At 35.6% G+C, this 72,089-nt stretch overlaps 5 protein-coding genes across 6 annotated transcripts in view; 2 read left to right on the top strand and 3 right to left on the bottom strand.

Moving 5' to 3' along the window:
* LOC104891304 (protein VTE6, chloroplastic) overlaps window positions 1-3,109 on the bottom strand; it is a 10,304-nt gene extending 7,195 nt beyond the window's left edge. Inside the window, exon 1 of one of the 2 annotated variants that reach the window (XM_019249086.3) lies at window positions 2,244-3,109. In XM_019249086.3, the coding sequence (XP_019104631.2) occupies window positions 2,244-2,684 (441 nt within the window). In that variant the 5' untranslated portion in view covers window positions 2,685-3,109. The remainder of the gene's footprint in view (window positions 1-2,243) is intronic. The other variant, XM_010676979.4, reaches the window with a different exon arrangement.
* Window positions 3,110-29,220: 26,111 nt separating this feature from the next.
* LOC125496526 (uncharacterized) lies at window positions 29,221-30,411 on the top strand. The gene has a single exon (XM_048642008.1). It carries the CDS (start codon window positions 29,221-29,223, stop codon window positions 30,409-30,411), a length of 1,191 nt encoding a protein of 396 aa, XP_048497965.1.
* A 5,859-nt stretch (window positions 30,412-36,270) lies between these two features.
* LOC104891362 (uncharacterized) lies at window positions 36,271-36,942 on the bottom strand. Its single transcript, XM_010677044.2, has 3 exons — window positions 36,601-36,942; window positions 36,461-36,514; window positions 36,271-36,372 (listed from the first exon to the last, which is right to left on the bottom strand). Exons 1-3 carry the CDS (start codon window positions 36,940-36,942, stop codon window positions 36,271-36,273), a joined length of 498 nt encoding a protein of 165 aa, XP_010675346.2.
* Window positions 36,943-45,110: 8,168 nt separating this feature from the next.
* LOC104891306 (50S ribosomal protein L13, chloroplastic) lies at window positions 45,111-54,144 on the top strand. The gene is made up of 4 exons (XM_010676982.4): window positions 45,111-45,526; window positions 47,965-48,150; window positions 51,203-51,373; window positions 53,801-54,144. Exons 1-4 carry the CDS (start codon window positions 45,269-45,271, stop codon window positions 53,915-53,917), a joined length of 732 nt encoding a protein of 243 aa, XP_010675284.1. The 5' UTR covers window positions 45,111-45,268; the 3' UTR covers window positions 53,918-54,144.
* A 52-nt stretch (window positions 54,145-54,196) lies between these two features.
* Window positions 54,197-60,690, bottom strand: LOC104891305 (protein trichome birefringence-like 42). The gene is made up of 5 exons (XM_010676980.3): window positions 60,323-60,690; window positions 57,167-57,338; window positions 55,771-55,931; window positions 54,654-54,812; window positions 54,197-54,539 (listed from the first exon to the last, which is right to left on the bottom strand). The coding sequence occupies exons 1-5, from the start codon at window positions 60,625-60,627 to the stop codon at window positions 54,239-54,241; spliced, it is 1,098 nt and encodes a 365-aa protein (XP_010675282.2). The 5' UTR covers window positions 60,628-60,690; the 3' UTR covers window positions 54,197-54,238.
* Between the last annotated feature and the right edge of the window lie 11,399 nt (window positions 60,691-72,089).

Raw genomic sequence — 72,089 nt, 5'->3', positions numbered from 1 at the left:
AGTTTATAGAATGACAAGATGAGAACGAGGAATGTAAAGAACCATATGCCTCTCTCCAGTCTCCTAGAGCCCTTAATCTTCTTATTAAAGCATCAGCTTTGAAAACCCAAGGTAGAAGTTAGTGGAACAATCGACTGAGAGACTCAATCGAGCACCACAATATACATTTTCCACATCACTATAAGAAACTTAATATTATCATATTATGTGTATCATTCCCCTAGAAACAATGAAGAGAATAAGTGCGAGGGAGGGAGCCAATTAGATCGAGAGAAACCGAAGCTAAAAAAGTCCACCAATCTAATTCACCAAGTAAAGTGTCATTTGAGCTGAATACCATTTTTCAAGCACAGTAGTTGGATTTCCTAGTTCCCACTGAAAGGCAGTATTGCCTTGATCAAACATACAGGCCAAACAACCTAATCCATCCATTGCCAATCAATTTTGATACAATCTCACTTTTTCTATATGCTCAGTGGTCCAGACTCCAGAAACAGCAATGATATGATCCCGAGAACGGAATCTAACTTACTTCCCTAGATCTTCACTTGATCAAGTTTGAAGTTTCACTATGGGTTCTAAAACAAGTTAGAGACTTCACTCACCTTTAAGTCGATCTAGGAGGGTTCGTAGATGTTCTGATTAGCTTCACTCACTAGTCAATTCACCTGATCTTAAAGTAAACTTCACTTGTTTAATCTAAGGGTCTTAATTTAAGATTCATTCTCTGAAAGCAACGAAAATCTGGAAAAATACGTCCTCTCTTTGTAAGAGACTCACGTCAAAAATTGATAAAACTCAAAACATATTTTATTCATGAAGGGGGCCTTTATATAATTATAAACTAAAGACTTAAGTAAAATTTCCAAAAACAACCAGCCCAAAAACCGCTTGAAAACACATCTAAGGAGAATTAATGAATTTCCTAAAATAAACCAACTAAAACCTTACTGAAGTAAACTGAACACTTGCCTAGAAATCAAAAAACCACATGCCTAAACAAATCAGATTTTAATGCCTAAAATAAAACAAGAAACAACTTGCATTTACACAAAAACTTTCCTAAAAGTGTGAAGCTTTTATTCTAACATTAAGAAACTTTCCAAAAGAAACAAAAATCAGAAATTAAGCAACTGTTGTCCGATCATGGATAGTCACAAGATAGACCCCAGTACAATTACAGTAAACTCAAATACAAAGAAAATTTAGCTCAAGAACCACTCATGAAAAACGCATACTTTGATGTCCACGTAGAAGAAACAGGAATTGATGCGCACATCATTTTAAAATATCTTCCACCAACCAGACCAAATACCCTAAAATTTCATATAGACAATCCACACATAAAACCCTAAGGTTGATCAACAAAGACAAAAGCAGCCCAAGTTAGATCCAAGCCAGGACAACCTATTTTGAAGATATGCATTTCACCTAAACCTAAGAGGAAGGTCTTCTTGCAGTAAGATTACCCACCATCAAGCTGATCATAAAATCCTAATCAGGGACAAAGAGAGGACATGAGTATAAATGCAACATTTTAAAAGAAGTACCATAAGAATTCATTGCATATTACACTTTTTATTTCATAAGCGTTAACAGCCCTAATAGCTCGTTTGGTAGGCAATACTAGGCATCACTAAATGACACGGATAGTAATGATATCACATGTAATTTGCTAGGTAAATACCCTGCTCGTTACCATGATAATGAATCCCAACCCCCCAAACAAGTGATCTTTTCACATATTCTCATTCCCATTCAATACCACCTATAAAGTGACAAAACTGGCAATACAATATTTACAAAGAAAATCACGAGTTTGGGAATGGGCAAGCATTACCATGGACATCAACAGAAGATCTTCTATACAGGACTAGATATAATTTATAATTTTTATTACTATAGTCACCATTTATGACCAAATGCCAAACGAGCCATTTTTCTAATGGTTTACAGCGAAAGCAACGACGCACAAACATCAAAAGCTTTACTAATTCAATCACAAATATGAATCAAGTCACACAACGGAAATCAACAAAGTCCCAAAAATCTGTGTTAAGCGGCATTGAATCATTGACAAATTGAAATCAACAAAACTCCAACAACAATGTTGATCAAATCAATCAAAAATAACACTACCCAGTCCTCACCCAATAAAATAAGATTAGAAAACCATATAACAAAAAATTCACAAATTAAAATCGTATAATTGGAATGAAAATAAACAAAAAATAAAAACTTACAATAACAAAATAAGTGGCAACAAGAAGAAACCCAGAAGGGCCAAAAGAACGCCATGTAAGAGTACCCAACAAGAAGGCAGCAACAATGCCGGAGAGAGAAAGTCCAGACACCAAAATTGGAGAACCCAGAATGAAAATTACAACATTGGAAAAAATGGCAGATTGCCACGTGGCAGGGTTGGATTGAACGAGGTTGATTGCACCAGAAAGTGGGCCAACTAGGTCATTTGGAGATGCTTTAGCAGTGGGAAATTCAGACATTTTTGTGGGTTTATAAGATAAATTGAAGCAAAAGTGTTTATTTTTGTTGGGATTTTTGTTGGGATTGAGATTGAGAGGGGTGAAGAAAGAAAGTTTAGGGTGGTTGTTAATGTTGTGTTGGGTTGGAGAGTTTAGAACGGAGCATGAGAATGATGTTGGTGTGAGAAGAAAGAAAGCCATGTCGATTGTCGAATGACAAGTAGAGTGAGAGAGAGATTGTGAGAGATGTAGTTGACTCTTGACTTGGGTCCGTCTATCGTGTAGGAATGTGGTTATGCGGTTTTAGCAAAACTAACATTACATGAACGTAAAGTGTGATAGCATATGAAACAGAAAATAAAATTAATTGGATGGAAAAACGGTTTTTACATTTTGATGGTTAATTTAAATGTCTTATTTTGTCTTTTTTTTTTCATTCGAATGAAATAATTAGTTTTTTTTTTTTTTCCTTTTTTTTTTTTGGTGTTCCACATGTATAGTCTTATATATTAGAGATAAGTAAAGCAGAAATAAAGAACCTCGCTATGTCTAATTGTTGGACACATAATCTTCTAATATTCCAGTTTGGTACCAATAGTATAAAGATATATTTTCTCCGTTTGTTTACATGTTACACTTTTGAAATTACGTACTCCTAGACAATTTTTGGAGAGGAGAGAGATAGAGAGAAAGAAAGAGAACAAAAGTGTACGATATGAACATGTGATAGGAGAGAGATAGAGAGCAATTATTACCAAAAATAAAAGTGTAACATATAATTTGATACTTACTAATATACAAAGTGTAACATGTAAAAAAAAATGGAGGAAATATATATTTTTATCAGGAGAAGAAAACTAGGAGGTGCCTATATAAGAGACGCCACTTAAAATATCCATAAGAATGGTTACAACAACTTTGAAGTTCAAAAGAAGAAGAAAATAAAGCACAAAGTGTAACACTCCATCCTTTTCACAATAATATTAAAGAATGTAAACTATAATAAACAAAAGAAATGATAGCGAAAATATCGCTCGGACATATAGCGTCACTGTACGATTTAATCAAACATTCTATAAAGATGTTAACTTAAAAACATAACTAAATAATCTCAAAATAAGTTCAACCTTTTATATCAAAAATTACTATAATCTCAAAACACAACTAAAATCATCCAAAACATCTTTATAACTCATGTGGCAAAACAACCAACCAAAACCTTCTATACTTCACACCTATAAGAGTGAGATTCTTCCTAAAATCCTCATAAAAGTCATCTCCAATTATAAACACTTGATGCTTGGTAAAATCTTCAAAACACACTTCCCGAGTCCATACTAGAATAAGTCTAGCCTTCGGAACCATCTGCATATATAACAAAAACAACAAATATCCACAATCAGTGGTGAGTAGGGGTGAAAGTTAGGTGTGCAGTTTGGATTAGGGCCTAATTCAATCCGATCCGAATAAAATTTGGATTTCAATTTTTCAATCCGAATCCAAACCATTTAGGGTTTGAATCCGATCCAATCCAATCCGAAATTTCATACTCTAGATTGGATCCGATCCGAAAATCCGATTTTTTTTAAAACTTTAATTTTTCGATGAAATAAATTAAGCACAACAGCAGCCTAATAGATTTAGGAAATGAGGAATTAAGTGCAGTTAGTGCTTTAGGGGAAGGATTGAAGTTCTATGTGTATTGGACTGTGGAGTAGTTTTTTTTATAATAAAAAATCAGTTAAGCACTTAAGCCCAATCCAGATACATAATCACTAGTGGAAAAATGAAGAAGGGCTGCGCTAAAAAAGGTATGTAGAGCTGCGCTAAAAAAGGCATGTAGGGCTGCGCTTTTTGACAGCAGCCCTTTCAGTAGCAGCCCTTCACTTTTTAAGTAGGGCCGCGCTAGAAAAGCGCAGCCCTTAAGCTAGAAGGGCTGCGCTAGTTAGGAAAAAGCGCAGCCCTTCTGAGCTAGAAGGGCTGCGCTTTTTCCTAACTAGCGCAACCCTTCCTACCAAAAAAAAAAAATTAAAAAAAAAAATTTTTTTTTTTGACATTTTTTTACTCATAATCTCACATTTTCTGAAATTAAACAGAAGAGAAGAGAAACGAAACGAAAATACTAAACCCAAAACAATAAAAAGAATGAAACGAAAATGAAAAAAAGGAACAAAAACTAATATACAAAGAGAAGTATACAAGAAGTATACAAGAACATTAATCAAAACAAAGATGAAAATACAAGAAATTATATACAAAGAGAAGTATACAAGAACATTAATCAAAATAAACAAAGAGAAGTATACAAGAACATTAATCAAAATAAACAAAGAGAAGTATACAAGAACATTAATCAAAACAAAGAGAAGTATACAAGAACATAATCAAAATATATAAACAAAGAGAAGTATACAAGAACATTATAGATCTGAAAATACAAGAACTACCTCCAAACATTAACCTAATAATGTTTAAATACATAAAACAAAACCTAATACATAATTTAAGGGAAAAAAAAATTTCGGAAAAACTTAAAATGCCTATTTGGAGGCTTAAACGAACTCGTTGGCCCGTTCCGCTTCCGAAAAGGTATCACAATAGGCAATCGGACTCCATCGCCATGTTTAGTGCAAATCATTTCAAGGTTTTTGTCGCAAATGTTTATGGGAGTTTTTGAGAGAGAAGAGAGGATGAGAGAGAAGGAGGAAAGGATTAATGAGGGACGTGAGAGAGAGAGAGAATGAGGGATAATATATTTGACGAATCCCTCTCAATATTTCAAAGCCCGCGATTCCGAAATTTCAAATTTTTTCAGGAAGGGCTGCGCTTTTTTAAAAAAGCGCAGCCCTACAAAGCAGAAGGGCTGCGCTTTTTTAAAAGCGCAGCCCTTCACTTAGTAGGGCTGCGCTTTTTTAAAAGGCGCAGCCCTTCTTACCTACAGAAGGGCTGCGCTTTTTTAAAAAAGCGCAGCCCTACTAGTGAAGGGCTGCGCTTTTTTTAATAAGCGCAGCCCTTCTGCTTAGTAGGGCTGCGCATTTTCAAAAAAGCGCAGCCCTTCACTAGTAGGGCTGCGCTTTTACGAAAAGCGCAGCCCTTCCTGCGCAGCCCTTTCTGTTTTTTCCCCTAGTGAATACAAGGCATATTACTATTCGGTTATTTTGGATTTTTGGATCCAATTACCCTCAATCCATTCCGATCCGAAAATCCAATTTTTCAAAAATTCTCAATCTGAATCCAATCCGAACACAGTTCGAATCCGATCCGAATTACTAATTTGGATTGGATTGGATTGGATTTTGGATTTTATCCGAATAACTTTCACCCCTAGTGGTGAGTAACTAGCAGTTCTCCGAGAACAACTAGTATCGAGACAACATTAGTAGATTAGCTTTAATCATATATAATCACCATAATCATATATAATCATCAAACATACAATTAATTAACATCAGATCATCACGAAAGACTCCAACTACTCACTTACATGACAAAAACAACTCTAATTATGAATTTCATAAATAAAGAGAAAACATTTTGCCATCACAATCATAAATCACCATAAGAAAATAGTGAAGTACTCCCTCCGGCTCTTTTTAGTTTACCCCTTTCTTTGGGGCACATTTGCCGAGATACTAATTTGAACCTTAATATCTAATTTTCGATAAGCAAAAATTACAAAAAGTTGATATTTGGATAATACATATTGAGACGAATCCAACAAGATCTCACATGACTATATTTTTCCTTAAATACAAATTAGAAGAGATAGTCAAAGTCATGTATGTGAATAGTGTCAAAAGTCAAAAGGGGTAAACTAATAAAAGACGGAGGGAGTAAAACATAGTGAAAATTTACGAGAAAAAGAGTTGAACGTTAGTGGATCGCAATCCACTTCTTAAAGTTTGTCAAATCGCAACCTCCAGACAACCTATGAGTTTACGTTCCTTACTGTCTGTGTCTAAAAATGGTCAAACTCTCGATGGAGGATAGTTACGCAGCATTCCCTAACCTCTCGGACGACAACAATTAACTCAAATTTACCCCTAGATCGCAACTCAAGTTGGTGTGTTCATCAATAGGGACTACATCTATCCCGCCGGATTTCTTATATCTCAAAAATAAAACAAATTACCATAACAATCTCATCTACAAACTTCCATCATCAAATAAATATCAAAAGGGATGCCTAATGGCCTTACACTCAAAATTCAGCAGAATAACTAGGATCACAACCCTAAGTAATTTCAATTCGAAAATCATCTCATTCCATCTTCTCATAAAAACAACAATACAATCTCAATAATTTCACAATCAGCGACCAAGCTCACAACATAACAACCATGAAGTCAACAACCTCACAACAATACCAACAAGTCATATCATAAAGAATAATCTTTAAAGCATCCTAAAATCATAACGCAAGTAACAACACAAGACTGAATAATTCAAAACAACATTAACCACCAGCAATATATCCAAAATATATGACATGAAAACATTTGAAAAACATACGGATGTTCATGCAGTAAACAAGCAGACGAGCATGTCTGCCTTGACCATAGGTGTGCTCAGCGCAGGAGCGTGTGCTTAGAGCAGGAGCGTGTGCTTAGAGCAGGAGCGTGCGCTCCGTGCTAGAGTGGGTGCTCATCACAGCTCTTATGCGTCTAACGCACAGGCGCCGCATCTTATGCATCTTGGTGCGTTCGATGCTTCTGGACGATAAATCCTAGATTAACCAAAAGCTATCGAAAAATCGTTCAACAAGACGAGCATAAATCATGATTTCTACTACATTCGGTATCAACAAAATTATGAACTTCAACTTCAATCCCAAACAATTCCACCAATCATTTACTAAGTTGTAGAAATTATTTCACAAGGAAATCAATCATAAGAAAATTATAACATCACATGAAAGTAACATCAAATTCTAATAACATGACTAATATTTCTACTAAACAAATGAGCAAGGACAGTAACAAAATAATACTCCACAATACAAGAAACACAAGCACTACTACATTAAAAGGCAAAGGCAACATACAAAAATCGTTGCAATAGGCCCAAAAGTCGTTGCAGTAGACCTATTGCAACGGTTTTGAACCATTGCATTTGGAGGCGTTGCAATAGGCCTAGTGCAACGACTTTTGGGGCCTATTGCAACGGCTACCACAAAGCCGTTGCAATAGATGTAAAGAGTCGTTGCGTCATCTATAAGGTCAATTGCAACGCCTCTATATCTATAGCAACGCCATTCGATAGCTATTGCAACGACCCTAATATTCATATTGTGTCCCATTTTGGCTTCTATAGCAACCCCTCTCTATATATTACAACACTATCATATAGCTATTGCAACGCCTTTATGACGGAATTTTTTTTGTAAACCCCTCCTAATGCCTACCGGAAAGCTATAATATTACAGACTGGATATATATTAGTAATGATGCAACAAATTGCAAAAATACTCTTAAAATGCCAAAAATAATTGTCATATCTATATTATAATTTCCAAAATAATTAAATTAAGAGTATATATGAAAAATCCTAATTAACGAAAATTAATGTACTTAATCAAACCTAACTAATAAATATTTGTTTTAGTACCACAAATACTTCTAATTAGTACATAATCATATAGCTAGCTAAATCTGGCCGATAGTATGTATAGTGGGACGTCTACGTTTGATCTCCTCCGGTTGGTTCATCATTCACCTAAAAATTCAAACATTGTAATAGTTAGTAAACGTACCCATCAACAACACAAAAAAAAGAGACAAAATTACAGTACCTTGCATTATTGCTATAATAAGAATAATGTGGGATAAAGATGACCATATAAAAGAGACAAAATTACAAACCGAAAATTAATGTACTTAATCAAACCGAACTAATAAATATTTGTTATGGATGTGGTTTGAAGCTATCCACTACCTTTTTACCCAGTAGCCTTAAGGCCAAATCTTTTGGAGTCTAAGAAGTTTACATAACACAATAAGCCATATAAAGAAAATCAAGGAATGAAGCTAAGGTATAAATGATCTAACCAGTTAGTCTATTATGTTTTAATTTGGGGAACATGATGATCCTTCTCATATATAAAAGGTCAGGTGCTCTGTACATGACAGGATCACGATATTGCCGGGTTGACTTAAGGTTTGACATAGTTGGACGAGATTTGCTTTAAACACTAGAAAAGTATAGTTAGAATCTCCATGATGGAACTGAAAGCACATCAAATTTAAGTTAGGACAAGTTGTTCACCAACTCAACATTTCATAGTTGACCACTAAAACTCTGCAATAATAGGTACTAATGATTACAGACATCCACCACCATCCAGCCACCTACACCCTATCCTAACTCACCTATAGAAAACATAAAGAGAGGACAGAAGGGAGAAGTTTCAGAAAAATAGGAACAATAAACAGCTATAACCACAAAGTTAGGAGTTCAAGGAGCAACAACAGAACTTGCCACAGGCACCATATAACAGTTCAGACTTCAGGATCATGTTCCCCAATTAGGGTCTGTCGAAGTTATGCCTCCATCTTCTTGCTCTAACAGGAGGCGGGCAGTGCGGAAATCCTTTAGAAGGAAAAGTCTAGTTGTGTATATGCCAATCTTAAGATCCACTATGGGAGCTGAACCAGTTTATCAGTTGTCTCTTCACATTATGAGTAGGACTGTCAAAATGTACCCCCTCCATCCCTTCTACGAGTGAGATGACTAAATGAACACATCTGATATTACTGAAATTACTTCAATTCTTACGATGTGGAATTGCTTCTAATTAAGGGTAAATGAAAGATGATAAGAGAAAGATAATGAGATAAAACTAATATTTTGCAGTGAATGCATAGAGGGACACTCCAAGACAAAAGCATTTAAACATAGGCGACATTTTAATGGAATAGGAAAACGCTTAATATGAAACTTCATCAAATATCATGCTCCTTCATTCAGATCCCCTGACCTCCTTGTAATCTTCACCTACTGACTTACACCACCTATCCCATTTAGATTTATGCCATACAATACATATGAAATTCAGAGTTCCTGTTTAAGCTACCTATTTTTCCTTCTATTTCCTTAATCCCTAACCTTTGTTATGACAAGAGAAAGGATGTGTAAATCCAACCAGTTCACTCTTCCCTTCCCCACACGGCCACGCCCCACCCTCACCTTGGAAAAAATCCTCAGCCACAGTGAATTGTCAAAGCCTTTTTAAAGGTTCTTTTTGGCGGTAGAGTTGAAGTTGATAAAGTCCTATAAAATTGCTAGATCAGAGTCGCACCGCAGATTTTCTGCTCTCCTCATAGACCCCAAAGGGCTTTCTTTTAGCAAGCTTTTTTCCTATTCACATAGATGAGTACTACCAGTGACACGGAGCACATACAAACAACTAGTCCAGTTACCTCCTTGGTGGACCAAACATAGAAAGCCCCTTCTTTTTTCCTTGCTGCACCTTCTGTCTCTGCACTGTTAGCATACATCTTTACAATACCTGGTACAGAATGCTCATCAATATGTTTATTACATTTTGCTGTCTCTCTAATTACAGCTTCAGCTTCATTAACCATCTACCTCTCGCACAATATATGGAGCACAGCTCTCTGTGTTACCACATCTGGGAAAAGATTGACCTTTCTAATCTTCTGGTACCATTGCAGGGCAGCATCAATATTCCCAGCTTTAGCATAAAGAGAAAGAAAAGTATTATACGTTCTAGTATCTGGTGATATTCCCCTTTCTTCCATCTTGTCAAACAACGCTTCAGCCTCTGACAAATGCCCATGACTTCCACAAATGTGAATCAGAGTATTGAATGTAACTGTATCAGGTGCCACCCCTAATCTCAACATGTCAGAGAATACATCAGCTGTATCACGCAAACGATCACCCTTGCCATACAAATCGATCGAAGTGTTGTAGGTAGCTGTAAGTTGAGGCTTTCTAACAGTATTATCTGTTTCTATAACTTCCATCTTTGAAGGCAAATTTCAATTTATGGAACCTTCACAAAATTTTCTGTAAGTTATTTTGCCATGAGAACCTTCACAAAATTTTCTTCATTAAAGTGATAGTTCAATCCAATATTCAGGCATCCTAAGCAAAGGCACTTTATGGAACCCCTTAAACCATAAGAGTAAGAGAGTTACAACACTCATCTCACTATATGAAGGTAAATTATTTCAGTTTCTCCTCCATCCTAGCCATTCAATAATCATCCCTCCAAAATTTGCTTAGCTATTCAATTCACACTCTTTGATCAATAAGACAACTAGAAGAACCGCGAAAATGTCTCTCTGCAGGAATTATCACCATAATTGACACTAAAATTGAATATTTTTACAGAAAGAATCATGGAAATAACCAAGAAACTCCCACATTTAGGAATCAAGTTCAATATCACTAAAAGACGAGAGATTACAGTGAGCTAACATTTCAATAACATAATGCTAACATTCCACAATTCAGAGAATTCCTAAATTTTCGTGGATAACAATCAACAACATAAAACATAAAATTCTTTAATACAAAGCAGAATATCCACGAATTTCAATAATCTCGAGAATTCCTAAAACATAGCAGAATCTCAATATCCACGAATTTCAATAATCTCAAGAATTCCTAAACATAAAATTCCAATCACAATTGATTGAAGAACATACCTTATGAAGCTCAACTAATGATCCGAAATTTTCCCTTTTTGTTGGGTTTTCTTGAATTTCAACTCTTTGGTGTCTTTTCTTGAATAACTTACACTCTAAATTTATATCCTATTACCATGGACCAAAACAATAGCTGTAATATTAGATAATTTCAAGAAATCGATTGAAAATTTCCATAATTCACAAAATTCAAGAAACTACCTTAATTTTGGAGCTCGACTGGATTTTGTGGCTTTTGAAGGATTTCCGGAATTCCCAAAACAGAAGAACGCGCCTTTGAAGTTCGAAATTTCGGCTCTTTGCTTATTTTTCTTTGAATTTTGCCTCTGTGAAGTAGTGTTCGTGAATTTTGCCTCTTCCCTCTTCCTCTTAATATATAATTGGGTGAAATTCAGTTTGTGATTTCAGTTCATAGGAGAGATTGGGATGGGAGATTGAAATTTGTTGGCAAACCTGCAATTGATAGGGTTTTTGTTGTGATCTGGATGTCAGTTAGTAATGGGTTTCCTTGTTTTAGGGAGATAAGGCGCTAGCTGTCAAACTTTGAGAAGAGTTTAAACTTTCGTGAAAAAAATTGAGGGATTGTTGCGCGTAATATTTAGTGCGTAGATGGAGTACGTGGCAATGCAATGCAACAATAAGCTTGTTATGCTGTGTAAAATTAGCAAACTTAGATCACACTCCCAAAGATGGGTTCTTATAATTGGAGACTTGTGCAACAATGATTGATTCAAATCCCGAAGCAAACTCCTGACCAGCAACCTGCACAAAAGGGACCCACCCTGGAGGTTTGGGTGGTATTTCCCCCTCCGAAGCTTAAGTCAGATGTCAGGGATGTAAAGGAACTTTTAGAGAGAGAAAGTAGAGAGAGAGAGAGAGAAGAATTTATGACAGAGTAACAGTTTTATGCTCTGAAAAAACGTACCTTTCACCCTGAAATCAAGGACTATTTATACTGTTTGAAATGACTGTTGTGCCTTGATGTCACCCTAATTTGGGAGCATCTGATTGGCTAATCAAAGTAATGGGACACGTGGCAGTGATTAATTGGTCAGCACACCTCACTTTTATAAAAAGGTGCAGATCATTTTTACTGGGCCTAAGTACAATTTTTGGGGCCAGGAGAGGGGCCTCTAGTACACTTTCTTCAGAGAAACGTACTTTTAGGCCTGCCACTTCCAGACCCTTTGTACTTTTACTCCCCTGCATGTATGCCACATGTAGGGCTCTGATGGGGCCACGTGCCAGCACGATAGCCGTTGATTTTTTAGGCTACAACAAAGCTAATATCTAATGCAACGACCATCCCGAGTTGTTGCAATAGATATATCTAATGCAACGACCATCACCAAGTCGTTGCAATAGAAATATCAAATGCAACGGTTACTATAATGTCATTGCAATAGCTTAATCTACCGGCCAAGGAGGAGGCCAAAGAAGAGCCGACTGAAGTTAGCTCACTGGCCCTCGTGGCCTATACTGGTCCGGCCGAGCAACCCACTCCTTCGCAACCTGACGAGGTTGTTGTCTTGGACGATGCAGGACAATCTTCTCAGCCGGACGCGGCTGTAGACGGGTCCGCCTTCTCTGGGCCAGTGGCCCAACTGGTAGGCCAGATGCCGGCTGCTTACAGGACGGCGTCTCGTTCTTCTGGTGAGTCTTACTATTCCAACGTAGTTAGAACACTACGGGTTGGCGGGCGTCCGATGAGTCCGTCCAACAAACAGACCGTGGTTATTCCCATCAGGTGTACTGACGAGTCTAACCTTTCAGATAAAGGGAAGGGTCCAGCTGTTGACGGCTCCCCTAGCCTCTCTGACGACGAATCTTCTCCAGCTTTCGGAAAGATGTCGTCGTCCGACCGTGAGAAGCTCAAGACGGAGCTGTTCAAGTGCTTTCCTGAACCTTATATTAAGGGGTTAAGGGGAGCATCGTCTGGACATGTAGGCTACATGTCTCAGCTTGCTGCCGTGGTACATCCTTTTCTCTTTAGACGCTTATGTTTTATACTTGGCATTTATTTACTTCTTTTTCATCCGTCCTGACATGCCTTATCCTTTCATGTTTTCAGCTTTTTGCTCGCAGCATGATAACAGAAGACTGGGCAAAGGAGCTCAGAAAAGAAAACAAAAAGCTTGTCCACGATGTGACGGCGGCCGCTGACCATGCTCAGTTCGCTATGGCCCAGCAAGAGGTGTTGCATCAGCAGACCAAAATTGCCCTGGAAAAGCGGTCAGCCGAGCTGGAATCCCATATCAAAGTCTACCTCTTTCGGTTGACGGAGATGCTGGACGAACGGGCATCATTGGAGCGTGCCCTGACGGACGAGAGGAATTCAGTCATGACAATGGCTGCGGACTTCTATAAAGAGAATCTCGTCCTGAAGGTCAAGAACCAAGCCCTTCGCGCTGAGGTTGCAGACACAGTGGTTGCCGCCAATTAAAGAGGCTATGAACACCGTCATAGACACCTCAAAGGAATGGGCGGTGCAGGCTTTTGGCATGATGGCCGAAGAGGAGGATATCCCAGATATACTCGTCGGCTGGAGTTCCAAGAAGCTTTGCATAAGGCGACCATATCTGGAGCCGATCCTCCCGTCTTTGAAGAATCTTCTGAGGATGAAGAGGGAGAGGACGATGGAGGCCAGGACGAAGAGGACAATGATCCTCCTGCCGCCTAGTTCTTTTGTTGTATCTTGGCCGTGAGCCACTTGTACCTTTTCTTTTTTGTACTTTGTTTTTAGATTAGATTGTAATCATTCCTTTCTTATATGAAAAGCTATGTTTTTCAATCTCTATTGTGCTATGCTTTACTGTTTTTGACGTCTTACATTACAATCCCATATTTGTACCAAGTACAAAAGTACTCGTCATAATATCCTTCTGACGATGCAATCAGCTCTTTTGGCCGATTACATTAAGACCTTCCTTAATGTCTAAGTATAAAAGTAATTCGTCAACATTTTTTTATCTGACCCAGTAGCTCTTTTCTGGACGTTCATCACCAGATGCTCAAGCAAAGACTTGTTTTAATTTTTGGGTTTCAAAAACTGCCAAGTTAATAGTTTGCTCGGCCAGAACCTGGGTAATCATTCGTCATTGGACAAAGACTTAGTCAATTTATAAATTATGCCCCTATATGCCCCCTTCTTGGACGAGGAGTTTTTATAACTTTCCACTGTTCAAGAAGGAGTTAAGACCATAATTTTTAAATAACTTGAACGTTTTTCCAATAGTGATTGTAACTCGTCCATCTTTGTTAAATTATGAAATAACTTGTTCCTTTACTAAGGTTGTTATTTCGAAGTTTTGTGGCTGTTTGACGGAAAGTAGGACACCTTTACTAAGGCGTCCTAATCCTAGCCGACCTTGTTTGAGGTGTTCAACTCTTTAAGTAAACCACCGGCCAAATCTTGCATATTATCCATTTAAGGACGATAACATGTTCGGCCGACCTCCAATGAAAGGTGCATTGTCTTTTGCTTTGTTAAATTTAATGACTTTGGACGATTGTAATAACTTTAAGCAAATAAATCAAACAAGTCATAGAGAAGTAGAGCTGTATTATATGAAGTTTGCTTGACGAATAGTCAAGATACATGTATACATTCTACTTTTTCTTTGTAATGCATTAACAAAAGATTACAATTTAGCTGGATGCCCTAAACAAAGTATTTTTTCAAAGTGTCAGAATTCCACGTCCTAGGAAAGACGTCCGTCCAATCCTTCTAGACGAAAGGTGCCATTCTGAACTACTGATTATCTTATAGGGTCCTTCCCAGTTAGGAGTAAGCTTGCCTAACTCTTTGGCTCGGCCGACCGCTTCCATTTTTCTAGGACGAGGTCTCCCAGCTTTAACGGACGTCTTGCAACTCTTTTGTTGAAGTCTCTTGCCATTCTCAACTTGTATAGTTGCATCCTCAGCAAAGCTTGCCCCTGACTTCAGGAACTAATCCAGAGCCGTCCTAAGGCTGCCCAGTTAGCGTTTCTGAATACATCATTACCTTAAAGTGGGTTCTTCAACCTCAATAGGAAGGACGGCCTCAGAGCCATAAACCATCATAAAAGGAGTCTCCCATGGAATTCTTGGCCGTTGTCCTTATTGACCATAAGACCAGCTGCAATTCTTCTACCCAAAGCCCCTTTGCATTGTCCAACTTCTTTTTTATCCCGGCCGAAAGAATCTTGTTAAAAGCCTCACTTGCCCATTAGCCTGTGGATGAGCTACTGCTGCAAAGTGAGCTTTGATCCCTTGGTCAGCCAACCATTGACGAAGCTTGGGTGTTTCAAATTGCGGCCCATTATCAAAGACGATCGACTGGGGCATGCCAAACCTTGTAATCAAGTTCTTCCAGATGAACCCTTTGACGTCATTGGTGGTGATGCCCCTTAATGCTTCAGCTTCAACCCATTTTGTAAAGTAGTCTACAGCTACTATTACAAATTTCTTCTGGCCGGCAGCAATAGGAAAAGGCCCAAGATGTCCATCCCCCATTTAGCAAAGGGAAGAGGAAAGAGAATGGGCGTCAAGTAATTGGACGGCTTTTGAGATATTACCATGTTTTGGCAACTATCACACTTCTTGGCATAGGCATGCATCTTCTTTTAAGGACGGCCAAAAGTAGCCCGTCCTGAGAGCCCTTTCTGCCAAAGCTCTTCCTCCAATGTGAGAAGCACAAGCTCCCTCATGCAACTCCTTCAAAACGTCCAGACCTTCCTTTCGGCTGATGCACTTGAGAAGAGGCCGATTATAGGATTTCTTGTATAGAGTCTCATTCCACAATTCAAACCACTTGTCCCTTGCTTTCACATACTTGGCCTCAATGGGATCAAGAGGCAGACGGCCGGTTTTCTTGAATTCAATGATTGGACTCATCCACTCATCATTCTCGGCTGAGAAACAACTTCTCCGGCCTCAATGCTCTTGGCCGCCTTTACTTCCCAGAAGACTGTTCTAGGAACATCTCCTTCAGCCGAGCTGGCCAGTTTAGAGAGGGCATCAGCTTGATGGTTTTCTGATCTGGGCACCTGATCTAGGACGAACCTCTTTAAAGACTTGATCTCTTCCTTGACCAAATTCATATACTTGCTCATGGACGCTTCCTTGCATTCAAACTCACCATTGACTTGACTGACAACCAGCAGAGAGTCAGTTTTAGCTTCAATTTCCAAGGCCCCAGCCGCTTTGCACATTTTTATGCCGGCTAAGAGAGCTTCATACTCTGCTTCATTATTGGACGCCTGGAATTTGAACTTCATAGCATATTCAAACTTATCCCCTTCTGGAGATTGAAAAATGATTCCTGCCCCACATCCGTTAGCAGTTGAGGATCCGTCCACCATAAGGGTCCAATGACGCCTTCCTGCGCGGATCTTGGACGCTTTCTACGTAGGCCGAGTAAGCTCTACAATGAAATCAGCCAAAGCTTGGCCCTTGATTGCCTTTCTAGGCTCAAATGTTAAATCAAACATATTAAGCTCAACAGCCCATTTTAACATCCGGCCAGAGCATCCATCTTATGCAACACTTGCCTAAGCGGCTGATCTGTATATACAAGAATGCTGTGGCTAAGAAGTAAGGCCTTAACTTCCGGCTAGCCATCAACAAAGCCAAGCCGAATTTCTCGATGGACGAATATCTGTTCTCAGCATCTTTCAGCACATGGCTCACAAAATAGACGGGTATTGCACCGCGTCTCTTTCAGCCAAGAGGACTGCACTTACCGCGAAGGGTGATACAGCCAGAGTATACATACAACTTTTCACCTTCGGCCGGACTGATCAACCTAGGCAGCTGCCGAAGATGTTTTTACTTGCTGAAGCGCCACCTCAGCTTCTTCCGACCACTCAAACTTGGCATTCTTCTTGATAGTAGCAAAGAAATGGTGACATTTGTCTCCTGATTTTGAGAGAAACCGTCCAAGAGCAGCCAAACAGCCCGTCAACCTCTGAACTTCTTTGACTTGGACGGCGAAGACATATTCATAATAGCTTGAATTTTGTCGGGATTTGCCTCAATCCCTCTCTGATCAACCAAAAATCCCAGAAATTTCCCAGCAACTACGCCGAACACACATTTTTGCGGATTAGCTTCAACTTGAATTTTCTAAAGTGAGGAAGGTTTCCCTCAGATCGTCCAGATGATCTTTCTCTTCTTTACTCTTGACGATCATGTCGTCGATATAGGCTTCCATATTTGCCCAAGCTGGCTGAAAACCGTATTAATGAGCCTCTGAAATGTGGCTGGCGCATTTCTTAGGCCGAAGGGCATCCTGAGCCATCCATACAATCCTTTCTCAGTAATGAAGGAAGTCTTATCTTGATCATCCGGCCACATAGGAATCTGGTGGAAGCCAGAATAGGCGTCCATAAAGCTCAGCAGGGCATGGCCGGCCGTGAATCCACCAGACGATCAATTTTAGGCAACGGGAAGCTGTCCTTAGGACAAGCCTTGTTCCGTATAATCAACGCACATTCTCCAAGTGCCATTCGGCTTTGGAACCATCACAACATTTGCTACTCAATCTGGGTAATATGTTTCCCGGATGAACTTAGACTTGAGCAGCTTTTGACTTCTTCATCAACGGCCTTATTTCTGGCCGGCCCCAGAGTCCTCTTCTTCTGCCGAATAGGCTTTTGCCCCGGCTCAATGTTGAGCTTATGGACGGCCACTTCAGGTCTATCCCAGGCATCTCTTCTACAGCATAGGCAAACACATCTTCGAATTCTCGCAGCAACGCAACTAAGGCGTCCTGAATCTCTGATCTCAAAACTGACCAATTTTCAATGTCCTTCCGGACGCTCTGGATTTAAGCATATCTCTACTGGACTTTCCACCGGTTCTGGACGTTCTAGTCCCAGACTCATTATAGCCATTATCTCAGATGAATGCTTTTCTTCTTTAATTGCCAAACACTTTCTCTTCTTGCTAGGCAAAAGCATGGACGGATTGCTCTCAGAGGGAGCATCTTGAACCTTCTCAACTTCTTGCCTAAGCTCAACAATCTGGCCTTTAACCTTCTTGGCCGAATCATCTTCTTGGCCTTTGGACACTCTGCCTTCTCTTTCCAAGATGATGGTTTGAGTGTGGTGAGATAGCATTCTCTGCAGCTTGCTGATCTCCATAAAGAGATCCAATCTTCCCACCATCACATCAAACTTCATCAGCATTAAATGGGTCACAATGACGGCCTTGATGTGATTTAAGGTAGGTCGTCCGAGAATGACATTATAACGTGTCAAGTCTCGTACTACCAAAAATTTCACAAAAAGCGTCCTGGCCGCATCTTTTTCTCCAACCTGACGGGCAAGTGACGGTTCCCATAGGGTGATGATCCCTCCGCCAAAACCATTATAGGATGATTACCGGCATCAAATCATTTTTGTCAAACTTTAACGAGACAAACAATCAGCACTGATTATATCAGTGGAGCTTCCAGTATCAATCAGAATTCGCCTAACCCTAAGGTTGGCAATCTTCATTTCCACCAAGGGATCATCATGCGGCGTCCTTATCTTCCCTCGGTCCAGCTCGCTGACCACTATTTTTGGAAAGGATCAGACTCGGCCTGGTTGTGAGCATAACCTGGCTGAGTTCCCTCAAATAGTTTTTGTGGCCCGATTTGTTGGACCTCCAGCCGCAAATCCTCCTGAGATGACCATTACTACATCATCATCCGTGCTATCTCCGTCCATTTTCTTCCTTGACGGTTATCCCTTTTCTGAAACTTCCTTCCTGACGAGGTAGGTAATTGTTCATTTTCCTTTTCGAGCCAACTCTTCTAGCGCTCGCTTCAAATGCTTGCATTCATTGGTTTCATGCCCACAATCTTTGTGAAAGTGACAATACTTGCTCTTGTCTCTGTTACGGTAAGGCGTCTTCATTTCGGCCGGCGCCTTTAGCTCATGCTGATCTTTTATTTCCATCAAAATGGAATATTGATCTTTGTTGAACTCTATTGGTTCAGCTGAGGCCGCCGGCTCTGACCGCCTACTTCTCTTGGACGAGGTGGTCATAGAAGTCATTGCCCAAGTCTCAGCCTTCTTGGGCGGATTCTTTTTTGGCTGAACAGCTTCTTCACTTTCTTCACTTCTGGCTGTTTGCTTCAGCACAAACCTCTGTGGCATGAATGAATGCTTCAGCCTCCCTCAATGCTTCCGTAAAGTAGTGATTTTCTTCTTCACCAAATCAAACTTAAAACTTCCTGGCTTAGACCTCTGATGAAGGCGTCAAACGCCACACCCGCATTCAGATCTTGGATCTGCAATGCCTCTAGATTAAATCTCTTCACATAACCTCTCAAGGCCTCCTTAGGACCTTGGATGACTTTTCCCAGGTGCATGCTTGTTTTTGTTCTTGACGATTAGCCACAAAGTGACTGGTGAATAGAATGCTAAGTTCAGTAAAATTGTTCACTGAGTTAGGTGCAAGTTGTTAAACCATTTTTGCGCTACTCCCTTCAAAGTAGCTGGAAAATTCTTACACCAAGTAGCATCGTCCACCCCTTGGACATACATCTGATGCTTGTAAGCTGATAGGTGATCGTCCGGATCAGTAGTTCCGTCAAAAGGTTCAATGGTTGGGAGCTTAACCTTTGGGAAAGGAGGGGACTCCATGATCCTGACCGAGAAAGGAGTGGGCCAATTGATCTGGAGTGCCGCCACCTGCCCCTCAATGGGTATGTGCTCCTGACGGTACTCTTTAAAACCGGATTAGATGAGGTGTTAGCTAAGGCTTGACGCCTGTACACCATAGGCTGCAAAACTGTCTTCTCCTGCCTTGGCTGGAAAGCTGATGGCCACGGCTTCGCACCACTGTTCTGGACGGGAGCCTTAAGGACGGATCCTTCATATATGGCGTGGAGCCAGAGGCCGAACGCTGCTGCGCTGCCGCCCTCTTGGCCTCCAAGTACTCCCTGGCATCAGTCTCCATCATGTGACCAGTAGGAGGGATATTATCTGCTGGACGGACCACCAGTTCCAGTCCATCTTCCTCCTAGAATCACTAACTGCTGGCTGCTTTCCTTTGGAAGGCGGCCTAGTCAACTCTGGCCGAGGTGGCCGACTAGGTCCTGGAGACCCTGTCTGATCGCCCTTTGATGCGCAGCTGCCTCTCCTGCCGGACTCATCTGAAAAAACAACATATTGTTCTTAATCTGCTCTTCCATAACAGCGGCCATTCTTGCCTGGAAGTCATTCAACACATTTTCCAAATGACCAGCTGTCACTGGACGGTCAAGATTCTCTTGGATGACTGGAGTTACAGTCCTACCCTCTATGAACGGCAGCATGGCCCTGATCCCGTCCACGAGTGGTCCTCTCGTCATCAACGGTATCATCCACCTGAACTCTAAAACTTCTGTTCCTTGCACATTCGATGAGTGACAGTCCGTCATTGTTGCGTCTCCCCACAGACGGCGCCAAATGTTAGTGTGTAAAACTAGCAAACTTATATCACAACTCCCAAAGATGGTTCTTAAACTGGAGACTTGTGCAACAATGATTGGTTCAAATCCCGAAGCAAACTCCTGACCAGCAACCTGCACAAAAGGGACCCACCCTGGAGGTTTGGGTGGTATTTCCCCCTCCGATGCTTAAGTCAGATGTCAGGGATGTAAAGGAACTTTTAGAGAGAGAAAGTAGAGAGAGAGAGAGAAGAATTTATGACAGAGTAACAGTACTATGCTCTGAAAAACGTACCTTTCACCCTGAAATCAAGGACTATTTATACTGTTTGAAATGACTGTTGTGCCTTGATGTCACCCTAATTTGGGAGCATCTGATTGGCTAATCAAAGTATGGGACACGTGGCAGTGATTAATTGGTCAGCACACCTCACTTTCATAAAAGGTGAGATCATTTTTACTGGGCCTAAGTACAATTTTTGGGGCCAGGAGAGGGCCTCTAGTACACTTTCTTCAGAGAAACGTACTTTTAGGCCTCACTTCCAGACCCTTTGTACTTTTACTCCCCTGCATGTATGCAACATGTAGGGCTCTGATGGGGCCACGTGCCAGCACGATAGCCGTTGATTTTTTAGGCTACAACAAAGCTAATATCTAATGCAACGACCATCCCGAGTTGTTGCAATAGATATATCTAATGCAACGACCATCACCAAGTCGTTGCAATAGAAATATCTAATGCAACGGTTACTATAAAGTCATTGCAATAGCTTAATCTATAAACCTAAATTAAAATTGGCCGTCGCAGTAGATGATCCTACTGCAACGATATAAAAAATAATCGTTGCATTAGCTTATTTTAACCATTGCGTTTGATTAAAAATGTAGTAGTGAAGGTACACACTCACACAATATAATCATCACATTGCCAAAATAAAAACATGAATTAACAAGCCTAAACATAATCCTAACAATTAAATATTTTTACTAAAACTATCATGATTTCTAGCGTTCTAAGATAACTACTAGTTGCCTGAAACGCCAAGAAAAAATTATAGCAACAAGACACTAGGTGTTTTCTTCTTGAACATTGAAAAATCTCATTTCCTGTTGTTCTGTACCGACCATGATTCCTGACGATCGAAAACTCAGATACAAAATCGCTTTGGTAGAAGTGAAGACCCAGATGTCCTCAACGTATATTCAACATTTCAGAACGATCCAACGATTAGATCTCTGGAGATGGTCATTTTCGTGAAGCTGTGACAGGAAAAAACCGGGAAGAACTTTTCTCTTCTTGTTTTCTTCTCTCCTTTCTTTGAAAATGATGAGGGTTAAAGAAGAATGATGTTCAATCTCTCTGATTGAAATCAGAAGTTTTGCAAGGAAAATGTAATGTTTAAGAGAGTTTAATGATGGATTAATAGGGGGTTACAAAGAAATCAAAGTTTTACTTAATCATTCAACAAGTACTCTCCATCCTCCACTCCATAATTGTTGATCTTCGACCAGCATGACATACCACATGTGATACAACATTTCATCACTTAAGTCGGTTCATCAACATTACAAAAATTCTACGCGACAAAACCGCATCCCGAAATTATTTTAGTAATAAAATAAATAGTTTTTTATCGAAAAATACTAACATAGTATAATTAATCGCGAAAAATTAGGAGCAAAAACACAGGGTGTTACACAAAGGAACTCGAGTAGAGATGGCAATGGATAGGATCTTGATAGGGTCCTCTAGGATCTAGATCCAAATCCGTTTCTAAGGCAAGGATCCAGATCCTACCCGGATCCATTGGGTAACAAGAATGAGGATCCAGATATATATCCGCATGGATCCTACGGATTCGGGCCCTACACGGATCCAAAACGGATCCTTACATATTTTCTTCAAACTACCCTAATTTCACAATAATTAAAAATTTTAAGCAATAAAATCATCTAATATCAACCAAAAATTTCATTTAATTTCTGAAAAATAATCATTGCAACCATTTACAACTATTTAATTATCAAAATATAGATTAATCAACTATTTATAAAAGATTAACAATTATTAATCGATTTTTCGAACTCAATAATCCAGTAAATTCGCAGATTAATTAGAACGATAATTCGAAATTCAAGCAAAAATCTATTATTATATGTAATAACTAATACTATAATATTAAATAATAATATTATCATAAAAACGGGTAAACAAATCTGGATCTGGGTAATAATTTAGGACCCGGTCCATATCCTTTTTTCCAAGGAGGATCCAGATCCTACCCGGATCCATAGGGTCCAAAATTTGATGATCGAGATCCGTAAAAAATGAATTTCGATCCACAGATCCGAGTAGGGTCCATTAGCCATTGCCATCTCTAAACTCGAGTAGATGCTCCCCGCGAGTTGCGGCAAACACCATCTCCCGAGGCTCAACTGAAGATAACTTCTTGAAACCCTTCACGAGGGGCAAGACAAACACCACTGAAAATGAATAAGCTCCCAAATCTTCTCAAAAGAGCCGCAATAACTTAAGGCCACAACAATCTAAGACCAACCACTAATCATTCGACGGAGCCGCCAACAGTCACGAAACACTAGCGAACGACCCATCGCGAAGGAACACCAATGAACGAACACCGGCCAATGAACACTAGCAAATAATTCATCGGGAATGAGCACCAACGATGCAAATATACACGACTCGACGAGAATGAACACAATTGAATTGTAAATAGAAATTGAATATCAATTATAAGCAATTGTTACTAAAGAAATACTTAAAAACATCACTTTTTATAGTACTCGAAGATTTTGTCTAATGGTATTGAAATTAAAACTATTATGATTTGATTAGTAATTGTTTTTTTCTAATTGGTGGTACTTAATTGGGGTGGTAGATGTAAAAATCGACATCTAGCAGTTAGACGCCTATCATTCTTCATAAAAATATACTTTAAAAATTAAATCAATAAAGTTAAGTTTAAGTTAAGCAAAAAATGACTTAAAATTGATTAAGTTTGGCAAAGAAAAAAAAAGTTTTTTTAAAAATGAATAAGTTCAGTTTAACAAATATAAGTACAGATACGTTGGATAGAATTGACCCCAAATGAATGAGAGCCTTGATCCAATTGTTCCATGTTCACTCTTAGGGCTCGCTTAGATTTAGAAAAACTTTTAGGGGGTTAATGATTAGGAGGGGAACTATTTGGAGTAAATAATTTGAGGGGGTAACAATTAGAGGAAACTAATTAGTAGTATGTTTGGTATGAGTGCAAGCAGCAATTCATGTACAAACTCCCATTCAATGGAGTCATAGGCCTTATTCTTAAGATCCACTTTCATCAGTAAGCCTTTCACTTTCCCCTTTTTATCCCCAAATCTTTTAACCAAATCTTGACATAAGAGTATATTACTCATTATGCTTCTCCCTTTGATAAATGCACCTTGATTTGTGGATATAATCTCTGGTAATATAGTCCCAAGTTGAGAACAAATAAGCTTTGTTATCACCTTATAAATGACAGTACAACAAGCAATGGGTCTAAAATCACCCACTACTGCAGGACTGTTTATTTTTGGGAATTAAGGTGATAGAAGTGATGTTTATTTCCTTTAAAAGCTTCCCAGTTATGAAAAAATCCTGCACAACATCAACCATATCCTTACCTACAATCTGCCAACTCTTCTTGAAAAAACTGCTTGAATAGCCATCCATTCCAGGTGCTTTATCATCTGGTATTGAGAAGACTGCTGCTTTAATATCCTCTTCAGTGAATCTCAAATGTAAGGCTTGCTGGTGAACCTGATTCAGAGTCTTTCCTCTTACAATAATGCTAGATTCCACCCTTTTGATAGGGCTATTAGACCCTAGTAACTTCTTGTAGAAGTCTAAAAAAACCTCCACTACTTCTGAAGAGTCATTAGCCCATGTTCCATCTTCTTTTTGAATAGTATTGATTCTATTCTGTAGTCTTCTCATCCTGATGCTTCGATGGAACACTTTGGTGTTATCATCACCTTCTTGTATCCACCTACTTTTTGCTTTTTGTTGTAAAAAAAGAGTATAATTCCTCTGAGCTATCATATACTCCCTCCTTGCTTCACATTCCAGACCCCTCAACTCTATATCCTCAGGTTGATCATGCATTCTCTCTTGAATAGCAAGCATTTGCTGGTGAGTCTTAGTATACTACACTGATACATCTCCATATAGCTCAGAATTTAGGATTTTACGCTCTTTCTTCAATGTTTTGAGCTTGGACACTATCTAGAACATTTTGCATCCAATCACTTGCTGCTGCCACACATTGCTCACAATAGACTCAAATTGAGGAGCTTGGCACCACATGTTGAAGAAACGAAAAGGTTTTCTCTTCTCATTATTCTTGAATGATTCAATCAATAAAGGACAGTGATCAAACTCCCCCTCAGGAAGGATAATCACTTCAGTGTTAGACCACATCTCAAACCATGCATCATTCCCTAATGCTCTATCTAGCCTGCTGAAGACTCTCTCACACCCTTCATGCTTATTATTCCAAGTATAGTATTGCCCTGAAGCTTTAAGTTCCGTCAAATGACACCCATTCATACATTGTTGCATATCTTCCAGCTCTCTAGCTTGAATAGGACTACCAATTCTCTCATCAAATCTCATAATTGCATTGAAATCACCCAAAGTAATCCAAGGCATGTCCATAACTGCCACCTTCTTCAGATCACTCCATAAGGCATCTCTTTCAATCCTTGTATTCAAACCATACACAAAAGAACAATAGAAAGATTTCCCTCCATTGACTACCTCAATTTTAGTATGAATTAGTTGACTAGAACAATAAAGGATATCCACATGAACTGCAGTAAGTTGCCAACCTACTATAATTCTTCCTTTGCCATGCCACACATTGTTTGTAGTAATACACCACCCAGGACATACATTTAGGTAAAACTCACCCAGAGCATGAGCTTTTACCTTAGTCTCCAGGAGGCTAAACAATCTAATATTGTGGGAGTGCAGAAACTTCCTTACAACTCCTTGTTTCACCTTATTGTTTAGCCCCCTTACATTCCAACATAGAAAATTATCCATTCATGGTAGGAGGCTCCCCCTCCTCACCATGTACACCCAATTCCTTTACCTCACCATCCTGGTTCTCATCATTCAGATTCTCTACTGTCTCTTCTATCAATTCTATGGAAACATTGTTCTCCAAGTCATTTAATGCAGCAAATGTATTATGAACAACCACAGGTTGAGAGTGAACTGAGCTTTCCACAGTAACTCCTTTCACCTTTTGAAATCCCTCTGCATCAATCTCCACTATTGAAGTTTTCTCCACCCACTTCTGCTTTACACCTTTCCTACCCTTCTTACATTCCCAGAGCCATGCCCAATACTTTTACAATGATTACATTGCACAAGCACCCATTCATAGTTGATCTTCTACTGCACTAGTTGGCCTTTTTCATTCTCAAATTCAATGAATTCTGGTAAATCTTGATTCATCTTGGTCTCAACTAGCACCCTAGCATACAGTAGTCTATCTTTTGATTGAGTAGACTGATCAAGTTTTAATGGCTGTCCTATCCCCTGCACCAGCTTGAATAAACACCTTTCCCCCCAATATTTCAGATCTAGAGAAGGGAGTTGTATTCATATAGGTACAGTTTTGATATCCTCCTTCTTGAAATCCATATCAGGGTTCCATTTCTTGACAATCACAGGTTTCTTGTCAAAGAATTGAAACCCCTCCGCCATTACAGCATCATAATCTACAAGAGTATAAAATCTGACAAGAAATACACCTTTACTTATAACCACCACTTTATCAATTCCTCTATTCTTCCAAATTTTCCGTATAAACCCATCCATTATTGGATATGGAGGGTTCGCGCTAATCACGTAACAGATTATTGATGATTCCCAGTAATTAATCTCATCCTGAATATATTCAACATCAATTTTAATGGTGTTTTTCACAGGCATAGTTTCCTCATTTTGATCAAATTCACTCAGTAATTGGCGTGATTGAGGATTACCTGATGCCATTGCGTCTAATCGAATCTGGTTCTTCTTCATGATAGTTAACCATTCAGACAGCTGAGCCTTATCCTTCTGTTGATTCTGTAATTCTGCAATCGAGCTCCGCGGCGATAATGGCGACACCTCCTCGGGGGTGTTAATCACCAACGCCTCAACTCCATGAAGTTCCGCCATCGCTTTGAATTTCTGACCTTCAATTGGACTTGACGATCCCTTATTCTTTCGTTCTTGAGTATTCTTACTCTGTATCTTCTTCACCTTAGCTTTTGATCGCCCTGCCATGGCGTTGGCGTAGGATAAGAGGATTACTTATCCTGCACCGAGAGAGAAAAAAGCGCGGGAGGAGAAAATTTTCAATTAGTGTCTTAACTTCGGTTCTAATAATAAATCGATTCTTGATATTAATCAAGCGGTAATAATAATAATATGGCTTGTAAGTCATGAAATAATCTCCTTTTCTTATAAATAACTTTTTGAGCATGCATTCAAAGTTCATAAAACCAATCAAACCTTTTCTTGTAAAAATAATTTAATTTTCCATGAATGATAACAAAACTTTTATACAAAAATGATTGAGAAAATCATTCCTCCTTTTTACCTCCACGAGTGAATAATAAAATATTATAACCATTTTAAACCAAATTTCTAAACCAACTTTATCACATAAAACCACATTTCAAAAGATCTAACTACATAACGTACCTTGATCTTGCACAAAGAGTATACTAGTATCTCCACTTAGTCTTAATCTTGAACGATCTCCTAACAAACCGATAATAAATTTAATAAGTAACTTATCACATGAACTTAAACATGAATAGTCTATCATGAGCATAATATTTTTGAGTAAGAAATATGAAAATCTTTTTCTTAACCCAGAGAAAATTGTAACTTCAATAAGAAATATAAAACTAGAATAGATAAGAAGAGAAAGAAGAATCTTGAAGTAAGAGAGTATGGATTCTTCAAAGTTTTTATGTGGAAAAGATGGCTTAACGTATGGGGTGTTCATATGAGTAGAATAGGTAGTACTTTATTTTCAAAATTAAATAGTTTATAACCTTCACCATAAATTAGGAGATTAAACCAAGATTTGTAACCTCCATCACAAAATTTGGAAGTTTTAGGAAACAAAACATGAGTCAAGCATAAACTTAGGCCCTAAGTTTTGGTGTTTTTCACCAATTAGGGACTCTAAGTTAATTTTTCACCGTTTAAGTACTGAGACCAATTTTCAGTCAAAAAGTAAAGCTATTTAGGTTAAAAAACATAGTACCTTTGGTTAAAAAAATTTAGTCCCTTTGGTTAAAAAAAACTTTAGTCCTTCCTTTTGTCATGATTACTATGGGTTGCATTTGCCTTGAAAACTGATGAAATAAGCCCAATTATTATTATTTTTAAGAGAAAAAGAGAAAAAAAAACCCAATTATCAAGTCTCATTACTTCAGTATTGGCGGTTTGGTGGCAATTCATTTTCTCTTTCTCTGTTGAAGAAGGTTCTTCATTCTCACACCATAACTCCCCTTGCAAAACTTTTTCGGCAATTCAAAGAGAATTTACTTCATTTTTATGATTATAATTAAGGTAAGTTATCTAGATTTCATGATCCATTCGATTTTTACTTGAATTATTGTTTTAGTGAATGTCTATCGTGGGGCTTTAGGGTTTGGTTCATGATTTTTTTAAAATGTTGAATTTTTTTCTTCATAATTCTTTGTTTTGTTGCTAGTTTATTGTTGATCAAATACTAATTGTTGCTACTGATTTTCGATTTTTATTCTATGGTAAAATTTGTGCTTGGCATTGCTCTAATAACGGTTGACATTAGTATAACAGGGGAAGGGGTAGTCAATTAATGGGTTTTTGAAAAGATAATGCATGTTATGAAATTCAAATTTATTTCCCTTTTGTAATTTTTTTTCTTACATCAGTTAGTTGTTATATATGGAAGAAGATTATGATTAGTTAATATTTGAATGGAAAAACGTTAAACCATGAATTAAGTGATTGATGTTTATGCATAAGACTTATGTTTATACTAAATTATTTGTAATTTGGCTAATATTAGGAAGAATTGAAGTATTTTGCTTTCTTATGCAAATGCTCAGGCTTTTGTATTTATTTGTTTTTAGTATCAACTACATGCTCTTACTTTAAACATAGTTAACTAATATCACTTATTTTATTTCATGTGTTGTAGATATGAATTTGGATATCCCACCATGAATTGTTGTGCACCATGGTGGAAAGTGGGTGCAGACTCCTCAGTTCTCAAACATTGGGGGTGAAGTGAAGATATTTAATGACTTGCCATTAGATTTTGATGGCAAGTATTTGAAAGACCTTATTAGTTCTCTTGATTATATGAATGTAAGCAAACTACATTATTGTGATCCACTGAAGAAGTTGGAAAATGGAGTTAGGTATTTAGGTTATGATTACACTACTTTGACAATGTTCCTTAGTATGTTGCATAAATACAAGGTGATTGATTTGTTCATTGAACATTTAGATGATGAGATTAGTGTTGTTACTCAGTTCTAGAGCAACAATGTAGCCTGCAACAATGAGTTATAATCTTTTTGTTTGGATGAAACTAATGCTGATTTAACTATGTGTAAGGAGGTAGAGGTGGTTGAAAATATCAATAACTTAGGTGAGAAAATTGAGTTAGTTGAAAATATAATTAGGTCAATTGAGGAGGTAGATTATGATGAAGAAGGTAGTGACAATGAGGATTGCGAAGTTGTTGATGCTAGGCAAAGGTTAAAAGAAGCTGCTAAAATTGAGTTAGAGTACATAAAGGAGTTGCAATCACTGTATAGGGTGGCTCATAGGTTTGACAACAACAACTTAGGAAGCTGTAGTGAATCTAAAGATGATTCATCTGATTTGGAGTCTCCACCCAACTCATATGACGAGGATGATTGTGGTTATTTGTTACCACCTCCACAGAAGGTCAAGAAACCTAGATTAAGTGCAAAGGCAAACAAGCTGCAATTAGGTAGCTCTGAATCAAAGTCTTCATTCTTTTTAGGTCAGCAATTTGAAGATGCAGTGGAGTTTAGGAAAGCAGTTACCACCTACTGTGTGAGCATTGGAAGGGATGTTGATTACAAAAAGAATGATAAGAGCAGGATAGGTGCAGCATGCAAAGCTAAGGACAAGGGGTGTCCATGGTACATTTGGGCTTCACTGGAAAGAGAGAAAGGGGCATTCACTGGAAAGACTCATATCCCAAATCATAATTGTGGTAAGCTGTCAAGGGTGAGAAAGATTTCATGCTCACGAATTGCAACTAACTATCATTCAAAGTTCAAGGTAAACCCTTACTTGAAGTGCCAAGAAATTGTTGACATGGTTTGGTCTGAGTGGGGCATCAAAATATCGTTATGGTTAGCTTTAAAGGCGAGGAAGAAAGCTCAAAATCTGATTTTGGGAGAGTACAAGGAACAATATTTACTACTGCACAGGTATGCACAAGAGATATTGAGGTCTAATCCTCATAACACAGTGAAGTTTAAGCTAGATAACAATGTTTTCCAGAGTATTTACATATGTTTTGATGCGATAAAAAAGGGTTCTTGGCTGGTTGCAATGCTCGTTGCCGTTGGTAGGGATGGAAACAACCAAATGTACCCAATAGCATGGGCTTGTGATGAGGTTGAGAATACTGAGACATGGACTTGGTTTTTACAACTCTTAGCTGATGATCTTGAGACAACAGATGGACAAGGGTACACCATCATGTCTGACCAGCAAAAGGGACTTCTGAGAGCAGTAGCAAACACCTGGCCGGCCTAGAGCAGAAACAAGGGTATGTGCTAGGCATGTGTATTGCAACTTCAGGCATGTGTTTGGTGGGGGTTTGCAATACAGAAGAGGGTTTTGGAAGGTTGCAAAGAGCACGACAGATAATGACTTCAAAGCAATCATGGAAGTGTTTTCAGCAATTTCAGATCATGCGGGGAAGGATTTAATGAATAGAAACTACAAGAAGTGGGTTAGAGCCTTTTTTTTACCCCGCAATCTCAGTGTGATATCATTGACAACAACATGAATGAAGTGTTCAATGCATATATACTGTCTTCAAGGCATAAGCCCATCATCACAATGTTGGAAGACATTAGAGAAGGCCTTATGGAGAGGCTTCACAAGAAAAGAGATTTCATTGCTAAGAAGGAGATTGTGATATGCCCAAGAATACAACATAGACTAGAGAAATCTAAAATTGATGCTAGGGGTTGGTCTGCATTTTGGGATGGCCATTTTTCATATGGGGTTAGGGAAGGTGCAACTCAAACTAGATATGTGGTTAGCCTTTTAAATAGGACTTGCAGCTGCAACGCATGGCAGCTAAGTGGAGTGCCTTGCAACCATGCTATTGCAGCAATTTGGAAGGCAGTTGAGCACCCTGAGCATTACGTTGCTAATTGCTACATAAAGGAAACCTATTTGAAAGCATACCAGTTTCCCCTTGAGCCTTTAAATGGACCTAAAGAGTGGCCACCATCCCCTTATGCTGCAATTGAAGCACCGCAAGTGAAGAAGCTACAAAATAGGCCAACAGTTAAAAGAAAGCCATCAATAGGTGAGGTCCAGGGCATAAAATTATCAAGGAAAGGTCAACAACATAAATGTAGTAATTGTGGAAAAGTTGGGCATAATAAGAGGAAATGCCCTATTGCCATAAATTCCCCACCAACTGTTGCAGGTCCTTCAAAACAGATGCAACCAAAGAAAAAACAGCCTACAAAGTGTAAGTCAAAGTATGTGGAAACACCAACACAGCAAAGCCAATCAACGATTCCTACTCATTGCACAGGTGTGCGTGTTTACACTTACCTAAATGGGTACCAAAGACAAGCTTCATATGTGGTGAGTTACATTGATGTTTCTTTATATAATTTACACTTATATCATATTTAGTAATTATTATTTACCAACTAATACTTTGTTGCATTGTCCTACTCCTACTAGTTGAACACTCAAAGTCAAAAACATTCAAACATGGGCTCAAATTGATTATGACAAATCATGCATTAATAAGGTTAGGTTACTAAATTCATTCAATTATATACATGTAGCTACAGAAAAAAAAAATTAATTGCGAAATGGGCTTATTAAGTTCATTATGTAAATCAAGTCCAATTTCCTTTTATGATGCCAGCTTTGTATTTTAGGTGTCCGGATGCGAAGTAGTTGTGGAATGTAATGCAAGAATACTGCACTTTAAAGAGCAGTATGGCTGAATTCTTCTGAAGATGTTTAAGTGCTTTGTACAGCTGAACTGTGATGAAGTTGAAGTATGATGCTGTGCTATTTTCTTTTTTGGAATATTTTGTCAAGAGAAATACTAAAACAATATCCTTGGTTTTGCATGAAATTAGGACATTTAATATTTAAGGTACTATGTTTTGCATTTTCAGTTTTTAAATGACAGGTACTAAGTTTTTATTTAAACTCAGGTGAGTTTATAGATGGTTTAGTAGTCGGAAAACCAACAAGAGGTCCCAATTAGTGAAAAAATAACTTAGAGTCCCCAATTGGTGAAAAACACCAAAACTTAGGGCCTGAGTTTATGCTTAACTCAACAAAACCCCCTCCCCATTTACTATCAATCCCGTCAAAAGATCTGGCCCAAAAAAAATTGTTTTTTTGAAAATCTTTTGACTATGAATAAAACCAAAATCTTAATAAATTCAATTTTGGTGCCATCTTTTGCCAAAATAATTTAAATTAGTAAAATTACTAAAATACCCTTTGTTTAAATTATTTATTTTAGAAAATAAATATTCTAATTATTTGAATAAATACTCAAAAATATGGGGTATTACAGTGCTACAGTGAAGAAAAACCTATGATGTTTATTTGCAAAAGTTGAAAATATGAAAAGAAAGGTTTAAGAACTTGTTGAGCAAGCCAATTTTCATTTCAAAATCTTTAACCTTGCATTACTTATTTACCTTACATTCTTAGCTATTAGCCATGATCCTTCATAATTATTTCTTGCTTCATAACTTCGGATTGTGAGTTGGATTATTTCTTGCTTAATGAATTTGGATTGTGAGTTGAATTATGACATAGCACCAACATCCTTATTTTGATGACTATATCTCACTTTGACTCGCTAAACATGTTGATGTTCTCCTTTTTGATAATGTCAAAAGGGAGAACATGGGTATAATACTTAGAATAATGAACATGTTATGTAAATGATGGTTACCATGTTACTTGTGAATGATGTTGAGTTATTTTCACTATTGATTGATGGTGCATATTTTGAGGAGGAAATATTATGTGTTTGTTATCATCAAAAAGTGGGAATTTGTTGTGATTTTAAGTTTGAATATTTTGATCATGATAAACACTTTGTGTTATAACATCTATGTATGTAATAGTGATCTAAGAAAGCTATAAGATCGGATGATCATGAAAGTTCAAGAACTTGAAGATATGGAAGCTTAGGTCTAGTTATATTCTTAGTCATGTTTATGCAATGTGATTAACTTATTGGAATTTTTTTGCTAAACTAGAAATATAAAATTAGGATAATTAACTACATTATTCTTAGAGTTAAAAAAACAGGTAATTATATTATTCTCATGTTTCTATACTTAAAGAAGGCAAAATTGACCGAGAACACTCTGAATTGTAGCGCAGGTACACCCAACATCATCAACTACAACTTATAATCAGAACATCACTAAGTACAAACTTGGTTCTAGTGCATACCATAAATGAGGTCAGTGACCTGAATTCTCTTCGGTGAACGGGAGAATATTAATGTATTTTTTTTTTCCATTTTCTCCTGGGTCTCAGACCTTATTTATATTTTATTATTTGAGTTATTTTGAGGTGAGAATTCTAGTCTCCAATCTCATTTATGGTACGTATTTCACTCAGGTTCGTACTTGGTGGTGTTCTAGCTATAAGTCGTACTTAGTGGTGTTGGACCTCCACTGTAGTTCAGAGTGTTGAGGCCAAATAATATAAAAAGGAGAGTTTTCAATTTCGAAAATTAGTTTTGAAAGGAAAATATTTTTTTATAGATATTTTCGGATAAAGAGTTTTGTAAAAACTTATTTTAAAGAAAAGGTTTCTTTAAAAATATTTTCGAAAAATAAGAGTTATAAAAAATATGATTTTTAAGAAAAAGATTTTGATAAAGAATTCCAAAAAAAAGAAAAAGAAGAGATTAAAAAGAAAAAAAAAACTGATTTTTAAGAAAAAGATTTTGATAAAAATTTTTGAAAAAATTGATTTATAAAATGTGAGTTTTTACTTGGCAAAAGATAAGGAAGAATCTTTATCTTTTAAAGAAAGCAAAAATCAATTTTTATTAAATAAAAGATAATTTTTGATTGGAAAAGAAAATATTTATCCCATAATTTTACAAATAAATTATTTAAGAAGATACCATATCTTAGAGAACAATTCTTATTCAGTTGATAAATTATATAAGGGATAGAAATCAGAATAACAAATCACGTTTTTAGATTTAGTTTTGATAAACTTTGAGAGCTGAAAACGGATCCCGATAGTACAGTGTACGATATAGAGTTCCAACGAGTTTAAAGTTCTATATAACGATTGTAACGTTGCTCGATTTACTTATCTAAGAAGCACGCTTGTGAGGACTTAATCTTTATGTAATTTTCATCATTATAAAAATCCAGTACCAACACTTAGAGTTAAGTATTGGAGAGCACTACTAGACTTAGTAGTGGGGGAATCATATTATCAAGAGTTTGGTATTTTAAGATTCAAGTAATACAAGAGTAGGTAGTGTGGACGTAGATCTTAGAGGTTAGATTGAACCACGTTAAATTCTTGTATCTTGTTATTTGATTTCATTATTTTTAGTTTTGATACAACTTCATCTGAGCGAAAACATTAAAAACGAGTTTACGAGCGAATAACACACTGTATGAAACTGTGCCATTGGAGTGTTTTTGCGAAAATCGATTGGATTTTGCCACTGAATTCAAACACCCCATTCTTAAGTATCACCTTTTACTCCAATATATAGTAAATGGGTTGGACTTCAAAAAATTTAAAACTTGAAAAAAATGGATATTGAAATTTTAAAAAGTTCTAATTACTTTCTTTTTCTTGTTAGTAAACTCGTGCTGATAAAGTGTTGTAATATAAAGAACAAGAAGATTGTAAAATGAGAAATACTAAGAGAGTAATGTTTTCCTTTTACATCGATGTATTGCAATTCATGACAAATGCCATATTTATACTACAAAACTTCATTATGCTTCAAGTCAATAATATACACATAGGTGTATAGGTTCAGAAACTATAAGCCAAGCATAAATGATTTGTCTAACTTATTATAGTGTCAATAAAAATTGACGTTCAATCATTTTCCTCATAACAACGAGACTTATTTGAACTTATCTCTATTATATAAGCCAAGGGGGGAGCAACGGTGTCCCCTATCAATTTACATATTCACCCCTCCACAACAACTCATTAAACCCATAAACTTGCCAAAAATAATGGAAAATTTGCCCGAAAAAGTCCTATCAAAGCCGAAAATAGTCCCAGCTGCCTATTATTATATACTAAACCTAACTTTGGGTTTTTTTTTTAATTTGTGGACCCTTACCGGTTAGGCACTGGCTGCAGTGGGTAATCACTTGTAACAGTTAGTTTATAATTTTATTTTCATTTACTTTTTTTTTACCTGTCATCCTTTATTCTTATGAATCCCCATCCGTCACTTCATCACTCTGTGACTTCTCACTCCCTCACTTCTCACTCTCCTTGCTTCAATGGCAATTTCATCCTCCAATTCAGGCAATTCATCAAGTGGAAGGGTTTGTCTACCTTTGAGATGCCACCACAATGACATTTCTCCCCTTAGAACTGTGAAACACAAGGGTCCCAACTTAGGGAGGAAATTCTATGGCTGCATCCATTTTCTGGTGAGTGTAAGCTTCAATTTTTTAGGGTTCATATATGTTCTTGTGTATGGTATTTGTTAATTGATTTTTTTCTGGGCAAAAAACAGGAACATTGTGGCTTCTTTGTATAGGAGGATGATGTTCGCAGAGGATGCAAAGCTGAGGTGGAGGAGATGAATTACATGTTGCTTGAGAAGAAGACCATCATTGCTCAGCTTGAACATGAGAATATGGAATTGAAAGAGAAGGTCAAGAAATTGAAGGCTAAAAATTGGAGTCTCCAAGTGAAGGCAACCAAAGTTCAGCAGGAGCATATATGTGTAGGAATGGAACCAAACATAATGAAGGACCATAAGTTTGATACTGTTGTAATTGCATGTTGCATAACATTTGTTGTTGCTTTTTATTGAAATGAATATGTATTAGCCTATTTTAGGCTTTATGAGATTGAACTAATGTAGTATGCTTAGTTAATTATGGAGTTAGGACTAAGGAGGTAATGTCCTCAACTGTTGTATCAATGTGGCACCATTTATATATATATAACATTACTTCTTAGTTCATCAACACATTTCTTCCTTTAATCAATGCTTAAATATCATCCCATAAATGTAGTTGTTACAACCAAAATGACCACACAACTAACACAAAACAGGTACAAAGTTTGTTGTTACAAAAACCATATCACAAAAACTAAGGAACTACATCAACTTAGTACATAAGTAGCTTGCATAATAGTTTTCTTCTAGTGTGGAGCATTAACTGATTGTTGTGTTAATGTGATGTTAGTTGAACCTGAAAATGAAGGATCCACGATAGATCTAGGTCCTTCTCTCTGTCCAGGAACCTGTTAAGAAGAGAAGAGAAATATTAGGACCTTTCCTTAAATAAGGTAGCCACAAATTGCATTTAGGATCAATGAACTAATGTCATACATTAATATAGGCTTGTCCATCCATCCCTTGATAGACACCAACACCAACAGGTACCTGAAAATTTACAAAAGATAGTGTCATCAACAACATATAAATTGAAAGATAATTTAAGATGACATACAACATTGAAACAAACTCACCCTTCCTCTACCTCTACCTCTTCCCCTTCCCCTGCCTCTGTCTTCACCACCTCTTCCACCAGTTGCTGCTGTGACAGTTGAACCAGCACCCCTGCCTCTGCCTTCACCACCTCTTCCACTAGTTGCTACTGTGACAGTTGAACCAGCACCTCTGCCTCTGCCTTCACCACCTCTTCCTTCCCCATCTCCTCTTCCACTTCTATTACCACCACCTCTTGACCCTCTTCCACCCCTGATAACCCTTCCATCTCTCCCTATCCTACTGGGATCTGCTGTGACAGTAGTTGTAGCAGATGGTTGTGGTTGGGATGATGATTGGGAGTCTTTCCTAGGCCTACCCATTGGCCTTTTTTATGGTGGCTCTTGCATAACATCTTTGTCCCTATTAGGGCATCTTTTTTTGTTGTGGACTTTTTTCCTACATATTGAGCAAGTCATCTCTAACCCATGCCTAGTCAACTTACCAGGCTTCTTAGGGTTTTCATAGGGACCTTTCCTCCTATTCAGCCTAGGTCTGCCAGGCCCAATCTTGATTGGAGGTGGATCAAGAGCAAACTCTTTTTCAGGTCAATGTCTTTCCCCTGTGCAAGGTGAAATTGACCATGCATATGCCTTAAGATACATATCCCTCTTATGCTCATTAGCAACAAAGTCCTTTGCTTCTTGGTTACAGAAATAAATATAAGAAATAGCATGACAACATGGGATGTCAGTCATGTCCCATTTCCTACAAGTGCATGTGTGCTTGGCTAGGTCAACTATGAAACTATCCATCAAGTGGTTTACTTGGAATAAGGTGTTGGATGATGGGCAGGGAATGCAATTTGCAGCAAGGTCTTTCTCTTTTTCCAATTTAACCTGAACCCTAGGACAAGTTTGTGCACTAGACTTTTCCATTTCTTGCCTTTTCATAACAAGTCTTTGCATCAACGCAACCCTTATGTCCTCTAACATGTATATTAAGTGTTTGACCCCTAGCATTTATGATGTAACCATTGAACGTTTCAGCTAAATTATTTACTATCACATCAACCTTCATGCTATCTTTTAGATGGGCCCTACAAAATACCTTTGGATTGTAGCTCTTAAATCCAACCACAGCAGCTGGATTCACCTTTTCCATTTCTAGCAGTGCCTCATATACTCAGGGATACTGTAAGATTTGGCTGCTTTCCAGAAAAGTTGCTTCTGTAATACCCCGTATTTTTAGTATTTATTTAAATAAATAAATATGTATTTTATATTTATTTTCTAAAATAAATATTTTAAGCAAAGGATATTTTAGTATATTATTGGTTTTAAATTATTTTGGCGGGAATATGGCGCCAAAATTGGATTTGTTAAACTTTTGGTTTTAAATCCTAGTCAAAATTATTCAAAAAAAAAAAAAAAGAAAATTTTTTTTAGGCCATTATTTTTGACGGGATTGTGAAGTAAATGGGGGATTTTGTTTTCCAAATTTATGATGAAGGTTACAAATCTTGGTTTAATCTCCTAATTTATGGTGAAGGTTACAAACTCTTTAATTTTGAAAATTAAGTACTATCTATTCTACTCCTATAAATACCCACACCTTTAGCCATCTTTTCCACACAAAAACTTTGAAGAATCTATAATTTCTTACTTCAAAGTTCTTCTTTCTCTTCCTATGTATTCTAGTTTTATTATTTCTTATTCAAGTTTCAATTTTCTTTTGTTTAAGAAAAATATTTTCATATTTCTTACTCAAAAATATTATGCTCATGATAGATCATTCATGTTTAAATTCATGATTAAGTTCATGTGGTAGATTGCTTGTTGGTTGGCTATGAGAAAGCTCAAGTATAAGAATAAGTGAAGATACTAGTATTAGTTTGTGCAAGATCAAGGTACGTTATGTAGCTAGATCTTTTAAAATGTGGTTTATATGATAAAGTTATTTATTGATTTTATTGGTTGGATTGGTTTAGAAATTTGGTTTAAAATGGTTATAATGTTTTATATTCACTCTTGAAAGTGAAAGAAGGAATGATTTTATCAATCATTTTATATAGAAGTTTTGTTATCCTTTTTGGAAAATTAAATTATTTTTACAAGGAAAGGTTGATTGGTTTTTATGAACTTTGAATGTTCAAAAAGTTGTTTATGAGGAAAGGAGGTTTATTCATGACTTACAAGTCATATTATTATTATTTGCTTGATTAATATCAAGAGATTCAAAGTCCACTTGTTGGCAATTATAGTTACCCCTTGATATAGCTCCGTGATGGGATGACTAGCTTGGGGGGTGTGCACACTTAGCAAAATAGAAGGGGAGATAAGAAGAGGAATTGTTTTCAGGATTATTTTTAATCCAAGTTGTTTGGAAAGAGTTTATTCTTAAAAAGTTATTCTTGAATTATTATTCAAGTGTTTGGAAAGAGTTTGTTCTTAAAAGGTTGTTCTTGAATTATTATTCAAGTGTTTGGCAAGATTTGTTCTTAAAATGTTATTCTTGAATTATTATTAAGTGTTTGAAAACAGTTTATTCTTAAAGAGTTATTCTTGAATTATTGGTGATGGAGTTTTCGAAATGAAAAATTGTTACTACTAACAAATGTGTTATTATCTAGTACATTTCGTACTCATTTTATACTGACGCGTATTTTCTTTTTCCTATTTGGCTTTGCCCTGTTTACCTTTTTGGTAAGCAGATTTGCAGGTGAATTTTGGATGTGCATGGGAGCATACTAGGAAGGGGATCTTCAATTCACCTAGATTAGAATGTTTCATTTATTTTGAGTATTGAGACAATATTTACTTTTATTAATAAAGAAGTATTATTATTTTTGAAAAATTGACAATAGAGGTCTGAACTTTGGATGATAATTTTTAAAAGGTCTGAACTATTGATTAACCTGTGTAGGTCCCAACTTTAGGGGGTCTTAACTTTTAGCGGGCCTTAGTGACTTAAAATCGGCTTAGTAGGTCATCACTTGTAAAACTTTGGTCACATCAGAAGGGTTAATTGAGGGAGGAATGTAGGAACTAGGTAAGATTTAAAAAAAAATCTTCAGTTCTAAGTCGTCGAGGCCCGCTAAAAGTTAAGACCCCTAAAGTTAGGACCTACACAGGTTAATCAATAGTTCAGACCTTCTAAAAATTATCACCCAAAGTTCAGACCTCTATTGTCAATTTTTCCTATTATTTTTTTTGGTTAAAGTCTTCCGCTGCAAGTTATTTTGGTTAGTTAGTAGTTGGTTGCCGAAAGCGTATTAGTCACGTGGCGGTAATACTCCAAAATTACTCAAATATTATTTATTAAATTATTTATTTAAAAGTGAGTAATTTGGGGGTGTTACAGCTTCATCTCATCTCCTTTGTATGTTCTATGCCACAGTGCAAAGATGTACCTAGCACAATGCATGTGCTCAGCTTTGGGCATCAACTTTGCAACTGAACTCAATATAGCCTGCATAAAGAACACAAGTAAGCAAGCAACTAAGCAATAAAATAAAGTAGCACAAACTAAAGTAAACTACACTAACTAACCTGATTTTCATCACTAATTATAGCCAAGCCATCACCATCTTCCATGTCTAAATGGCCTTGCAATTCAGTTAGAAACCACTCCCATGAAGAACTATTCTCCCCTTCTACAATAGCCCACGCTACGGGGAACATCTGATCGTTTCCGTCTCTCCCTACAACAGCCAAAAGTTGCCCTCCTAAGAATGTTTTGATAATACAAGCATCAATGCAAAGGAACTTCTTGCAGCCCTCCATCCACCTTATCCACCCCTTCTTCAACCCATCAAAACCCACAAAAAACCTCTGAAATACTGGTGGATCAGATTGTTGGCTAGTGTTAGTCACAAGCACAATCTGTGATTGAGGACTTGCCACTTTTAGTGCCTCTATATACCTCCCTAACTTGTTGTAATGTTGTACCATTGAATCATGTAACAGTATGTGTGCTTGGTACTTAGTTTTGTATGCAAAATTTCTTGTAACAACAACCTTAAAAGCCCTCCTAATGGTTTCTTTAGTCTCAGTTGCAGGCCAGTGGGGCCTGGTCTTAAAGACCTCAAGAAACTGTTTTGCTGCCCACGATGCTTTCAACTGGGTGTTCTTGGTCATATTTCTACAACACGTGTGCTCATCAATCACAGTTTTGACCACAAAACAAGCCCTTCTTGTGTCCCACGAAGAGTAGAACCTGAATGGGAACCCCTTCTTACAACAAACCCCTATCCTCTATCCTTTATTTTTGTTGCTAATATAAAACCTCAAACTTCTACCTTGCAAGATTGCAAAAGCTGCTACAACTTTCTTAAAAGCAGCTGTGTTTGGGAACCTTTGTCCCACCTTCTATACAAACTCGCTGAAGTCCACACTATCTGCATCAACAACCAAACTCCTCTCCTTCCTCCTCCTCTTAGGAATTAAATCACCTTCCTCTTCACTGGTCTCTGGGGTGTGAATTTCTTCTTCAGATTTTCATACTCACTTTCAAAACCCTGATGTTCTCCCTCACCCTCACCAGATGTGTGCCTTTCATTGCTGTTAGTTGTAATAAAACCTTGTTCTGCCTCTTTCCGTAGTTGTTCTGCCAACTCACTCAGCTTGTTCTTGCAACCTTTCACCCTATTCCTTGCTGTTATATACTCCTCATCACTAGTGTAAATATCATCAGCATCAAGCTCTTCAATGTGGTCTGACTCATTCTCGTTAACTATGCTCTCCTCCTCCTCACCAAAGTCTTCATGTATGACCTCATCCTCATCAACTATAAACTACCCATCAAATTCTAAAACAAAATCAACTGGCTCACTTGATGTAGGTGGTTCATAGAGTAGATCTGTGTCATCACTTGAGGGAGGAAAATCAGGAATCAGATCATTTAGAGGGATGGGACTTTCAGGCCTAGGATCAGTCCACCAATCATCAGTGATGCAGAAGTCAGGAATTGGTGAGCTTGTTGTGGGTTGTGGATCTGAATTTGGATGAGGTTCAAAGGTGTGTTTTGAGTGTGAATGCACTTCTTGTGCTACTGGTTGCTTGTTTGATGTTGTGTTCCTTTTTCTAGGGTTAGCATGTACATTTAAAATGGGTTGTTGTGTTGTGGTTGAATCTGATGTGGATTTATTCTGGGATAAGAATCTTGGACTGGTTCTAGTAGGAGAAAAGGTGGGTGATGAGGTGTTAAGGGAGGTCCCTTTATTAGATTTGGGTGATTTTTATGGGGTCACATTTTTAGGACTTGGTGCTGTCTGTGGGGCCCTTATAGGAATGAGTTTTTGGGGTCTTTTCTTAGGTTCAGGTAGCTGTGGTTGGGGTTCATCAACCCCATGCAACACATACAAATCCAAGCACCTAGCTTCTCTAACAATACTAGTCATCACCCTAAGCTCCTCATCATCATAAACCCTCTTCAAACCATCATCAATTGCACACCCAGGTGTTAAATAATAGGCCATCTCAATTTTCCTATAGTTACCGCATTCTTTGGCCATCTTTTCTAAGAAAAACCATGACAACTCATCAGGGTCAATAAGGTATGTCTTGGCTTCTCCTCCCATATACAAGGACCCATTTGTACTCTTCTTAAACAATCCTCCATGCCAAAACCTTAATGTAACCCAATCCATGTTCAATTACCCTTGCAAGTCACAAAAGCCCTATTCAGTTCAACTAATCACAATTCGTAATCAAGCACATAAATTAAACTAACTAATTAAGTGGAAAAAATAAAAATTGCAGCAAAATAACATATTACACTCTTGAAAAAAGTTCAAAACTTTAACATTCAAGTTCACATTTAGCATCAGCAATGTACATACTTAAATTGCAACAAAAAAATTCCAATTTAAAGAGTGCAAAGAGGAGGTAAGGTACCTTTCACAAAGAGCGAAATTTTGATGTAGTTCACCCAAATCAGCGTTCCCATAGCTTCAATTCACGTAGAAAATGAAAAAAGCGACAAAAAAAAAGAGGAAGATGAAAACGATGATCAATAGCAGACAGAGGAGAGAGAGAAAAAGGGTTAGTTTTTGGGAGGCAAAAGACACACTCACGCTGAGCTCACGTGATGTGTTTTACCTGTGCAGCAGGTTTCCAATGACATGGGTCCACAAATAAAAAAAAAAACTCAAAGTTAGGTTTATTATATAATAGGCAGCTGGGACTATTTTCGGCAGACGGCCAAAAGATGGGACTTTTTCGGGCAAATTTTTCAAAAATAATTCAATCAAATATTTATTACAACCAATAAACTCATATAACAGTCAATCACATAAACTTGCCAATAAAAAAAAGATTGAATCAAATTAAATTCACATCCAATCAACTAAAAAAAGTCATTTACCAAAAATTAATACCAAGACAATAACAAAAAATACACGACCATAACAAAGACAACTCATATTCAAACCCAGAAAAAATGAGAAATAGTGTGAATTTTCTTGCATTTGAAGTGCAAAAGTTAAAAGCTTAATTTCCTGTGCAAAAAAAGATGAAAGCTTTGGAAGCAAGCACCGAGCTCAAGAAGGTTAATTTTCAAAGATTTGTGGACTACCCAGTTTCTATAATCAAGGAAAATTAGCAAAAAAAAAAAAAAAGAAGTAAGAAACTAAAAGTTGAAGTGTAAATGCTTCCAAAAGAAATTGAAACTTTCTTTCAAAAAAAAAAAAAAAATTGAAACTTGAAAATTTGCGCACTTAAGAAGACAAAAGAAAGAAGGGTGGAGAAAAGTTGAAGAATGAAATCTCTTAAAGAAAGACGTAATGAGTGAATTCTTGGGTGAGTTTGGATAATTTTTGGTGTGTACGTATATTTGTATAGTACGTATTTGTACAGATTACATAGTCGTGGACTTCTCTTTCTAAAATATACTTGAAACATTATATGGTTATTGAAGGTGTACTAAGAGAAAAAGATACATTTCTTTCTAAGATTTATGAAAGATTATTATATGGTTATTAGTTTTTTTTGATGGGGTTATGAATTTCAAAATTGCTAAATTGCATGCTGAAAGTAACTCAAGATATGACACTAATAGCGATATATATACACGCGTATGTATTAACATAAATACGAATGCAACTTTTTGCCTGTATACTAAATTTTGTAATATAATTTTTATGTACTTCAACCTAATATTTTACGACTAAACTATAACATTTTAAAGTATAAAGCCTACACTAAGAACTTTCGTTTTTAATTTGTTTTAAAACCGAGGAGTAGTCATGACCAAAATGTTGTCGCACGTATAGCGTGCATAAAAAACTAGTTATAATTTATTGAAGCCTATCCAGTGGCGGAACCACGATTAGTCATGGTGGGTCATGTGACCACCATTATTTGAGAAAAAAAGAAGTTCTATTTGTTATTATTTTTTGAAAAAAACACCCAAATTTCTAGCTTCAAGTATGTAGACTGCAAGGAAGAAGAACAAACCCCAATTAGATATCATAATCGATTGAATGGAAGAAGAGGAAATGAGAGAACGAAATAAAAAGCCGTGGTTGTGAAGTTTCAGAACTAGAAACTCAGAAGATATAGAGAAAGAAGAAAAAGTGACAATTTTTTTTTGAATAGAGAGAAAAGGGCAAGTTAAGTAGCATATAAGTTTGGGACAAGCACAGTAGCCTTTGAATTCGGGGTAATTTCTTGTTCCTTTTGCTTTGTTCTTTCTTTTGACTCTTTTTTTTTTCTTTTTCTTTTGTATTCTATTTACTAGTAGACTTTTTAAAAGTGAATTGTTAATTACTAGATCAAATAAGAGTAGAATTACTTTTTAAAAGTTGACTATTTTTTGGTGATAAGGGCTAAACTTTTTATTAAAGAGGTTATTGAATGGCAATATTGGCCTTGCTTTTTTTTTTTTTAATTTGATAACTAAAGGGATGAAATATTTGATTCATATAATGTTTAGGATCTTTTTAATCTTTTATGGACTTCCTCCACTTTTAATTTTATTTGCAATATTGAAGTATACCACAAGAATTTGAGAAAGAAAATAAGTGATGAGAAAAAGAACTTAGCTCCCACCTACTAGGAGAAAGAAAGAGAAAATATATTGTCCAAAAAGTCAATGTTGCAAGTATTATGTAACCATTTAAAATTAAAAAATATTGCAAGTAAAAATATCAAAAAAATAATAGCTACAAAAATTTCTTTTTTGAAACAGATTTAAGAAAGGATTTTGTTTTATGATATGTTTGGTACAAAAGATTAATAGCACTTGAAAAAACTTAATATAAAAATCACCAATTGCGATTCAGTCTATCGTAAACTCATTCATTGCAACTCTGCTACTATTTCTGCGACCATAATCGAAACCATATTTTCAAACCATGGTACTGACGTGACAATTGCGATTTAGTCTATCGTAAACTCCTTCATTGCAACTCTGCTACTATTTCTGCGACCATAATCGAAACCATATTTTCAAACCATGATAATGACCCACCATCCGTAAAATCCTGAATTCGCCACTGAGCCTATCATCATCTATCCAAACTTATACTAATATTTATATTTCTTGCTATGCTATCTTCAAAACCTCCCCCCAAAATTTTCAGCCTTTGAGACTTGAGAGTGCACTATCAGGTTATGAGTGTCATCTTATCCAATTCTTGCACTTCTCTTCTCTAAACACTAACACTCCCCCTCTCTCATCTCCATCTTGAGATACAGAGCAACAACAATGACGACAATGGCAAGCGCTTCATCAATGGTGTTTTCATCAACATTGACCCAAAAAACCATCTTTGGCACCCAACTAAAAAACGCCCCCATCTTGGTATATCCTCGCTCATCAAAGGCACTCACTCCCATAGCATCCGCACCCAAAGATCCAGTTACAGAAGCATGGCGTGAATTCAAAAAATCCAGAAGAAGCGAAATTCCCTTTGTTCCTTTAGACCAGCGTTGGATGTTCACTCTCGAAGAAGCCACTGGCCCTGTAATTCCTTTTCTCTTTCTATCTTATGTTTTTAATGTGTGTCTTTTTTTTTTTTTTTTGTTTCATTTGTCATGGAAATGATTTCTTATGACATTTTATGTTAGCCAACCCCGAATTATTTTGGGACTGAGGCTTTGCTATTGGTGTTGTTTCGTAAACTTGTTTGTTCTTAATTTTGTGGGTGTCAAATTTTAGGGGATGATGTGGGTTCTTTGGTTTTTATGTGCGTTCTTTTGTTTCATTTGTCACGGAAATTATTTCTTATGATGGTTTATGTTAGCCGACCCCGAATTATTGTGGGACTAATGCTCTATTCTTTTGTACTGAATTAATGAAAATTCAATTCAAGCCAGTTCAGTTCAGACAAGTTCATTGCAGTTCAGACAAATTCAGTTCAACTCAATTCATTTAGGTTCCTCTCATTGTTTTAATTCAATCCAGTTCACTTCAGATAAATTAAGTCCAGTTCAATTCAGTCCAAAAGAACATAGCCTAAGTTTTGCTATTGATGCTGTTTAGTAAACTTGTTTGGTCTTAATGATGTGGGTGTCAAATATTAAGGGATGCAAATGTAGAATTTTGAAGAATCCGGATAATTAGTGATTGAAAGTTTAATAATCAGTTCTTTTAAAAGATTTTTCGGGAGAAATAAGGCCTGCATTTGTGCTACAACGTGTTTTGGCACAGAGGTTATACTATAGAGTTTATGCTTACTTGTGTTATTTTGGGTTGATGAGTGCTGTTATGTTGTTATGCAAAGAGTAATTTTAGCTTAATTACGATGGAACTAGTTTGATTACAGATTTTTGTATATTCTCAGAATAGGTAATGTTTTTGGATGCTGTCATTGGAGATTTTAGTGGTGTAAAAATTGTATTAGGCAACTTTTTCTCCTAGGAAAATTAGGTTTGTTCTTCTTAATCATAAAAGGTGGGTGGTAGTGTTTGCAGCTGCTCTTTTTTGGTTTGTTTTGGATTGAATATGCCGGATAGTTTGAAAGCATATAATTGGTGTTCATTAAGTATGGGTGTTAACAAGTCAGGTGATTCATTGTAAAATTTGATCCTATCAGTTCATATATTTCGGGTGGCTGACACAGTTGCAATTTAAGAACCTTTTATGTTCTGTCTTGTTGGATTTCAAGGTGTTATTAAGAATATAATCATATTGAAAGAACTCATATGAAGAATGATAAGGTGACCAAAGATGATGTCTCTGGTAGAATCCCAGTTCTTTCAGGAATTTGATAGTACTGTAGACTAGATTTCCTTATGTGAAACTCAAATTGGCAGAAAGCACGAAAGGATTACAAAGTTTGATGGTTTATAGTAGTAGCTATTCCTTTTTGCAATTATCATGTAGTGATAGAAAGGTAGTGAACAGAAAAATTTCTTGAGAACCAGGTCTTCGAACTGAAATAACCACCTGCTAACAATGGCAAGAATTGTGTTATTGCTTGTAGAAGCTCCTTGATATGGAGCATTCTTCTGTTGCAGCAGTGTGATCGTTTAACATAAAAGAGAGAACAACAAAAAGAAAAGAATAGAAAAGTTTTATACTAATTAATTGCTTTTGATTTAGACCTCAGAGCATAAAAGTCTGGTTGGAAATTATTACTAAATTTAAATTTTCGTCCCCGAGTAGGTTCACTAAATTTCTCACTTATCATTGTTTAAGAAATTGGCTCTTCAATGTCATGTTCTTTGGGTTTATATTATAATCCCGTGATATCTAGTGTGTGATGGGCGTTCTTCCAAAGGTCACCTTTAATAGTGAGAAGTTGAGACTCTTGGTGGACTTCTTTTAGTTCTATTCTTCTAGTCCTCTTTAAGTTAATTCTATGTTATAGGATCCAATTTGCATGGAAGCGTCTTTAGCAGAGTGCAGATGTGCATATTCCTTGCTCTTTGTGCTTGTTTAGTTGTTTGCCTCTATGTGAATTACTTTTAAGTTCTAAGTAATTAACCAATGAGTTTTCTGTGCCATTTTGGGTATCCATTCAGTAATCGTTGATTAATCTTTATATTCACCACGTGTAGAAAAATATCATCTTTTAATTAGCAGGAAAGAATATGATTTTGGGACACAAAGGGACTCCTAAAACTAACTGCTAACCAGGAGGGTTCTCACTTCCCAATGATTTCTTCCTGAAAAAGACTTGAATCTTGATTGATGATCTGAATTATGTGATTCAAAGAGTTAAGTCCAATATATCTTTATGCTTCCAAATGTACACAGAACTCATATTGATTGCACAGATAAATTCTCCTCCTTAAAATGGTCATCTCCACTACTCTTAAGGATATCTGAAGAAATGTCTAGATTGTGCCATGTCTTTCAAAACAAGCAAGTCGAATTATATACATATTTTGTCCTGACTTCTCTAATTTTGTGGATCAAAGTGTTTAACTCAAGCTTAATCTTCTCTTCCTTCTCAGGATATCTGGAACACAACATGGTATCCAAAAGCTGCTCACCATGTCAATACTGACAAGACGTGGTATGTTGTTGATGCCGAAGATCTGATTCTTGGGAGGTTAGCATCAATTATAGCAGTGCATATTCGCGGGAAGAATTTGGCTACCTTTACTCCAAGTGTCGACATGGGATCCTTTGTGATTGTGGTATGTTTATTTCAGCCGGAAGTTTAGGCTTATCATGCAGACCGTTAGATTTCTATGTTTTACACTTTGTTTGGATAACAAGATAGAACGGAAAGGAAGGTGAAGGAAAGGGGAGGAAGGGGAGGGGTAAGAAAGAGAGGGGGAAGGTGAAGCTCCAATTTCTTTAATATGGAGGATGATGTTTATTAGAGAGAGGGAAAGTGGATCCCTTCCTCTTCTCCCTTCCCTTCCCCCGGCCCTTAATCCAAACAACAAAACTTCCTCGCTTTCACTTCTCTCCCTTTCTCTCCATTTACTCAAAACAAATTGTTAATGCCTTCACTAGTGCTCAATAACCAACAAATTGAGAAGGAAGTTTGTAGGTTAGGCAACACCTTATTAAATATTACTACATTTTTGTCTATATCTAAATGCTTGCAGAAAAAAGTAGAAAGTTTGTAACTGCATCTCATAGTCTGTTCATATGTCGATGTGCAATAATTTATTTTTCACTTCTATTTCTATAGTGCTGTGGAGTAGTGAGAAGTGTATTTCATAGAATTTTTTTTTCTTTTTCATGAACAGAAGATAATGAGAACTTCTTTCTCTGTTTTTAGAAAGATGCTCCATTTTGACTTTTGCACTGTTCACAAACTCTAGTTTACCATATCTTTATTACATACTTCCTCCGTTTCTAAATAAGTGCAACATTTGCATAGTGTTTACTATTCACTGTTTAAACTTTAATTTACTTTGGTGATTTACAGTTTAGGAAAAACATAGTCATGTGGGATCTTGTTAGATTCGTCGAAATGTGAATTTTTTTAATATCAACTTTTTATAATTTTTACTTATTGATAATTAAAGATATTAATGGTTAAAATAATGCATTGGCAAACGTGAAAACAAGAAATGTTGCACTTATTTAGAAACAGAGGAAGTATGTATGAAAGCCAATATTAACATACAAGTTAAATTTGCTCATCTATATTTTCAATATATCAATTTTTATAATTTTTCAATGATAGATAATTAGAGATAATAATGGTCAAAGTTATGCACAACAAGTGTGCAAGTAAAAATGGAGCATCGATTTAAAAACTGAGGGAGTATTAGATTGTGGGGTTTATGGTATATTACTACAATACTTTTGATATATGTTGGGGAGCTTTCTTTTATTTCCATTGAGTGGGTTTTGCTATGTGTGTTAGCTTCAAAAGTGCTATTATGCCTTCTTGATTCATTTACAAAACTGCTACTATACCTTTTTGATTCTTTTAAAAAATTGCTAGTAGGCTTGTTTCAAGCCTTAATATAAAGTTTTTTGTTTTAAAATGTTTCTGTTGTTTATATTTTAATCTAATGTGTGTGCGTGTGTGTGTGTGCGTGTGCATGACTGCGTGTTCTTTGGTAGATATCAACTAAGGTGTTGTTTAATTGAATTTAGGAAGTAGTATATCCTAGGTTATTATTTTTCCTTCGAAGTTCCAATACCTAGGAAGTGGCAAAAGTTGTTTGGTTGCTCATGGAAAATTCTACTTCCCATAAGTTCTACTTACCTAGATCCCCTTAAGTAAGTAAGCTCCTCTATTTTTTGGGAAGTAGAACTTCCTAGAAAGTGCAACTTCCTACATTTATTCCAACAAGACAATCTCACCTTATTTTACTTCCTAGGAAGTTCCACTTCCCATATATTTTATGTCAAACAAACAAGGAGGACCGTGCTTCAAAAAGTTGCCCTTCCCTGCGAAATAAATCATCGACAAAATAGAGGGTAGTGAACACCAGACATCTTGTTTGTGGAAGATGACTTTATTTTTTCGAAAGGTGCATAACTTTCATCTTGCATGGCTACATATTTGTAACATTCAGCTCTGAGTGTTTGGGAGTATTGGTGCTTTTCTTGTTTGGGAATCATAAGAAACTACTTCATCTTTTAATGAGGTGTTTTATCATGTACTTCCTCTGCTTCAAAATTATTGCAACACTTGTCTTTGGCACGTAGATTTAGGAGGGAGATGGAAGTGGGATATCGTGTTAATATTTATAGGATAAGAAACATTTATTATCCTAGGGCTAGTTTTTATCCCATTACTTGATTAATACAGCTCATTTGATTAGATTCCCCACTAGAAAAAAAGAATGCTAAACGAATTATAATCAAGTGATGTGATGAAAAGTAGGATAATAAATACTTTTTATCTTACGCCTTGTGGCATAGAATAGAAAACTATTCTATGTTAAAGTAAGCAGTGAGGAAGTTGTTTAGTATAACTGGTCCAGTGTGTAGGTATAACTTTTTATCCATGTATAGGAGTGTTGCATTAATCAAAGAACTACTAAAAAAGACAAGTGATGCAATAATTGTGGAGCAGAGGAAGTAATAATTGGCACTCCAGTTTGCTGCAAGTAGAAACTTTATCCTGGTTGCTACTTAATGCAAATATAATGCAAAAGAAATTGTATATTGAATATTTTAGGTTCTTATGTGATAGATTATAGCACGTTTACAAGCTTTAATAAGCACAATTTAGAAACCAAAGTATTTAATGAGTCAACCCCCTTAGCCTTGTGTAATGGTGGTTCTATGCCAAGCTAAACTATCGCCTAAAAAAAAGATGCGATGAGGATAGTCGTTTATTGTTTTCTTTTAGTAATATCTTCCTGAGGTAGCTTAGAGCTTCTTAGTGTTTTTTGCAACTAGTTTATTCTTATGTGTGTATCTTTTGATTACTGTTATCAGGAAGAGTTTTCTGTTACCGTGTCCATGTATCATTATTTATAATTGGGATTTTAGAATGGACCAGTCGACCATAATCTTTGGAATAATAGTTTTTGCCAAGAATTATTAGTGGCTGTTTCACAATACACAGATGGTCAATTCAGTTGCATCATATGGTAGAAGCTGAGATAATTATAACTAGATGCTGAATTATACTGTCATCACTTTTTAGCAAGTTTACTATTGTTTAAAAAGTTAATCCCGTAAAGGTCTAGCATACACTCCCACATACCAGTATAGGCATGAAGTATCTATCAGCTAACTGGGTTTTACTTTACTTGGGTATTACAGGTTAATGCTGAAAAAGTTGCTGTATCGGGTAAAAAGAGGTTGCAGAAGTTGTACAGGAGGCACTCAGGAAGGCCTGGTGGTCTGAAAGAGGAAACTTTCGACCAACTTCAGAAAAGAATTCCTGAAAGGATTATTGAGCATGCTGTTCGAGGCATGCTTCCGAAAGGAAGGGTGAGTAGTTTCAGCTGTATCTTCTTCTGTTTCTTTGTTACCTATAGTAAAGTTGAATCTTGCCTGACCGGTCTTCAGCAGCTGACAAAAAACTAGGGAAATAGATATAATGATTCATCTGGAGTGCTCCAGACTCCAGACTAAAACACTCTTACCAAATACAGACAAAATGGAATATCACCTCTATTGCTTTGGTTTCATTATGTTTTCCGGATTATTAATTACCTCAAGTACCTCGACATGGATATGGATGCTCGACACTCCATTTTAAACCTTAAACATGGAATTTCTCATAGAATAACTGAAATTATCACATGCTTACATGATCTGAGACACAATGATTACCAAGTAAGTGACTAGCATGGTAAAGGTGTACTACGTATTGCGGACAATTTTTCTTGGAGAAGCTATAGGATGTGTAGATATATAAGGAGGATATGTTACAACAGCATCAAAGGAAGCAGAATGAAGTGATTGACTTCTATATGGAGTTACTGCATCTGCTGTGCTGAGATGATGTGATCTACCCCATGCTGTTTGATTTTGTTTCAGATCTAACAGTGTCCTGTGACAATATTCTGTTCCCCAAGGGTGTAATTTTAAGAAATTTTGGCTGAGGTGTTTAGGGTGGGGCAAGAAGACGAGGTTATTAGGGAAAAAGAGACCTCAACCTACCCCAATCAGGGACATCCTTAATTGCCTTAGTGTTATGAATGATAACACATTGTAGGATATCTAATTGGCTGGATATCTTTGTTTGCTTTATAACCACTTAAAGGTGGCATTGTGGCAATTGGGTCTTTCAGGCTGGGTTTGTGTTAAGTCATTATAGGTTGGGTTGTTTTGGGTATGTCTTGCTTTTGGGTCTATTCTGGTAGGATGAAGTGTGAATTATGGTGTTTGGAGAGCTCAATATTGTAAAATTGAAATCAAATCAAAGAAATGATAGATTTATAAAATTTAAAAGTATAATATGTTTATAATATTTATCCAAATAAAAGAATGAGTTAAGAATCAATGATTTAAAATAACAATATTATGTTTTAGAAAGTACAAAAATGGAATAACAATACTGCTAACGGTATACATTCCAGATTCCTTGCCCCTATACCACCACCTCCCCTTGGGGTTTTCTTGCACAAAGTAGAACAGTCTTTTAGTGATTCATAAATTAACTAAAGTTAAAGTAAATATCTGTGGATATCATTGAGAAATAGGAATCCTTGTCATCAAGGTTTTCCCTGAAGTGTGAGGGAATGGTCTTGAACAAACCCAGACTTGTTGCCTAGCAGAGGTGTCGTTATCAGAAGTGGATTCCCTCTTTTATAGTAGATGTTAAACCTGCTGCTCTATTGACCCAATGATTTGAAGCACTTCTTTTAACAATACCGGAAACACGATTGCCGAATCCGGTGTGTTGGAGCGACCAAAAAGATCATACTCCTGTTGTGTGACTACCTTTTGGGCTTGTTGATTTAAAGAATAAGCTTTCTTCTCCTATGGAAGAGAGTGGATAGGCAAGATTTCGAGTCAGTTACCCTATAGGAAATATGCTCTTGCATTGGTTATTCAAATAATATGTTGTCTTGGTTATTTGGTCAGTTTCGAGTCAAGGCAATGTCGCGTTGGGTCTATTTCAGGTCTAGCTAATTCTGGCTGAGTCTGGGTCGATTCTGGTCTTATAAAGTTATAAATGAACTTCGGGTTTCCATTTTGGGCTTAAATCAAGTCTTAGGTCTGGTCATTTGGGTTGGATCATCTTTCCTAATACAGGTTTAATAACCATTACTGCCAAATCTGTAAGGCGAGAAGGGGCCTTCAGATCTTGGGAATTTTATTTTCGTCTTACATGTTTCTATTTAACTTGAAGTCTGCCTGTATTTAGTTCAAAGTCTTCCTTCAAGCTCCTATCTTCACCACTTCACCTTACTAGGGCTCATGAGATGTTTCGTGCAAAGTCAACTGTCATGAACAAAATTGAGACGTTCAACATGTTGAATTTGCAAGTCAGCTCAATTTTCCACTCCACATGGTTTCTGCAAATGATTTATTTCTTAACTAATCGTAAAACCTAAGCCTTATCAATCTCTTCGACTTCTCTCATGAGCTTGAAGCCTCATCAGTCATCACCTACTTCGCAAAAATGTTCCCATTCTGTCTCGCTTCAGTCCATGTGTTTGGATTTCCATCTTCCGTGCATGAATTAAGAAAACAAACTACGAGTGTACTACAATCACAAATTATCCCATGGGAAAAATATAGAGAAAGAGAACCAAGTAGAAGAACACAAAAAACAAAGCAAGTGTTCAATTCCATGTGGATCTTTGATTGAAACATCTTCTCTTGCTAAGCTTGCTGATCTAATGATGTCTCCTCGTTAACTTATATCTGACATCCTTTTTAATTATGAAATTTTTTTATTTGCAGCTCGGACGGTATTTGTTCAATCACCTTAAAGTGTACAAAGGCCCAGAGCATCCGCACCAAGCTCAGCAACCAATTGCTCTTCCACTCCGGGACAAGAGAATCCGTGTAGAGAAATGAATCCTCACTCTGTCAATCAACTCATCTTGCCAATGTTTTACCAGAATTAAGCATCCTGTTTTGTAGATTGAGAATCAAATATCTTGTACTAGGATATAGTTGGTAGAAAATTTTATCATTTTGTACTTCAATTCTTGAAACAAACTCAAATTTGTAAGACAAGATGAGAATGGTTGTATTTTTTAAAGGTGTATGAATGTTAAGATTGAGGATTCGTAGTTGGTATAGCTTTCTACTGTAAAAGATAAAAGAAACCAAAAAAGAAAGATGCACCATTGCTATTCGAAAAGAATATTTTTTATAAGGTCTTTGTGTTTGAATTTAGTGTCGGAACAAAATTGAATAGAGAAGTTGGTTCCAAGTATCAGGAACACCAGGGAGACACCAATGACTACAATCAAGTAATTTTGAACCACCGCCTGCATAAATTGAAGGATGACCATCTTTTCTTAATTGAGTAAGAAGTGTTATGTCAAGCAAATGAACAGGCTTCTTCATATGTCTCAATACATTCTTCACAATTGCTTCACCAGGTTGACGACCACCTCCGTACCTTGAGCCTGCCACCGGCTGAGTTTGCTGGCGACAAAACCTTGCTCTTGGTTCTTTCCATTCGCTTCCACTAAACCCATATGAACCAAGCAAAACACCAAGAGAACCAAAATAAAAGAGCAGCTCATGAGCATAAACCTAGTGAGTATTGAGCATCATAATATATATTTTGAAAGAAGCTTACTTCATATGGACAGCTGAAACTCCTTGGAAGAAAACTTGAGTCTTTTTAGGATCGATGTGGGCATCAACCCAGTTGGCCCATGTTCTCAATGCGATTTTGTAAGCTTTCATATGGTCCATGCCTTTGATAATCTTGCCATTCACCATGAAATAGTCCCATCTGCATCATTTGTTGTACTAATTATATTAACATGGCCACCATCAGCATTTAATAAGACCACATTTGAAATAATTGAATTACAATACAATAATAAATTTTCTTTAAGTAAGCTTTTTCATATCCCTTCCGAACATGTCACAACTTAGAAGTAGAGTTTCATGAAAGTTAGTTTAGATATCATAAAGTGTAATATGAGACATTCCAAATAAAAATGTTACTTTTTTTCCTCAAAACTGGGTGCTTGTTTGGTTGAATATAGGGAGTGCAAATTTCTTGTAAATTTATTTTCCTATGTAATTGCATTTCTTAGGAATTGTTAATTGTATTTTCCTATGGGAATTTCCACTTACCTAGATCCCTCTAGGTAAGTAAGTTCCACTATTCATAAATATATCAATCAAACAACACCAAAAAATTCTAATTCCATACCGTACCGTTGGAAAAAAAATTTCATCGTTACGGTAACCGCCTATTTAGACTGATTTTTCGGTATTTCGGTACGGTTTTTTGATTTCGGTTTTTTATGAACACCCCCTGAGGTAGCATTCTAGGGAGAGATTTTAGTACTTTTTTGTTCAAATTGATGTTTCTTTGTTAAAATTTCTAGTATTAATAAGAAGTATTACAATGGTATTGTATTAAGAATTGTGGACACAAAAATGAATTCTAATGGTATCCATTTTTTTTAAAGGAGTTCCAATGGTATCAATTAAGCACTATACAATCGTAATAACTTTGCATAAGTTAATTTGATCGATCCGGCTACACAAGCAATGTCATTTGAAAGTGCGAAAAAGATAAGAGAATTCCATCTCTAAAGTGTTTTTTTAATGGGGTTTGAGGTTGTGAGATATAACCTTACCTTGTGATACTAAAACATGTCCTAATGGTACCTCATAAAGACTTGATGGAAGTAAGAAGAAAATGAATAAAAGGTGATAGAGAAAAAGAAGCACACCTGTGATTCCACCAGTGGTACGAGTTGAAAATGAGTACATCAACCCCTAACCAAGTAGATCCGGTGCTGATGGAATCCAACTTCAATACTCGTCCAACTTTTTCACTCACAACGTCCACTAAAAACCCATTTTTCAACATCATCACTGAAGCTCCATATTCCTACCAAAACCGGTTCACAAGATTAAGATTAAGGAGGTAATAACGTTAAAAGCACTTATTTCATGTTTAGATTCATTACCTTAATTTCCGAAAAAATCATTATCTTAAGGAGGGAAAAAATATATATACATTCAAAGAGTACCACTTGTAAACTATATTAAACTATTTTTAATCCTTCAAAGAAAAATAAATTTAAACTACATATTTTTCAAAATCTATTGGAAGAAGACATATAAATTTCTAGTAGAAGATTTTGACGTTGATAATAAAATTGAGAAGAAATTACAAAAAAAAAAAATTTCTAGTAGAAGACCTATATATTGGTTTGTGAATAAAATAGATATGACGTTTTTTTATAAATTTTCAGTATAATAGTTTTCTACTTAATATGTATTTTGCCTGAAAGTAGACACAATATGAATAAATAAATAAAATGAAGAATAGAATCAAAATCTTTTTTGTTATTTTCATTTTATAAACTTTCTACCCGTCTATCTACAAAATCGATCGGGCAAAAACATATCCTAAATTTTTATTTGGTTGACATAAATAAACTATATTAAACTATTTTAATCCTTCAAAGAAACAATAAATTTAAACTACATATTTTTCAAAATCTAATGAAAGAAGACATATAATTTCTAGTACGAAGACCCTATATATTGGTTTGTGAAACAAAAAAGATACGACTTTTTTAAAAAAAATTCAGTATAATTATTTTCAACTTGATATGTATTTTGCCTAAAAGTAGACACAAGATGAACAAATAAATAAAGTAGAAAATAGAATCAGATTCTTTTTCGTTATTTTGATTTTAAAAACTTTCTACCCATCTATCTATAAAATAGATGGGGTATATCGCGTGAGAACGAGCTAAATACTTTCCATCAATAACAACATTAATATTGGGCAAAAAAATATCTTAAATTTTTATTTGGTTGACATAAATAATATGTAGAAATAGAAACAATACGAAGTTTGATTGAAAAAACCATATAAAATTGAATTTTATAAAAAATTCTACTTCGTACAAAATATAAAAGTTAATTAATTAGGTCGGTCAAGTTAAGTAAATTTATGAAAACCTTTTTCTTATGATTGCCAAAACAAAATTTTGCGCTTTTTAAAAGTTGCTAATTTATGAAATATCTTGAAAATTCTTATATGTAATCAAATAATAGCTAAATTGTCATTACAACTGTGGATAGGACTTAAAAATGGAATAGATAGGTTACCGGAAATGAAAAAATGGAAAGAGCGCCTTTAGTTACGATGGTGTACTTGGACTGGGGCACCGCACTATGAAGCATACATGTTAGTGATTGCCATTGATTGAAGCTTAAAGATTCCCCAACAAACATTATCTTTTTACCCCTCCATTTCTCCAGAAGAGCTCGTCCATCAAACCTATTCACAAGAAAAAAAAAGCGGTGATGCAATTAATTTATTTCATGCAAACTTCCACATTGCAATGAATATCTCTACTTCTAGATGAAGAGTTTTCAGTTACTCCCTCTATCACATTTTATAATTTCCGTTTCATTTTGGCACGAGAATTAAGGAAACAATGATTATTATGTACTTGCATTGTGAGTTGTTGACTTTTTTGGAATTTTTGTCATAAAAAAATGAAAAAAATAATGAAATCATTAAATGGGTGAACATGTGAAGAGAGGAAAGAGAGTAAAAAATGCTTTTTATTATACCCAACCAATGAGAGTTCAAGAACATTATATAAGGGTGTGAAAAACCCATGTGAAAAGTTGGAGAAAGAGTAAAAAGTGATGTTAAAAAATGGAAACAACAGAAATGAAAACAACATTTTGGGACACCCAAAATGAAATTGGGGAACTATAAAATGGGACGAAGGAGGTAGTATATACTCTAGTCCCCATCTTAATTTACCTATTAGGACTACATTTAAGAAATTAAAAATGAAAATATTAAGCAATAAATAAGCATTAATTATATTAATTTAATAAGCATTTAATTTAATTGTATATTTTTCATCATACAATAAAATATTTTTTATTATACAATAAAATATTTTTCATTATACAGTAGAATAGGACTAGCAAATTTAGATATATACTCCCTCCGTTTCCTAAAGATCTTCCCTCTTTCCGTTTAAGTGCGTTTCTAAAATATCTTTCCTCTTTTACTTTATTCCTTATTTGGAATTTGTTTTTCGCTTTTTACCCTCTCATGTCCCTATCATATGGTCCACTATTACATTATTAATTCAATTTTACTCCCTTTCTCTCTCATACTTTAACCCTTATTTATTTATTTATTTATTTATTTATTTATTTATCTTAACCCCTTTCTCTCTCCTACTTTACCCACCCCACACCCCACACAAGTGGATCCTCCTTGGTATCTATAGGAACAGTAACAAGGAAGATATTTAGGAAACGGAGAGAATATATTAGTGAAAACTAAATATTTCTAAGTAAAAATTTGAGTATTGGTAATTCACTTGCAATTCCCATCACCTACATCTTTGACTCCTTGAAAAAGGGGTTCAATTTCTTATGGCCTCATATGGAGAATATATGTTGGATGTCAAATATTATAAGTTAATTCTACTTAAGGGTTATTCACTTATTTGGTTCAAACAGAAAAAAATAGAAAGGACATGGAATTAAGTACAGTGGAGGAATGATAATAATAATTATTACTTTTATTGAGTGTTTGGTTCAATAATGGAAATGAATCACTTGTAAAGAAATGGAAAGAACTTTGTTACTCCTCTAATTTGGAAGGTAATATTTTGAAGGTTTGGATTACCCTCAAGTAAGGATAATGGTCAACCCATTACCCAAACCAAACAAGGAGTAATTCATTCAAATTGCTGATATTAACCAAACAAGGCCTTGGACTGATATCACAAGTGTGGTATTACACTAACCAAACAAAGCTATAGACAAGGAGTATGAAACATACTTATTTATAAATTCAAACATATTACACAACTTCTCATAAGTACTTAAGAAAATCAATTATTGTTGAATTAAATCCCACCACTTGTTAAATTCTACGAGAAACAAATAACTTTCAAAAAAAAAAATCTCACATTCTCTCTCCTTAAACTTTTTATGCATTGCGAAACCATCCTTAAAATTTAATGCTATAAATTATGGTAGAGGGCTTAAAAATTTCACACATTGACATAATCTAGCTTGCAGTATGAACATAAAATTTGTATTGAATTAGGGCCTATTCTCTCCATCTTATTTTCAGTTTAGTTCAGTTCAATTCAGTTCAATTCAGCTCTGGATAGTATTTTTACTCTCACATATCACTATTCATTTCAGTTCCATTCAGTTCATTTCAGTTTAATTCAGTTCAACTGTTTTATGTCAAAGAGAACATACACTTAATTGACCTCAAATACAACAACATCAAATCAATAACAATATTACTATAGTATCATACTACAAATCACATTGGGTGAATTGCTCCAAAAAAACAGCCAAGTACGTACTAAATACATCTTTCATGTGGGGTGGATGTGTCGGTACTCAACCTCTTGCTTAGAAGAGGGCCCACCATTACTAACCCATTTCCCACCTCTTTAGTGCTTACTAATATGACGGTTATCTTAACTTTTTCGGCAACGGTCATCTTACTTCTTCCTCTCCCTCATCTCATTCCTCAACACCAAGAAACCGAGTCAATGTACGTCTAACATGGATTTCTTCATTCATTTTACCACTACCGAGAAAGGAAAAAATTTACGATCTAAACTACTAAATATTACTATTACTTCCATAAATCTAAAACTAAAATCATCAATCTAAAGTAATATCATAGAACGTATAAACTAATGTCACATCGATTCCAATACTATAATACTACCTCCTATCTTTATTAGTTTACCGGTATTCTTTTTTGAATTTCTCTTATTAGTTTATCCATTTCTTTTGTTTCTATTTTTGAAATGAGACCACTAACTTTCCATACCACATACATTTAACTCTAACATAATAATAGTTGCTATTTCTTTTTATATATGTCTCACAACATTGTTTTTACTAAAACTTTATGCAAAAGAAACCGACAAACTAATAAAGATCGGAAGAAGTATATATGAAACCTACTCCATAAAAAGTTAAAGCTGATGTTTGGAGCATTAAAATTGGTTTATATTCTGTGATACTATAAATCAGGATGAAGAGATTTATATTCATCTCACACGAAATTGTTTGTTTGTAAATTGTAACCAATGTTTTAGTTTTTGTTTTTGGCAGTACAATATAAGCTTGTAACCAACTCATCTTTCAGTCATGTAAATGGTGTTCTACACTTATAAAAAAAAAACAACTAATAACAATGTTGACATTCCAAGTAAATAATAAAAGAAGAGAAAGAGAAGATATTACTATTACCTGTGAAGACTACAAGCATGAGGCTGCCATCTATACTTGAGATAAGCTTTATCAGGGCGTCCATTTTTTTGACAATCAAATCCTCCACCAATGAAAGGGCAACTTTTTGCATCATAAAGTGGGTATGATTTATCATACACCCAACTACCTTTGAAGATATTACACCCATTCTTGCGCTTAATCGCACTAGATAAATCCTCATTATTATCACAACCATTTGTTATTAGTAAATAATTTGCAACTAAAACTACAATTACAACAACATTACTACAACTATTATCTGAGAAGAGTCGTTTACACTTCATTTTGTTAGAGAGTGAAAGAGTAGAGAGAGAGAGAGAAAAGTAGAGGGAGAAGCCGGAGAACTGGGGAAGGAAGGTGGTTTGAATTTATAGGCGACGTGTGCGTGCATTTGTTAAATGTTTGTAAATTAAGGACGTTGGTTTAAACGAAAAGATAATATTATAAAAAGGAAAGAAATTAAATAACGACAAGTTTTTATGGGATTAATTTAGATCTATGAATGGGTAGATACGTACTTGATCCACATGTAAGCAATTATTAGTACTGAATCTGTGAAATTGAAAATGGTTTGTCTTTGTCGTATAAAAAAACTAATATGAACCCGGTGTACATTAATTAGTGTGCACCCGATCCATATCACGTGAGTTTATGATAGTGTATATTGATATGATATAGTGTATGTTAAAATGATATAGTGTATATTAAAATGATATAGTGTATGTTATAGTGATATAGTGTATGTTAAAATGATATAGTGTATGTTAAAATGATATAGTGTATGTTACAGTGATATAGTGTATGTTAAAGTGATATAGTGTATGTTAAAATGATATAGTGTATGTTAAAGTGATATAGTGTATGTTAAAATGATATAGTGTATGTTACAATGATATAGTGTATGTTACAATGATATAGGGTATGTTAAAGTGATATAAGGTGTGTTAAAGTAATATAGGGTGTGTTAGAATGATATAGTGTATGTTAAAGTAATATAGTGTATGTTAAAAGTGATATAGTGTATGTTAAAGTGATATAGGGTGTGTTAGAGTGATATAGTGCATGTTATAATGATATAGTGTATGTTAAAATCATATAGTGTATGTTAAAGTGATATAACGGGTCACGTGCCTGGACCTGGTCCACACTATTTTTAGTGTGAACCGGGTCCACGCAAGTCGGATTGTTTGTCGTATAAGTAACGTACTAATTTTGTTCGACAAATCTTTAGATCTATAGAAACATATTATAAGTTTCATATTTTCAAAAAATTGTACATAAAAAAAAAATATTTTCTTCTAATTTAGAATAGTTGCACCATTTGCACATTGTTTACTTTTTATATTTTAGTTTTTACTGTTTATGGTGATTTATATTTGGAAATATTGATTATAATAATTCAACTTTTTGACCGTTTGCTCAAATTAATCCCACATTTTGATTATTTTTTAATAATCCAACCTTTTATTATTTTTTTATCCATAAATAAAACAGACTTAGACTTGACGCCTAATTCGGTGGCCAGCCTAAAATATACTTACGAATGATAAAAGAAAAATCAATATAGTGGCAAGGGAACCAATACAAAAGGGAAGGATAGTCATGCACCTTCCTAGCCATAAAATCTGTTGCACGATTAGCTTCTCAAAAACAATGATTGAACCTGCACTCAAGTAAACGAGACAAGTCAGAAATTTCCCACGAAATTTATCAAGAATTTTTCATAGAATTAATGACTTCTAGATTATCTCATTCAATAATGAGTTGGGAGATATCAAGGGTGAGGGCCCCTTAACCCCTTCCCTTGGGTCCCAACCCCCAGTTTGAATTATAGAGACCTGAGAGCCCAGAGCATTACCACAAGCAAGAAGAATATCACATACACTGTTTCGAATGACAAAACCAAGGGAAGCGTTACCATTCATAACCTTAGACTCATTAAAATTTATTTTGAAAAAATTATGGGGAGTAGGCGACCAAATAAGGTTACTAATCGACCTGAGAGTTTAAGGGACATTATTCTTAGAAACATGAGAAAGGAGGAGTGCTCAAAGTCTTCACAATCTGTTTCGATCCAGTTACAAAAAAAAAATTATTAATTTGAAAACTAGTTCGGTTGGGAGAAATGTCTTCATCATTAAAAATAGGAAAATTTCCCGAGCTACCCTTGAGGTTTGGCTTAATCCTCGAAAAACCCTTTTTGAATTTTGAAGTTCAAAGGTTATGTTTCAAGAGTATCTCAGGAAATTAATGCACTTGAATTTCTGCCTATGATAAGGGCATTTTAATCAACGTGTCAAACCTTAGAGGTATTTGAGAGAATCCCAATATGAGAGGAGTATTTTGATAATTACTCCAAACATGAGTGTAATCCCCCACAATTTTAAAGAATTTTTATAAATATATTTAATTATTTATATAGTTGTATTTAAATCCAAATGAGTTTGGGAAAATGATTTGACTTTTAAAGAGGGTTGACTATTTTAAAAGTCAAATGAAATTTTTAATAGCTTAATAAAATTAGAAATATTTTAATTAAGCATGTTTTAATAAAGGTTTTAAATATTAAAGTATATTGAAAAAGAAGTTTAATGGAATCGAAAATCCTAAAAGGATATGAAGGGAAAGAGTCATGTTGATGACTAAAGTCTTAAATTGTCCATCTTATTAGTCATCAAGTTTCATTAATTATAATCTCTTTTCCTAAGCCCATAAAGGGAAGCCTTTATATAAATATCCTAAAAACCCAAAATTTTCACCCTACACATTATTTTTCTCAAAAACTCACGTCACTTTCTCTCTCCCTTCCTTCGACTTTTCTCTCTCTTCCTCGTGCGTCGTTCCTTCAGCCTTTCTCTCTCAAATTTTGTTTCTTCTTCTTCTTCTTCAAGTAACGTTTCTTGTTCAACATGAACAAGAAACGTCACAAATCCTTCCCAAGAACCGAAAGTCTGCTGCCGCCGGTCCCCTGCTGCTGCTGTTGCTGCCGGCGCTGTTCTTTCCTCCTTGTTGTCGGTTGTTTTTTTTCTTCCTTCCTAAGATTCCATTAAAAGACTAGTTTTTATGTTATTTTATTATTATTTAGTATGTTTACCAATTAAATTACTGTTATATATATATATATATATATATATATATATATATATATATATATATATATATATATATATATATATATATATATATATAATTTCGGTTATTATGGTTTATATTATAATAAATTTCAGATTTATTATATCAAGTTTATTTTTAGTTTTAATCATGGAAATAAGAGTTTTTAGGGTTTTCATTTGCTAGAAACTAAAGAAATATATTATAAATTAGGAGATTTGTGTAGTACGTAATTTTAAATACGTTGTATATATTTTCAGAAGAGTTATTAGATTTTAAAAGTGCTGTAATTTCAGAAAAGAAGTATCTATGGAGTTTTTAAGGATTTTTAATTGCTAGAATAGTGGTACTATACTAGGAATTAAAAATAACGTAAGTTTGACACTTAAAAACGATTTTAGAAACGTGTTTTAAGGGGTTTTAATCGTTTTGAAGCTACTGTAATTTTTGCTTCAAGTTAGTAATTGTAGTTACTTTATATTCTAGGCGGAGATTACGTTGTAGGAGACTTTTAACGATTTAAAAGTGGCCTACAGGCTAGTATATACAAGGTACGTACATTATTTACGTGCTATGTGGCTTAGTACCATGTTTAAGGAAGGTTTAAATTTTTAGTATCATGTATAGAAACCTGATTGTTCATATATGTGATTTCTGGAATTATTTTACATGTTATATGCCTGTGTGCAACATGTGATCTAGTATTGATTATGATTATCAGATTATAATGTTTGTATGGAATCATTGATGCAAGCATGTTAAGTTAGTTTATTTATTAATTCATATAAGAATTAGGATATATTAAGTGAATCATGTAATGCATGTATTCTTGAGAAGTATCATTTTATTATCTTATGAGGGCCGTAGACCTTATTTGGTAAGTTACAAGTTATACCTATATAAAGGTAAAGTTTATTGTTGGCTAGGTTCAACAATTAAGTAAGTAAAGAATAAAAAGGAATTGAGTAGTCTTGGATTGTAAGTTGTGATCACTTGTTAATCCAAAGATAAAAGAAGTTCTATTATGAATGTTTGATTATAAATTATGTGTTACTTGTCTGTAGTGTCAACACAGTAATAACATGTAAATAACTAAAGTGTAACGAGAATAAGTTATAGTTTAGACTGGTGCACGTCTAGAGTTGGACATAAGGGTTGGAGTACATGGTGGTAGCCCTGGCTTTTCTAGGAATGTATTGATCACCATCCCTCTTTTATTTCAAAGGTTCCTCGATATCGCAGGTCACTCTGAAATGCGGAGTCGCGCCCGCATTTTACATTAGTAGTTAAGTCAACTCGTCCAATAACTATTCCATTAAAGTAATTAAAATGATGTTTGAGTTTAGTTCAGTAAAAGTTGCTTGCAGTTTATTATATGATTATTTATTATTTATTATTTATTCCTGTACATTATTGTTTAGTATCATGTTTAGGAATATTTATTTTTGATATGTAGTACTCAGCTTTGCTGATTACGTGCTGTTTGTGTGTGTGATCATGGCATTGCCTTATTGATCCTATGATGATCCTTCTAGTGAGCAGAGTCGGTATTGCATTGACATTACAGGTTCGCAGATGTGCATCACATTGGGAATGTGGAGTGGAGAGGCTATTTATATATCTAGCATAGTTTAACTTCTGTTTTCGTAGGAACATCTTTATTTCAGTTTGTGGTTTATTAAGTTGATGTGTTTAAGTTTCAAACAATTGTCTTTTATTTAGCGAGTTTTAATAAAAGTTGGTTTTTAGTAAACTGTTTTCCGCTGCAAAATTCTGAATAAGCCGATATGTTATCACACGAGCGATAATGTCTGGGTAATTCTCTAAGTTTTATATTATAAAGTTATTTCTGAAAAGAGAGAATTATCGGAGTGTTACAATGAGGGACGTACCTCAAGAAATTTAATCTATTTCGAAAAAACCACATAAACCACCAGACAAAAGAGAATTGACAATATAGTCAAACTAAGAAACAAACTTGTAGGAGTTAAGCTAAACTCAAAAATATTAGACTAGAAAAATCGAAGTCATAAGGAAGAAGATGTCAAATTCCACTTGCATAGACACAAGGAAAATATCTAACATGAAATGGCACTCAAAACACAGATGATTTAAAGATTCCGGAGCTTTACTACAAAGAATAACAGGCTATTGTGGGAGAAAAATCTTACACTTTTCAAGTCTATCCCTAGTGTGAAATCCATCATGGCAAGCTTTCCGCAAAATGTTTTAAATCTTAAGAGGGAAGCTAAGCTTCCAAATCCGATCAACATCCACCGTTTCAAAATTAGTGTTAAGTAGCCCAATTATGCTAACATGTAGTCAGACTTGATAGAATATTATCATTTAGTCATTAATCCCCAAATTAAAGAATCAGACTACGGGTTAGATCTATTCGTTGCTAAATCAAAGGTAGTATCCTTAATTTCATCATGTAGAACCTCATTAGTTAGAAATTGGTTGTCTTCATTAGAGATAAAAGGGCAGAGAAGAGTAAAATCATCTTGTTCATTAAACGAACAATGGAGTTCGAGATAAATCGACAATAAAACTCACGAGTAATTTCTTGCGCTATACGAGAAGGCGACATAATTAGTTGATTATCAACAGTTGTGAATTCTTTAATTTGATTCTTATATATTCTAGTGGATGCATAATCATGATAACAACTAGTATATGCATCACTTAAATAGAGATATTTTGCTTTAATCTTTTGCTTTCAATACTCTCTACTAAAAGAAGAGGGATTTTACCGTTTTCTTAAAAAAATGATCTTGACTTAATTGAAGCACCAAGCGCGAAGGATTAGAAATAAGTTGGCCTTGTATATTCTCATGTTTCTTATCAACTATAATAATTTGAAGAAAGATATTCCAAATTGAGAATGATTACAACGCTTGGAATTATACTTCCAAAGCTTACATTTTTTTCCACAAGGTTAAACATATGTGAACTATTTAACCTAGTACACCATGTTTTTTAAACTAACTTATCTTAATCTTTACGCAAATAACACATTTTTCCGAATGTAAATGGTTGCACTTTGTTAATAGCTAACAATGATAAATCAAGCGTGACCTGGCAATGATCCGAAGATGTAAAAGTGTGATGTTTTAATTTTGCTTGGGGAAAAGATATATCAAACCAAGTAGTGCTAGCCATACCTTTCTCTAATTTTTCATGTAGGTAATTATGCCTAGCCCTTTCTTTCTCAAAGTGAACCTGGAGCCCAAAAATGGGATCTCTACACAGGGGGCTTGTTGTTAACAAATTATGCATAATTTTAACTGACTAGAGTAAAAACGAGCTCCTCCCAATTATCTAGTTCACTACTTATCTCATTAAAATCTCCAAGAATCACAAAAGGGACATTAGACTATTAATATATGAAATTAACTCTTCCCCAAGATTAAGCTTTATGTTCATTTATAACTGGTGCATAAATAAATATGGCAATAAAAGAAACATTTTTATCGAGAAGAGAAATAGAACAAAAGATATAAGAGGATTTATATATAACAACTAGATTGGACATATTATAAATATATACAATCTTTCCATAATAACCATACACCACCCGCTAGTCCAAAAGTGGGGATATAATCAAAGTGATGAAACTCACATTAGTCTGCTAAGATCAAGGAGGGTGGAGATTGAGTTTTGACTTCACAAAGCATCATAATTTTAACCTAATTACTAGCACAAAAATATCAAACATAAGTCAAAGAATTTTTTCTTAGAGACCCCTCTAATATTCTAAAAACATATGATCATAATTATTTAGCGAAAAAGAAACACATCATCCATTGAATTGTAAGGGGTCTGAAAAAGGATTAGTTATTCTTCCTCTTCAGGGCTGAAGAGGCATTATCATCCTCAAGGTCTACCATCATCCTCTTGGCAAAACTGGACCGAGAATTAAGATCAACATGGAGATAAGGATCCATCCCCTTGTTCTCAATTTGCATTAGAATTATCATAGTGTAAAGAGTGGAAAGAGTGCGCATCATAAGAGCTAATATCATCCAACAAGTTATTATCTTTCTCATCAATAAGATATGTATCATCAACAACATCATCATCAAAAACTAAGCTTACCTTGAGAGCATCAGCCAGCTTCTCTAGAGGCTGGTATTGGTTTTCATCGATCAATTTAGCTGGAATAAGAACTTAGAGGGGAGTTGGGGAGAGCTGGGGAGACAAACCCTCCTCTAGATCATCAAACTTCTCAGGTTCAACTGGTGCAGAGAGAGGAGAGGCTTGAGGGATTAGTTTACAAGCTTCATCATTAGAGGAGTCACCTAAAGACATTGCATGGGCAATAACAAGCTTACCTTTACCTTTCCGAATTGCAAGAGGTGGAACATGCTTTTTTACAGGGATTTGGAAGCAGACTGCACAATAGGATCTTTGATAGAAATCCCCTCATTAGAGGGAATAGGTAGGATACCAACGGGACCAGAGAGACCATCATAAACTTTTTTCACAGGAGGGGTTTGATTAGATGAATTTTTATGCAGATGCCTGAACTTAGCATGCACCACTTATGCTTACTCAACAGTGGTGACATCGTATTCGTGTCCAAAGATCATTGCAAGAATCTAATAAAGGTTTTTCTATTAAAGATTTTTAACAGGTTCTATAGTAATTTGTTTTGGAGAGTTAAGAAGGGGGCATGCATCAATCACATATGCATCATCACAAAATGAACACCTTGAAGAGAAATTTTCATACAAAATTACATACCCATTCACAATATCACCAACTCGACTTACCTCAGCAAACCGAAAGAGAGGTCCTTGAATAGTCACTCTAATACAAGCTCTTGCAAACCTTATTTTGTTCCTCAATAAGGACCTCTGGTCCAACTTTATCAAACCACCAATGTCATTAGAAGCTGGCAAATTTGCCATGGAATCAAAACTAAGAAGCTAAGTAGGTCCACCGACTTCACCTCCTCTATATAGGGATCAATAGAGGGCTTCCAGGGGTTCAACACAAACAAATTCCCCTAGATAAGGCATGATCTTTCACTCAAGACCAATGCAAGATTGTGAGGATTCACAAACTTGAGAAGGATCCAATGATTACCCATCTCATCAATGTCACCTTTGGCAAATTTCCAATCAGTCTTTAATTTGTACATGCAATAATCGTACGCAGGTCAAGAGGAATAGATAGCATTTTACCGATCAAATAAGATTTCAGAATTTCAACTATATCAAGTTTAACTTGGTCGCGGAATATTATCAATCACTATATATTTAGGAAAAGTGGGAGGATGGGGGGTTCACTCACATTAATATTAACAAGAGGAGAGGAGATCACATGGGGGATTTTAGACATCAGAGGGGAAGAATAAGCAATAGCATAACTACTAGAAGAAGAATTATCAACATGGTTATCTCTTTGTTTAGGGTTAGAGAGATTAACAGAGTTGAAGTTTTTAGGGTTTTCCATATTTAATTCTAACAAATTTGCAGATAAGTAATTACTAATAGAAACAATAAGATAAGAGAGGGGGAATGAAGTTGGTGTGAATGAATTAAATACTTAAACAAACCTTTTATAGACAAACATACTGGATACCTGAGAGGGAAATCGTTGTATTTGTGAACCAGCTAGGTTAACGAACCATTCCATCACATTAAATGCAAAACTAAACTTCACTAGTGGATAAGAAACATGAGAATATACTAGGTTAGGGAAATCGTTGTATTTGTGAACCAGCTAGGTTCGTCGCTCGCCAGAGTTTCAACGTTCGTTTCAGTTTGTTCGTCATTCGCCATGTTCGTTGCTCGCCAGAGTTTCAACGATCCCTTTTCTCGCCAGATCGACCGTTCTTCGTTGCTCACCTGATCGGTTCGTTCGGCGGCGTTCGCTAGTGGCTCGTGGCTGTCACGACTATCACGACGATTTTAGGATTTTTTTTTTTTTGGATTTTTTTATTGTTCTGATATGATGTTTTATTTTTATTGATATTTTTTTTATTTTTTAGAATGAATATAATGTTATGTTTTTTTTTTTTTTTTGGTTTTTTTTTAATGTATTTTTCTTGTATATCTTTTTTTTTATATATATATTATAAAGTTAGTTTCATATTCTGTTGGGATACAAACTACATTGCACTGTATATTTACCTTTAAGATGAATGAGAAAGGCAAGGAAAACAATTCAACCTAATTCTATCGTTAACAAAGTGCTAGAATATGAGTTTGTTAGTGTTTTATTGTTTTCAGCATTTTAATTTTTCAAATTTGATAGTAAAATGCAATAAATATTATTTTTACCTGTACTACTACCTATTGCCGCGGTTTTGGCTAGGAACCGCAGCAATAGGTGTAATATATTGCTGCGTTTTTTGCTACGAACTGCATCAATATGTTGAAATATTGCTGCGATTAAAAACCGCAGCAATATAATATTTACCAATTGGTTTCCCCTTAATTGCTGCGCGGCCAAAACCGCCGCAATAGGCCACTTAAGGACTGCAACAATAAGCAATTATTCTACTAGCAATAAGCAACAGGCCGCGTTGTACTTATTAACTATCTATATTGAGAATTATTATTAATGTCGTTGTTATTATTATAATGTCATTGTTATTATTATAAATGTCATTGTTATTATTATAAATGTCATTGTTATTACTAGTTCAAGAAATATGTGATCAAGAAGAAGGATGTTCTTTTGACATTTGTACATGTTCTTTTTATATTTATTCTGACTAAGAATTTTTGTATGCAATAGTATAAGTGATTTATTTATTTTTAACAGTTTTGCGAGTATGATATACAGTAATGTTACTAGATACATCAGTAACATGGGGTAATCTAATGGTGTTTGCGTCACTTTTAAATTCATCCTACAAGGGATTTTTTTTAAAAAAAGTTTATAATAGTACTCCCTCAGTTTTTTTTATCTTTCTCACTTGAAATCTTGACACTTTTCATACTTAGACCGAATCATCTCATTTTTTTTTCAATTTGTAAGAAAAATATTATCATGTGGGGTCTTGTTTGATTCGTCACATTTAGCACTTTACTAATATTCAATCGTTATAATTTTTACTAATAAATAATCAAAGATATTTAAGTTCAAAAATGTACATTGGTAGATGCAAACAGAAAACTGATAAGGACTAAAAAACAAAGGGAGTATATAAAATGACAACAATATAAAAGTAACATTAAACAATTTTGTTCAAGATCATATGATTATATATAATTTATCGGTTTCACTACAAGAAGATTCGTCATAGAGGCAACACCTTGAGGTAACCCAGTTTTTGTAGCCTCTAAAAGTGCATTTTGCATTAGTTAATTTTGGTTGCCTCTAAAAGACGTTTTTAGCATCAGAATAATTTATGTTGTCACTAAAAGTACTTTTTAGCATCAATGAAATAAAGGTTGTCTCTAAAATTTTTATTTTAGCATCAAGAAAATTTATCTTTCCCCTAAAGTACTTTTTTCGCATCATGAAAATTCTAGTTGCCTCTAAAACTAGCTATTTTTTTAGCATCAAGAACATTTATGTTGCCCCTAAAAATAATTTTTAACCTTAATGAAATAATGGTTGCCTCTAAAACTATTTATTTAGCATCAAGGAAATTTGTGCTCCCCGTAAAAGTAGTTTTAGCGTTAGTGAAATAATGGTTGCCTCTAAAACTTTCTTTTCACGTTAGTGAAATTTAGGTTACCTCTAAAACTACTTTTTGGTATTAATAAACTAATTGTTGCCTCCTAAACATCTTTTTAGCAATAGTAAAATTTAGGTTGTCCCTAAAAGTAACTTTTAGTATGGCCCCTAAATGTTTTCTTTAGCATAAATTGAATTATGATTCCATCCAAATGTTCTTTTAATCATTATTGAAATTGATTAGGACCTTAGAAAAGCTCATCCATTACCACAAAAACACCTTTGTTAGTGGCCTCCGAATTGCTTTTAGAGTCACTGAAGAAGCGACTATATATATAGTTTTAGAGTTGCCCCTTTGAGGAGACATGTATGCTGTTATGCAAGTCGTCTACTATCTAAGAGGCGACACTAAATATATTAAAGCCAAACCATTATGAGTCACCTCTGAATTTCTAGGCGACACTAAAAAGGTTATTCAAATTATTTATAACAAATTATTAGTTATATTGAGTCACCTATATACTAAGAGGCGAATGGATATATATTTCTTTTATTGTTTTTTAAAACCTAATTAAGTTTCATAAATCGCCACAAAAGTTTGTAGGCCACACCAAAACTGTTTTCTAAATTAGTTTATAATAATGTATTAATTGTTTTAAGTCTCCTATTATAATAAAAGGCGACACGAAAGATACTTTTAAATATTTTTAATAATTAATTAACCATTAAGAGTATCGTTGCATACACTAAAGGAAAAAAGCCCAAGGGCTGCGGTCAACAAGGGCCCAAGGGATGCGTTTTTTGACCGCTACCCTTGGACTAGCAGCCCTTGGCATTTGAGAAGGGTTGCGGTCAAGGCAAAAACCGCAGCCCTTGGTGGGTTAAGGGTTGAAATTAAGAGCCAAAATCGCAGTCCTTGTGACCCAAAAAAAAAAATTCTTTTTTTTGTCCTAACAATAATATATATGTGTATATATATATACACATATATGTATAG

Source organism: Beta vulgaris, chromosome 4, assembly GCF_026745355.1.
Source record: "Beta vulgaris subsp. vulgaris cultivar EL10 chromosome 4, EL10.2, whole genome shotgun sequence".
Taxonomy (NCBI): domain Eukaryota; kingdom Viridiplantae; phylum Streptophyta; class Magnoliopsida; order Caryophyllales; family Amaranthaceae; genus Beta; species Beta vulgaris.
Note: the sequence above shows the minus strand (reverse complement) of the source record. Positions and strands in the feature narration are given on the sequence as shown.

Bases quoted from the DNA above. Each gene is read 5' to 3' on its own strand.
- LOC125496526 (XM_048642008.1), top strand. From the start codon at position 29,221: ATGTGTAAGGAGGTAGAGGTGGTTGAAAATATCAATAACTTAGGTGAG.
- LOC104891362 (XM_010677044.2), bottom strand. From the start codon at position 36,942: ATGGGTAGGCCTAGGAAAGACTCCCAATCATCATCCCAACCACAACCA. The intron at 36,515-36,600 runs GTGAGTTTGTTT...GTAAATTTTCAG, and splicing joins GAGGTAGAGGTAGAGGAAGG to GTACCTGTTGGTGTTGGTGT. The intron at 36,373-36,460 runs GTATGACATTAG...TCTTCTTAACAG, and splicing joins ATGGACAAGCCTATATTAAT to GTTCCTGGACAGAGAGAAGG.
- LOC104891306 (XM_010676982.4), top strand. From the start codon at position 45,269: ATGACGACAATGGCAAGCGCTTCATCAATGGTGTTTTCATCAACATTG. The intron at 45,527-47,964 runs GTAATTCCTTTT...CTTCCTTCTCAG, and splicing joins TCGAAGAAGCCACTGGCCCT to GATATCTGGAACACAACATG. The intron at 51,374-53,800 runs GTGAGTAGTTTC...TTTTATTTGCAG, and splicing joins GCATGCTTCCGAAAGGAAGG to CTCGGACGGTATTTGTTCAA.
- LOC104891305 (XM_010676980.3), bottom strand. From the start codon at position 60,627: ATGAAGTGTAAACGACTCTTCTCAGATAATAGTTGTAGTAATGTTGTT. The intron at 57,339-60,322 runs GTAATAGTAATA...TCTTGTGAATAG, and splicing joins CATGCTTGTAGTCTTCACAG to GTTTGATGGACGAGCTCTTC. The intron at 54,813-55,770 runs GTGTGCTTCTTT...CAAATGATGCAG, and splicing joins TACCACTGGTGGAATCACAG to ATGGGACTATTTCATGGTGA.